At 49.9% G+C, this 51,865-nt stretch overlaps 2 protein-coding genes and 1 long non-coding RNA gene across 9 annotated transcripts; all 3 read left to right on the top strand.

The window, feature by feature from the left end:
• The first annotated feature begins 6,774 nt into the window (after nt 1-6,774).
• Nucleotides 6,775-8,818, top strand: LOC308183135. 2 transcript variants are annotated; one of them, XR_013942303.1, is made up of 3 exons: nt 6,775-6,877; nt 7,094-7,174; nt 7,655-8,818. It is a non-coding gene; the product is annotated as an uncharacterized lncRNA (long non-coding RNA). The 2 variants fall into 2 exon arrangements; XR_013942304.1 differs by having other exon boundaries at nt 6,777-6,851.
• Nucleotides 8,819-14,323: 5,505 nt separating this feature from the next.
• LOC308183134 (potassium voltage-gated channel subfamily A member 3-like) lies at nt 14,324-33,371 on the top strand. Its single transcript, XM_080568764.1, is given in 3 exon segments — nt 14,324-14,726; nt 14,728-17,933; nt 25,342-33,371. Coding segments are annotated over 2 exon segments (1,737 nt in total). The 5' UTR covers nt 14,324-14,558; the 3' UTR covers nt 16,297-17,933; nt 25,342-33,371.
• Nucleotides 33,372-40,386: 7,015 nt separating this feature from the next.
• LOC308183370 (potassium voltage-gated channel subfamily A member 2) lies at nt 40,387-51,375 on the top strand. Of its 6 annotated transcripts, none has more exons than XM_080569317.1 (3): nt 40,387-41,287; nt 41,574-42,447; nt 43,226-51,375. In XM_080569317.1, exon 3 carries the CDS (start codon nt 44,440-44,442, stop codon nt 45,937-45,939), a length of 1,500 nt encoding a protein of 499 aa, XP_080425443.1. In that variant the 5' UTR covers nt 40,387-41,287; nt 41,574-42,447; nt 43,226-44,439; the 3' UTR covers nt 45,940-51,375. The 6 variants fall into 6 exon arrangements, with proteins under 6 accessions (XP_080425443.1, XP_080425445.1, XP_080425442.1 ...); XM_080569321.1 differs by lacking the exons at nt 40,387-41,287; nt 41,574-42,447 and adding an exon at nt 42,470-43,102 and having other exon boundaries at nt 43,226-43,607; nt 44,359-51,375; XM_080569320.1 differs by lacking the exons at nt 40,387-41,287; nt 41,574-42,447 and adding an exon at nt 42,470-43,102 and having other exon boundaries at nt 43,226-43,607; nt 44,262-51,375.
• Nucleotides 51,376-51,865: the final 490 nt, after the last annotated feature.

Here is a 51,865-nt window from a genome sequence, read left to right as displayed (position 1 = left end):
ATTTGGTAAAGTTGCTGTGAATTCAGGGACAGCTCTTTGGAGATTGCAGGGTCTATCCCACCGAAACTTTATGCTCTGCACTAAAATATTTGTTGTTCTGTTCTAACTGTAACATGCAGCAGCGGCATAGCATGGCAGAGGTTTGAGAATACTGTGTAAGAAATGACCCGTATAGCTTATTGCATAGTAGAGATAATACTAAGGAGAGAATATTTTGTTGCTATATGTTGAACACCATACAAAATAACTTTGTAAATTCATCCCTACAATTCCTGGGATAAATCCTGAGCCTCTAAGGACTTTAGCATTGATTTAATATATATATATATATATTCATAGGTAAACTGAAAGCAAAAATAGCAGCTTGATTTCTTACAACATATAACTAGTTTCCATAAATATTTTTGCACAATGCTTGACTGCTTTGAGTTACCATGAACTGCTGCTCCTGCACAAATCCTTCCAGAGATGTCTTTCAACTAAAATTGTTCCCCAGCCATATAGAATGATAGAATCACAGAAAAAAAGCATTGGAGCTGCTACTGTACATATCCAATAGCTATATGGGTAGCACTGTGTCAGCTTTGCAACGGTGGGAATAACAGAGGTTATTTTTAATATTTAAAAATTTTTCACAGTGTGATTTACATTGTTATACAGGGACGAAGGATTATACCTGCCTTTTGTAAGCCTAGGAACTAACTTTCTTTTGTCATCCTCTAGCAGCATCCCTGTAAAAATGGGAATTGCTGCAATGGGGCAGCAAGGTTGGAAAATACCTTAAAGCTGATCCATGCTGTTAAGCCCGAATCTGTTATGAGAAGTTAGGCTAAACACGAGGAGCAGATTTGGGATTACCTGTGAAAACTGTCCTCATTTTTCTGCGTAGGGAGTAAGGGTTGATTGGGAGCCATTCGGAGCAAAGAGATTCTGCAGAAACATCTTCCCCATGCAAGGAGTGTTACATCCCCCAAGTGCAGCAGCCTCCCGGGCTGCCACCCAGGTGATTTTGCCAGCTGTGCACTTGCTCGGATGGGCTTTTCTGCTTTTCCCCATGTAACCCAAGTGCTTCAGCCAAATTTGAGTTTCCAGCCCTCCCAGCTCTGCCTGCAAGCTGCAGAGAACCGATGGGGCTCTGGTGTGTTTTTGGGACCTCTTCAAAGAAATCAGAGGAAACAGGTGGCCCCAGCCCAGCAAACTCCCCATGAACTCATCTTTTACCCATGGTGTTAGGGCGAAGCAGCCTGTTTGGAGTCCCAGGAGGAAGACAGGCTGAAAACTGCAAACAGCAATGTCCCAGAAATCCCTGATGACCTGTCCTGTGGATGTCATAGACTTTATCAGCAAGGGTCTGCATGCATCCTGGTAAGATCCTCTTCGGCACTTTCCCACAGTACATTGAATTAGTCATCCTGAATTATTCAGATCTAGTTGAGCAAAGCCTTGTCTCTGCCTTTACTTTTTTTTTTTTCCTTAGCCTGAAAACCTATATTTAAATATGAAGGAGTGGGAGTAATTTTTAATCGTGGCTTTATAATTCCTAAAAGGCAGGGAGGTAAAGCCCTAGCAGACGGCTGCTTCACAAGCATGCTGTTGCAGTCCTCCACCGCATTGCATGAGTAAAGCCTATGTCGAGCACTGCATGCACTGGGCTCTACCTTGCTTTGCACCTCTTGTAGTGTGCTGCATGTGCGGAGATGCTGGCGAAGGCTTTATGGGTTTATGTGCTTTGTTTCCATCTCAATACTCTTTTGGATTTCCCATCTCACCCACGTCTGATGCCTCTTACCCATCTCACCATTTTAAGCCCATAGAACTGCATAATATTTGGGAGGCAGGGCAGTACTGCTGCTCAACAGAGAGGGACGGCAGAGCTTCAACAAGCTCAGATGCCATGGTAGAAAGGGGATTTATGGGAGGAAAATTCAGGAAAAGAAACTGGGTTAGATTTGGGGCTGGTTTTGGATAGCAAGAGAGGAGATGTGCACAGCCAGGGCCACCCAATAGGTATCACAGATCAGCCTTGCCTCCCTCAGCTGTAAAAGGAGCCGGACACGAAATACTCTCTGAAACACAGATATCACCCGTGCAGTTGGGGTACAAGGGTCCAAAGCCACAGGACACTAAATGGACACCAAGTGTCTGACCCAAGGACACGCAGGAGGTGGTGGCAGAGTCTTCAAGGCTTGTGCCGAACTCTCCCCACCTTCATCACAACCTGCTTCACCATCCCATCAGCATGAGCTGGGGAGGTTTAGTCTGGCCTTGTAATCCTGATTTGGAGCTTTATTATAAATTACTTTAGTCTCATCTGCCATTTTAAATTGATTCGTTATGCTAAGTACTTGCCAAATGCATAATGAGGGGCTAAATCGGTCTGTATGTAACAAGGCAGTGATTTAATTATTCCTAGCACTCTCACTCTGACAAAAGCCTCGATTGTTGCTGTCACTTGTGTTTTGGGACCTTCATGCACACGCACACAAAATCTGTTGGAGGCACTTCACAGTTTCTAGCATCCACCCTGTTATTTATTATTATTATTATTATTATTATTATTATTATTATTATTATTATTATTGCTGTTTTCAGCTTCCTCACACATGAGTGCAGGGCTGAGAGTTTGCCCCGTGGGGATTTGCATTAATGAGAACTGGAGCAGCTTTCAGGAGGATCGCAGCTCCGGCTTTTCCCATCCATTCACAAAGTCTGTGTGGCTGCTCGCAAAGAGTGACAGCAGAAGTGAAAATGAATCAAATAAAGGGGCTGTTAGCCACAGCACATCAGAGAGGGCCTGAAAGCCTTCGGACTGACCAGCAAGAAAACTTTTATTTTTTCTAATAAATGTTGAAATCCATCCACACCCACAGTGGGATCTAAAATGCAATTAAGGTGTGCAGTGTCACGGTTTTGGCTGGGATAGAGTTAATTTTCATCACAGAGGCTCATATGATGCTGTGTGTAGGATTTTTGATGAAAATAGTGGTGATACCGCACTGACAGTTTCATTGTTGCAGAGCCGTACAAGCAAGGACTTTTCTACCTCTCATGCTGCCCTGCCAGCTGGGGGTGCACAAGGAGCTGGGGGGACACAGCCGGGACAGGTGACCCCAACTGGCCAAAGGAACACGTAGCGTTGTGCTCAGCAATAGCAGCTAGGGTAAAGGAGGAGGAAGCGGGGGACGTTCAGAGTGGTGACATTTGTCTTCCCCAGAAACTCTTACACCAGACGAGCCCTGTGTCCCGAAGTGGATGACTACCTGCCAGCCAATGGAAGTAGTGAAGTTTCTTGCTTTGCTTGCGCACACAACTTTTGTTTTACCTGGTAAACCGTCTGCATCTCAACCCATGAGCTCTTGCACTTGTACATTCCCAATACTCTCTCCCATCCCACTGAGAGTGGAGCGAGCGTGTGGCTGGGTGGTGCTGAGCTGCCTGCTAGGGTTAAACCACAACATGTGGATAACAACCACCCCCAGCCTCGCCATGTCTTCCCTAAGTTTCAGTGCACTCCACAAAGGACCATCGACAGCTGCAGCCCATTTTACATGTGGGGAGACTGCGGCACCATTTCCCCAAGTCATTACAGAGTGTCTGTGGCAACAAGGAAGTAGGGTGATGGCTGGCAGCCGGTACGGCAGTCGGGCATGAGGGACGTGGGGTTTCCTCCTTATTCCCAGAGATTTTGTGTATCACCTTTGGAAACAGTCCCAAAGCCTTAGGTCGATTGGACCAATGAATAATGAACTAAACCAGACCCAGATCTGGGCACTTGGTTGAGCCCTTCAGCCTTTCCCCGACCCTGGAAGCAGAGCACAGGCAAACATTTGTAGTTCAGGCATCTGGAAATGGCCAAGCAGCTCCTACTATCCCCGCTCTTTGAATTTCTCCCTGTCCTTGGGCCAGCTGGTGAAGGAGGTGTTTGCACATCATCTTTTGGGGCACTCCTGCACACTTCAGAGCTCAAAAGCCCTTTCATCTCTTTGCTTTGGAGATTCAGATAAGCCTCAGGTCCAAACCGAAATGCTGCTCAGTCTCTCCATCACACTGCAAAAGGCTGGGAGTTGCAGGAGCCGTAAACTTTCCTTCCCAGGTCCATCATGATGAGACACCAGCACAACGGCTGGCAGTGGGGCCAGGAGCTGCCATGAATCATCCTCATTAAAAAGCATTTACAATTCAGCGTTGCAAAGAGGCCTCGCGCTGTCTTCACTGGTATAATGGGGCTATTAAAAGCTCCCGTGTCAAGCAGGCGGCAGACAGACACGCACGAGTACAGGCTGAAACCCCGCCGCAGAGAGCGTGGGGTAGGCAACGCGTGCTCTCACCCCGTCCCCGTGCGTGGAGCAGGAGGAGGCGGCTGGATCTCCTGGCAGCATTGCTCCCTGGCGCGGATGCTAGAGGAACCTGGCCTTACAGCACGGGGGCTCCTATGGAGGTTTCCCAATATGTGATGGTTGTCACCAGCCAGTGAACAGGGGAGAAAGGAGGATTGTGTCCCATCACAGCGGTGGCTGTAAAGACGGGACAGGCTGTGGCATCACAGCTTGCTGCCACCCAGGGTGTGGGTAGAGCTCACAGGGGAGGCAGAACTGGTGTTCAGCATTCTCCCAAATCCCCAGAGCCTCCGTACCCCTACGGCCTGGGCTTTGCCACCCTCATGCATTCCCCAGCTGTGAGTCAGAGCTCACCCTCTGCTCTTCCCCCTCCCCAAAACTGTCAGGCACCACAGGAGGCTTTTGGAGGAGGATAATAATGTCTTGGGCTGGGTTTGTTCTGTTGCTCTGCACAAGGGCTAGAAACTCAGCCTCCAAGTGAATGGTGAAGTCTGCCATTGCTGCTGGTGGTATGAGTTGGGGTCAGAGTAAGAGGGGAACCAGCTCAGACACTGTGAAGTTGCCAGCAGTTTCACAGTGTGTTGGGGGCAGCTAGACATCCTCCTTGTGATGGACTGGATCCTACAAAAGCAGAAATAAATCCTGGCAATTCCAAAAGCATCTCCAAGATTCGGTATTTCCTACAAGGGGTGTCACTGAGCTTTATTCCCATGGTGGCACCCGCAGGAGTGCATCCCGGTGGGGACCTGTGGCTCCCTCCCTCTTCCCTCCCTTCCTGCCAGACTCCCATTACTCTCCATCCAAAATGACTTCACCAGGAGGAAAAGCTGTGAGAAATGATGAAGTCTCTGACTTCCTCTCTCTCGGCTGTTCTGGTTCTCATTTTGTGCTTCTGCAAGAGAGGAAGGGGAACAAAGCAGCAGAAAAAGTGCAAGATTTGCATTAAAAAGGAAAGCAAGCAGCAAAGAAATAAGGTCAAAGAAAAGGACAGAAGGGACTTTCAGTTATTTTTGAAGTTATTTAAGATGGTCTTCTCAAGTTTCCCCCCTTTTCTTGCTATATGTAGGCTGTTAATAATTCAGTGATTTAGATTTGCAGCAAAACCATCCATCTCGACAGTCATTTCTGTTTTTAATGACTTTAGTGTATTAATGGTGGGTACTGCCTTTTGAACTGAAGTGAGTTCATTTGTGAAATTGAACTTGCCTTGGTGTGCACTGATACTTTTTTCATGTGTTCATTTATAAGTGAGATTTTTTTTTCTTTTTTTTTCTTTTTTTGGGGGGGGGGAGGGGAATGGGAGGCAGCTGGGGGATACAGAGAGGGAAGGAATAGCAAGAGTCTTCTGGCAATGCCTTTTATTAAGGGTGAGCTGCGAAAGCGAGGCAGGCAGTGAGTCAGCATCCTCTCCTGCCTCTGCTGGCTGCTGAACTGTTGCTGGGGTTACTGTCACAGGTGACAGCGGATCAGCCCTGCTGGTGTCCCCAGGCTGAGCAAGGACCTGGTTTTCCTGATATATCAGAGAAAAGAAAGCAAATGGCGAAACTGTAAAAAGACCCCTCACAAAAAAACATCCCCCAGTTGGTTGCTTTGTCATTTGGGGCTTAGAGAAATGGAAAAAAGCAGTTGCTTTTACTTTTGCTTTGCAGGTTAATTAAGAAAAATCATTTGAGAGAATCTTGTGTTAATTGCTAGCAGATCCCTTTCATTTTTACTAGCCCTGCTTGTGCCTTGCCAAAAGACCACTGGCCAACAAAATGAACACAGCCACTGTGGCACCCATGGGTGATCTGGCAGGACAGTGCTACCCCGTTACACAGCTCCCAGCATCACACCCCTGGGTCCCAACAAGGGGCTTGTCTGCCTGCTTGTCTGCAACACAGTGACATGTCTGCCACCCTCCCGCTTTCAGTGTCTTCCTCATTGCAAATGACTCTTGTTGTGGAGGGAATTTCAGAGTGAGTTGCCAGTTTCTCAGAAATGGGCTCTGCAAGGAGGGGAATCCTCAGCAAGAACTGGTAGCTACGAAGCAGAAACCTGTAAAGGATTAAGTTGCAGGGCTGAGCTTCCGAGCTCAGGTCGTTGAGCTCTCCTGCACATTCGGCAAGATGCTGCACAATCTCCTCTGGTCTGAATTTCTGCTGGTTTTGTTTTCCCAGCTGGGAACGTAGGCTTTGCCCAAGGGCTGGGAAGCACTAAGCAGCTCCAGCTTTACCTGAACGCAGCGCTGGCTGGCAGCTTTGCAGATTTACCAGGATCCAGATGTTACAGCCAAATGCAAACCAACTTGCTGCCTGGTTTTGAAAACTGTTCTGTGCTTGCAAGCCCTTTGCAAATGCAGAAAATAACATTCAGCTTTGCAACACACTACAGCTGAGGAGGAGTTTTTCATAACGAGCTGATTCCCAGCACTGGTGGTCATGGGATAAATTCACCGTGAAGATGTGGGAGGTAGACAGAAGGGCTTTCAGGCAGAAGTGAATTTCCTCTGGACTACCAGCTAGAAAGTGAAAGGTGACACTATTAATGTTTAATGTAAGGTTGGTTTGCTTTTGTTTGTTTGTTTTTTGGTTTCTAAACACTGTACAAACATTAATTAGCTTAAACCAGGACTACAGTAATATATTTTGTCTGGTGATGTGTGCGAGTTTTAATTTTCTTTTTAGCTGTTTCCTTTGAGATTGAAAGCCTGAGGACCATGTTGCCAGGGGATCCAGCCACTGGAGCATCCCTGTAACACTGCTCTATGTTTGTAGGCATGCAGCAGCTGCCCCGTTTCTTTCCCTGACTTCATCAAACTCTAACGGAAGTTGGATGGCTTCAGAATAATTTCACCAGTGAGTTTGCTGCTGTGCTTGTTAGAAGGTGGAAAGGGATGTGCTATGAGATGTTTTTTCTCTCTCCTCTCAGCTTTCTCATGCCCTTCACATTCCCCATTGTAACCACCAGCAATTTTACCTCTGGTAAAATCTTCAATGTGATTTTAGTGGAAATCAGAGAACTTCCTGGATTGGCTTTTTGGGCTGCCACTGCTACGTGAGGTGGTTGGGACCTGGAGCTGGGTAGGTCTGGATCTGGACTCCCCAGTCCTGCTGGCCATAGGGGACTGGGATGCCCTGAGGGACCACCCTGGTTCTCCAAGAACCACACTTGCATGAAGTTGAGTTCCTTGTGCTGGCTCCTTCCCCATGCAAGATTTGCAAAACTATAGCTCTTCCCCAATGATATTAAAGACCTGGTTAGTGGAAATTTGTACACATTCCCCCCCCCCAACACAATGTGATGCTAGAGCATTATCCCACGTTATTTGTTCCCAGGCTGTGTTGATCACACTCCTACAAGCTCAGAGTTCATGCCTCTCCTCTCCAACACAATATTCACTGAACTAGCAAATGAAAAGTCACAACACAGTTTGGAGTACTGGGGAAAGGTGAAGAGATCCAAGAGATGCAACATGCTTGGAAAGCCCTTGCCTGCTTTCCAGGTGGCGGTGCAGACATCGCGGGAACCTGTGTGCTGGTGAGACAGCTCATGTCCTCCACCGGTCTCCTCCTTGCTCTGCTCACACTGACCTCATTGCTGGGAGTCCCTGGTGCCAGGGACAGGAGGGGTAAGGTGGGCTCCCATCCCAACCACGCAGCACACAGACTGGGGAAAATCAGGCAATGTCTGTGATGCATTTTTTTTTCCTTTCTGAATATAACTGGCTAAACAGTGGGAAAAAGGTGAAGGGCTCATGTTCCAAAAACAAACATTTGAGCCTTTACAAGGATGTTTTGTGGCACAGCGACAACTTGTAGATTCTCCACTGTTTCTTTGCAAACCAAATGGTGTTATTTAAGATCAGAACTGTTTGTGCAGCTGAACAGAGTTGGGCAGCAATTCACCCTGAATGTCTTGAATTTCAACTGAAAATTTCACTTAAAATATTGTTGCGAAGAGACCAGTCCTGTGGTTTAGGGCAGACTGCTCCAACCACATTGAGACGGATGGCTGGGCTTGGCTGTCAGAGAGGCTGATATCAGAGTTTTTGCTGCTGTCAGCTTTGCTTGGCATAAGTAGGCTGCAAACGCTGCCTTGTGCCAGCTCAGTGGACGGGATGAGTGTCACCAAACCCAAGCAGAAGTGACATTCCTGGAATAAATTATTCAGCAAAGCACAAGGAATGACTCCTCCTGCCCCAAACAGGCGCTGTCACATCTCTGCACCCAGCTTTTGCCTGACTTAGGGCTGATGCTCTCCCTGCATCATGCGAGAGCCGCCAGGCAGCTGCTTTGCATCCTGCTGACTGTGCCAAAATGCAGCCATCCAGCACCTGTGTGGATGCTTGTAAGTCCGTAATGAAAACGCAGCACCACTGCCATGCAATCTCCATGGATTTGTGGTTAAATTGCTTTGTCAATGTAATCTTATATCTTAATGACCAAATAATGGCATGCAACAGGAGCTGCATAAGAAGTCACTGGATATCATTTTGCTGTCATTGTGAAGGCCCTGGAACATGATCCTCATTACAGGGGAATTTGCATTAACATTGTTTGGCCAACATAATCCCACCCCATAATCACATTTTTAGTATATTAAAATAGGTCTGACTCTATCCTGAGTTTTAACCCCTTGGTCCCCAAAGCATTGGATGGGATTTAGCTCAGGAGCTCCGTTAAAGCCGATGGAGCCACCACATGAAATCACCAGGCAACGCAGAGTAATTTGGCTGATCTTGTTTAGCCACAAAATCTGGTTCTTTGATGGCAAAGTAATGCAATACTCCTGCTAAATCCACAGCACCATGGAAAAAGAAAAAAAAAAAAAAAGAAAGAAAAAAAAGTTCCTGTCTGTGCTTGGCTATTTTGGGATGGCAGTTTGATTTTCACTTCCCCCATTTACTAATAGTAATGATTGTTCTCTAAAGATGTGCTGCCTTTGTTAGCTGGATTGCTGCAGTAGGAGAGGACCCCATGTTTTTGGCACCCATTGTGATTGGTGCTAAATGCCCTGTTAAGGGTTTGTATGGGTCTTGCAGGAATGCTCTTCACCTGTGCTGACTTTTAAGCAAGCCGCAGTATTCAGAAAGCATTGATTTTTGCTCCCTATCCTAGGTTTCTGTATCTTTCTCATTTTTTCCAACCGTGAGCTCAGCGAAAGACTTCTGGTGCAGGATTTAAATAGACTGTAAGTGGGAGGCGAGAAGTATTCTCCTAGTGTACAGATGAGAAACTGAGGCATGGAGAGATTCAAGGATTTGCTCCATGACTGACCGACACCCAGAGTCTAAGACAGGGACAGGAGCAAGGGCCACACGCTTTATGGTTAGAACACCAGATTCATTTTGGGAAATCAAGATTCACTTCCCATGTCTCCTGCTGCCTCCTGGGTGGCATTGGCAGAGGCAAGTAGGGCAGAATTTGTCACCCCAGAGGTGTTACCCTCATTTAGTGCTTTTGTGGCTTGACAGGGAAATGATGGGATAAGATGCCTGATTTGAAGGAAGCCAGACATCTGTGAGCCCATCTCTGTGTACACTGGGATGACAGCACTTCTCTCCTGGATGGGTCATAGAATCGTAGAACGGTTTGGTTCGGAAGGGATCTTAAAGATCATCTAATTCCAACCCTCATGCCATGTGCAGGGATACCTCCCACCAGACCAGGTTGCTCAAAGCCCCTTGAACACTTCCAGGGATGGGGCATCCACAGCTTCTCTGGGCAACCTGTTCCAGTGCCTCACCAGCCTCATAGTAAAGAATTTCCTCCTTACACCCAATCTAAACGTACTCTCTTTTAGCTTTAAGCCATTAGCCCTTGTCCTATCCTTACACCCCCCTGACAAAGAGTCCCTCCCCAGCTTTCTTGCAGCCCACTGTAGGCACTGGAAGGCTGCTGTAAGGTCTCCCCAGAGCCTCCCCCTCTCCAAGCAGAACAACCCAAACTCCCTCAGCCTTTGTTGGAGAGGTGCTCCAGCACCTTCATCATCTTGGTGGCCCTCCTCTGGACTTGTTCTAATAGGTCCATGTCCTCCTTATGCTGGGGGCCCCAGAGCTGAAAGCAGGACTCCAGGTGAGGTCTCAGGAGAGCAGAGCAGAGGGGGACAATCCCCTCCATCACCCTGCTGGCCACGCTGCTTTTGGTGCAGGGTACAGTTGGTTTTCTGGGCTGCAAGTGCACATTGCTGGCTCTTGCCGAGCTTCTTGTCAACCAACACCCCCAGGTCCTTCTCCCCAGGGCTGCTCTCAATCCATTCTCCACCCAGCCTGTGTTTGTGCTTGGGATTGTCTGCACAAGAGAGAAGGTGGGGATGGCAGGACTGGTCTCTCTGGAGCCAGAGGTAGTGATGTAGGACTTACTCCCCAGCTGCAGAGCAAAAAACTGTAATTAAATCAGGGATAAGCCGGCAGGGAAGAAACAGCTGAAGGTTACAGCAAAAGCAAGCAACTAAACCTGGCTGAAGCAAACTAAGCAGAGCATGGGTATAGCCTCCATTCACCTGCTTTAGCTGCATAACCTGTGTTACTCCAAGTTAATTTTGAGAAGCTGAGTTGGTGCTGAGCTCTCTGATGCTTAAGGTCCTCTGCAGACCCATTTGCAAAAGTTTCAGCTCTGCCCAGGAGGTAATGAGTGACCCAAGTGGCAGTGTTGACCCTTCACCTGTAATGTTTGCACAGAATTAGGATTGAGTATGGGTACAAGCAGCAGAGGTAGGTCAAGGTGAAGTCATGCTTCCGAAACAACGTGAGAATTGTCACTAGTGAGTTAATCCTGTCCCAATGGAGCAGCTGGAGCTTTGTGCTTTCCCTGCTGTGGGAGGAGAGACAATACATTTATGGTGTATTAAGGTATTATTGTAGCAGTGTTAATGCTGAAAGGTTTCTGATCCTCAGAAATAAAGAATAGCAAATTTGTCCCAGATTTGTCAATGGAGGCAGGTTCCCATTCAGAACGAGGGAGGGCAGAACTCCCCAACATGCACAAGTGATGAGGCTGGAGGACACGCAGCCCTGCATGGGGCTAGCAGGGGACAAGGCAGGGGTGGGGTGGAACAAGGCCAAGCCCAAAACGCTCCTTGAGATGGAGTTTGGCAAGGTTTCAAGGCAGGGAACCCATGCCTGGGACCAGCTGGGGGTTGGGATGAAGGGTCCGGAGGCTTTCTGTGCTCAGGGAGGAGTCTGAAGGAGTGCCCCCATGGGCTGGTCTGGCAGTGGGAAAGGTGAAGCTGTGTCCTCTCTGCTTGGAAATCCACCCCCAAAAGGCCACTGAATGAAGAGTTGCTTTCTCTTCTGCTTTGTAGTAACTGCAGCTGATGTTGTAGGTCAGCCTGTAGATCATTGCACAGGGGAATTTCCTAAATGGCCTTTAGGAATAAAATTAAATTTGTTGAGAACAGATGCAACAGAAGAATTGGATGAAAAAGCAGAGAGGATCTCACAGGGGAAGGATGTGGACATCTTGCATTAAACAGAAAAGCCACAGCCCGGAGGAGTGTTTAATGCTGCACTTTGCAGGAAAGCAATGGGGAGACTGCAGAGATGTCCCTTCCCCTGGACTTTTATCAGCACTGGTTGTCCTGGACCCAAACTGACCCCACGCCTCTGCAACCATGCTCAAATCTCCTGGTTTGGGACACAACCTGGGCTGCTTGACCAACTGTGGGCTTGGTGCTGTGCCTGTGTGCAACCCCCCCCCAGGGATGCCTGCAGGGCTGGCGGTGCTGTCACTCCAGCTGTAGTGAGCTGCTGGCCTGGCAGAGCTTAATTAGATTTGACAGGATTAGGTGGAAGCAGCGAGGAAGAAAGAGGGCCAGGCGGCCACGCAGTGCCTTGGGCCATTGGGCTGGAGCCCCCCAGAAATCTTTGAGCCAGGTGATGCTGGACCAGAGCTGCCCAGAGCTGAAGGATTAATGTCTGCTGCTGCGCTGCAGCTGATGGGGGGACCGCTCCGTCCTCCGCCTGGTTCTAAGGGAAGGGCTTTTCCCAGCAGCATCCTGAAGGTACATGGCTCTCTCGATAGGGCTGGCACTGATTTCCAAAGAATTTACCCCCAGCTGAGATCCAGAGTAAACTGTTGCAATTACAGACGTTATGCCTTGTTGCCTCAAGCCTTTTGTCATCACTAAATGTTTATGGTATAAAGCAGCCTTGTTTGTTTGTCTTCGACCAGATGACAGTGATTTATTGGCAGAAATCCTAGCAGAGGAAAGAGATGAGCCAGACAACTCTGTAAGTGCTACGCATGTATGCAGGGAGCAGATGATGGCTGTTGCACGATCATGAAACCTGCAGAGAGCAGTGTCTAGGTCTTGGATACGAACGGTTGTTTCCAGGATTTTTTCCCATACTCTAAACAGTAATGGCACTTCAGGGGTTAAAGATGCCATGGAGCTCGGTTTCCTGCTTTGTCCCATGTGATGCTGTGTGGAATGGGAGGGATGCTTTGCTGGAAGCATGTTGCTGATTAGCATTGTTAATTGCCATAGGAATGATGAGGGAGCAAGGCCGGAAGCCTGTTGCCCCAGCTCCCTCGTCCTGGGTGACGCTCAGCCGTGAACAGCACAGGACTCAAAAAAGGGGCTTAAAGCCGAGGGGGTGGTGACAAGAAACGCGTGTCCAAGGCCAGGGCAGGGTGACACGGCCTGCAGATGAGTGTCCCTGCGTGTGGCTGTCTTACAACGGCCGTGCTGAGCTGCTGCCCCGCTGCTGGTGTGAAAAACGCAGCGCCAGGGCAGTGCTGCTGCTGGTGGTGGGTGGTTGGCCACGCACCACATCCAGGAGCTTCCTCTGGGCCAGACACCTCGCTGGGGCTGACAGTGGGGTACCTCCGTGACATCTTCTGCCTGGGGGCTTGTAACTCCCTCTCAGACCTGTCAGCAGAAAGGGGAAGGCAGGCTGGGCTTGCTCAGATCTGTTTCTATGTCTAGTACAGACTCGGCTCCTACAGCAATATTTATTGCTGTTTCCCCCATGGGTTTGTATATTTTGTACAGCTTGTTTCTAATTTAAAGTATAAATAAGTTTGATCTTTTCATCTGTTTCTCTCCCTACCTTCTGGAGGCTGTGCTTGTTAAAAATAACCACGGCGAGGAGCTGAAGCAGGGCTGCTGGCGGGGTTTTTGCCTCCTCCGTGGCGGGGCTCCTGTGGGAGCGGCAGCGCGGTGGCCCTCCGTGCACAGCCCCGGCCCGCGCAGTCAGAGCAATGGCCTGAACTCCTGCAGCCTCACCTGGCACGTGGCTGGGATGCAAGCACTTCTGGGGAGCCATCAAGGGGGCTTGGGAAAATGGGGAACCAGGGTGGAGGAGCAGGGTCCAAGGACTGTGGAGGGGTGTCCCTGCGTGCATGTGTCGTGGGGATGCTGCAGTTGCCAGCACGATGTATCTGCGGAGGGGGCTTTCTCCTCAAAAAAAATCCCGTTTGACCAAAGCTGAACTATTTGCAAAAGAGATCATTTGAAGCAAGAAAAAAATTGAAAGCCTTAAGCTCTCTTGCAGGAAAGTCTGAAATGCAGACTGGGTTCCAGAGTGAAACTGCCTTTGTCGAGGTGGCTCAGCTTCACTTTGCCATTGATTTTGTTGTGGGGATGCACATGTACGCATGCAAGTATGTGCATGCACAGAGGCATGCACACACAAGCTCACACATGTGCGTGTACACATACTCGTGTGCATACGTGCACACACGCATGTACAAACGTGCGAACATGCACACATGCATGCATGCACGCACCCACACTCACATACATGCACACACCCCAAACGTGCGCACACGTACTTTTGCACACCCCCCCTTGCACACGCACACAAGTCCGCACACGCACTCGCACCCCTCCTCCCCCCCCCCCTCTGCCCTGCGCGCCCCCGGCCCGCGCCAGCTCCGCGCCCGCCCCCAGCCCCGCGGCGCCCCCCGGCCACGGCGCCGACCCCCTCCGGGCCGTGCCCGAGCCGTGCCCGAGGGGCTCCCCGGGCCGGGGGGGCAGCGCGGCGGGGGGGGTCTGCGGGGCAGGGCCGGGGGTGCTCTGGCGGCTGAGCGAGGCGGTGCCGGGGCTGGGGGCGGATTTTTTGAGAGCAGCCTCGGCTGCTCAGAGCCGCGGCGGCCGCCGGAGGAGCGGGGCGGCTGCTGCTGCCTCTGCCTGGAGGAGGAGGAGGAGGAGGAGGAGGAGGAGGAGGAGGAAGAAGAGGCTCCGACCGCCGCCTCTCCCTCCCGCCCCCCCTTTCCCCTTCCGCCCCATACCTTTATGGACGAGCGCCGGAGCTTGCTGCACTCTCCGGCTGCCTCTTCCGCCGGCCGGCCGCCGAGCAGCAGCCACCACAACCTGGGCTACACCGAGCAGCCGCCGCCCGCCGCCCCCCGGCCCCACGAGGAGGAAGAGGGCGAGGAGGCGGAGGAAGGCAGCATGACCGTGGGGGGGGGGGGGCGGCGGCGGAGACCCCCTGCTGGAGGAGCCGCAGCATCCGCACCCTTTGCTGGGGGGGGACCGCTACGACCACCCTCCGCCCCCGGCCGCCGGCCCCACCGGGCACCCCGCGGGCAGCGGGGAGCACGAGTGCTGCGAGCGGGTGGTGATCAACATCTCCGGGCTGCGGTTCGAGACCCAGCTCAAGACGCTGGCGCAGTTCCCTGAGACGCTGCTGGGAGACCCCCGCAAGAGGATGCGCTACTTCGACCCCCTCCGCAACGAGTATTTTTTTGACCGCAACCGGCCCAGCTTCGACGCCATCCTCTATTACTACCAGTCAGGTGGGCGCATCCGGCGGCCCGTCAACGTCCCCATCGATATCTTCTCTGAGGAGATTCGCTTCTACCAGCTGGGGGAGGAGGCCATGGAGAAGTTCCGGGAGGATGAAGGTTTCATTCGGGAGGAGCAGCGGCCGCTCCCAGACAAGGAGTTTCAGCGCCAGGTGTGGCTGCTCTTTGAATATCCCGAGAGCTCTGGGCCAGCCCGAGGCATTGCCATCGTCTCTGTCCTGGTCATCCTTATCTCCATCGTCATCTTCTGTTTGGAGACCCTGCCTGAATTCAGGGATGACCACGACTATGAGGGAACTGGGGGCCCCTTCGGGACAGGCGGGGGCCCTCTCCCACCTGATGTCTTCACCAACTCCTCGTCCTCAGCCACTTCCATGGTGTCATCCTTCACTGACCCTTTCTTCGTGGTGGAGACTTTGTGCATCATCTGGTTCTCCTTTGAGCTGCTGGTCCGCTTCTTTGCCTGCCCCAGCAAGGCCACCTTCTCCAAGAACATCATGAACATCATTGACATTGTGGCCATTATCCCCTACTTCATCACGCTGGGCACTGAGCTGGCAGAGAGGCAAGGCAATGGCCAGCAAGCCATGTCCCTGGCCATCCTCCGAGTCATCCGTCTGGTCAGGGTCTTCCGCATCTTCAAGCTCTCCCGGCACTCCAAGGGGCTGCAGATCCTGGGGCAGACCCTCAAAGCCAGCATGAGGGAGCTGGGCTTGCTCATCTTCTTCCTCTTCATCGGCGTCATCCTCTTCTCCAGTGCTGTCTACTTCGCCGAAGCTGATGACCCCAGTTCAGGTTTCAGTAGCATCCCTGATGCCTTCTGGTGGGCGGTGGTGACCATGACCACAGTGGGCTACGGGGACATGCACCCCATCACCATTGGGGGCAAGATTGTGGGGTCTCTGTGTGCCATCGCGGGGGTGCTAACCATCGCTCTGCCCGTGCCCGTGATAGTCTCCAACTTCAACTATTTCTACCACCGGGAGACGGAAGGCGAGGAGCAAGCCCAGTACATGCATGTCGGGAGCTGCCAGCACCTCTCGTCTACCGAGGAGATGAGGAAGGCGCGCAGCAATTCCACCCTCAGCAAGTCCGAGTACATGGTGATAGAGGAGGGGGGAATCAACCACAGTGCATTCAAACAGGCTGCCTTTAAGACAGGGAACTGCACAACCACAAACAATCCCAACTGTGTGAATATCAAAAAGATCTTTACGGATGTTTAAAAACAAAACAGCAGCAAAACCTGAGGATGTGGTAAAAAATAATAAATGCAAAGTGACTGTGTACTTGGTGTTGTGTGGAACATGCACCATCGTCAGTCTGTGTATGCCCTTGTTTTTATACGTTTATTTTTTTAGATCTTTCCTTTCTAAAGATCTTAAAGGGATTTAAATTTCTCTGAAGAAAAGAGGACAGCTAACAGTTAAAGAGGTGGAAGAGGAAGACAAAACACTCTCACCGCTGAAGCAGGTGTTTGTTCTGCAACGTGTTGCAGGGCTGCTTTTGTTTTCTTGCTTTTGGGGACATCTTGCTTTGCTCCTGATTTTTCCCCCCTTCCCTACAGGCAGCGTGGAGCCGATTTCCCTTCCATCACATAAGCTCACTTGTTGGATTAGCAGCCCTGGATTGGGTGGGGAGACGAGGAAAACATGTTGCAGAGCACACTGTAAGGGGGCTGGGAGGAAACAACCATTTAATTTTGCAGAGTCTCTGTTACCACATTGTTAAATGGTGCTTAATATTGAAACATGTGGTGTGCCATTACGGGCACATCACAGATTCCCTTTTCTCCCCCACTAGATCATTTATGAAATTCTAATCTGGTCAGAGACCAAGTGCAATCAGTTCTGACTTAAATACAAAAAAACAAAACAAAACAAAACAAAAAAAATAATTTTCTATTCTTAATTCCCTTCCCCTGCAGCACAATGGCATTATTCCATCCAGCATAAAATTTGTGGCCGTGCAGTGGGTCTGTGTGCTCTGGGGGGAGGCAAAAGGCAAAATTGAATGGTTATGGTGTGCGGGGAGCGATGCCGGCGAGGACCGGGAGATGCCAGCTCTGTGATGGGCTCCTTGCTGTGGCCGTGCAGCCTCAGACCCACCAAGCTGGACAAAAAGGGATATTTCCACCTTTTTGCAATGCATTTGGGAGAGATAGAGCTGCTTATCACAAGAAGATTAGAGTGGCGAACACGCCTTCCAACGGAAGTCACTAATTTGGACTGGAGTGATGCAGTTGCCATGGCGACCCTAGTTTCCTGGGAAACCCCAAAAGGTTGTCATGGCATCCTTTCTCCCATCCCCCTTGGTCGTCGTCGTTCCTGCAAAAACCCTTCCAGATGGTTCCAGCCCTGCCATCCCGCAGGACAGAGTCTCTGCACCTCGCAGGGCACCCGTCCCTGCATCCCCATCCGGTTGCTGCACCCCCTTCTGCACCGTGTTCCCATGAACCAAACACCCACCTGTAGGCAATAAGCACACCCCAAAACTCCCCTCTTCCTCCCAGAGGAGTTCACACCTTGGCGGTGAAATCTGGGAGCCGAGCCTCGTCCTGCAGACACTAGCAGCCGCTTGGACATAGCAGCAGCGGCGCTGCACCACCAAGAAAGAACCGCGCTTGCCCCACGCCACATGAAACCCCGAGGCTCCCCCAGAGCATCCTCCAAGGGCAAGAATGGCCCCGAGCAGCCAGCGGGAAAGCTCAGCTGGGAAAGCGTGGCAGCCTTTGGAAACAAGGGGGACAAATGCAGATCTATTAAGAGCAGGATTGAAAAGTAACCCAAACCCCACCAGGGAAAGCGTGCCTCCTTCTTCATTCCGTGCACACCAGGGGCCACAGGACATCTGATGGGATCAGGTGAGCTTTGAACGGGGTAGAGGTTTTTTGCATTGTAAGGTAACATTGCTTTTGGGAACAAACCTCATGTTTTCCACTGCTTGGTTTTGTTTTCCAGCTCCCCCTGTTGCCTTCATGCATTTTTGTGCATGTCAGGTAAATGGAATACCATCCTATGGCTCCTCTGATTATATTTGCTTTCCACTTTGCTTTTTAGTGCTGCACAGTGAGTTCTAGGCAGGCAGGCGCTGAAGGAAAGCTGTGCTGCTTTTGTGAAGTGGCGTTTCTTCAATTCTGCACAAACAGGAGTTATTTGCAGAATTTTGGTGTTTCAGGCTGGTCCCTGTGGTGGAAGCAAGCTTATGGGGCTGGCAGGGCACAGGGCCAGGAGTGGCTTTGAGCACCTGGTCCCCAGCTGTGCTCTATTCCACTGGCTTTGGGGCTGAGAGCAAAGAGACTCCTTGCAGGCGGTGAAGTGCACAGGAATGCCAGCAAATTCCTCCTCCAATAAAGAACAATTTGACCCTAGCCTGTGCAAGTCATGCATTTTCCTAAGGTACGGAAAGGGGGATTTGTTCTGAGAGAGACTGGCCACATCGATATTGGAGTTTAGCTGGGACTTTAAAAACCCAGACGTTAAAAGGGTCAGGACAGTTTGTAACATATAACACTCTTCCTTAGCCCCAGTGTCCTCACCAGTTAATAAAACGTTAATAACCAAGGAAAACATCAAAGCAGCTTCTTAGCTAATGGTACGTGACAGCTTTATTGGAACTGTGGTAGTTTTCCCCAGCTGAGGATCTGCTCAAACCATCTTTATGAGGGGGATGCTCCACAGCATTGCGGGAGGTGACAGTCCTGGCATCCTTCATCCCGACAGCTTCCTAGGGAGCACTGATGAACACGAGGCTTTCTGGAATACCCCCAAGCACCTTTTCCCCAGGCTGCTGGCAGGCTGAGATGTCGTTTCTTGCTATAAGCTCTCACTTTTAGTGTTATTAAAGCCTTTCCACATGCCTGTTCCTAAAAGGAGGATTTGAATTTAAAAGCAGTGGAAGCACTCCCCCTTGGGAAAGCTCACCGAGGAGTTTTGCTTCTGCATTTTCGCTGTGGCAGCTGCACAGAAACCACGTTTGCCTGGAACTGGCAACGTACAATTTTCAGTTTCAATGCCATCTAAAATAAGCAGAAACTTTGCTGGTTGTTCGTTTGCTTTCCTGTCTAATCCCCGCCTTATTTTGTGGGGGCAGAATAGCTTAAAACAGATTTTACTGTCAGTTAGAGATGCTATATCAGGGAGATGGTAAGGAAGCCACTTCATCCGCTGTAGTTGTTAAAGCACGGAATGGCATTGCTGAAAAACATCAAAGCACTGCTGCTCCATCTTTAAGGTATGCACAGAAATTGGAGATGTAGTAGCAAGCAGAAAAACAGGGATATCCCTGCTATACTCTGCCCCATTTCTGTCTGCTCCTTCCCTCTGTGCTGTCAGTGTCTCGCTGGGTACCGTACGGTGAGAGAAACACTTCGTGCTGTTGCATGGTCTGACGCTCCTCTGAAAGCGGCTGCTGAGCGTGTCCTGGCAGGAACTGGAAGGAGTGCTGTGAGACTGCTCCCTTCACAGCCAGCTGGTTATTGGGCTTCCTGTGCTGTCTTGCCATGTGCCTCCTCTTCAGTTTTAGGACTGTTTTAACCACGACCTGGGAGCCAACAGTGAGCCCCAGTCTTCGCAGGCTGTGAAGGAACTAATTTGTCTGGACACCGAGCATGCCCAAGGCAAGACACAGGGCTTGGATGGCACAGCTCGCTGCCTTGAGTGGAGAAAAGTCATTGCCCAGGGCTCCTGGCTGACATTTAGGGTCCCTGCCTCCCCAGATGCTTTTTGGTCCTGAATGCCACCCTGGAACAGGGTCAGCATTGCCTTTGGTGCAGGGGGACACGAGGGACATGCAGCAACCCCTTGCCTGGCCCCTCTGCTTGGTACTTTGAAGTTCTTACTTTTTTCTCCTGCTTATTTACCCTTTTTTGGTGTGTTTTCAGGCCTGCATTCTTCTAAAAAGGTTCTGTTGCTCTCCAGCCCAATAGATGCTCTCCAGGTACTAGTGGAGAGAGGACAGGATCTGTCCCGCCCAGGTGTGGACACATAGGAGGTCCGGGGGATATCTCTTTGCTCCAGGAGGGCCCCGTTTCTTTCCAGACGATGGTTGCTGCTCCATTACTTGACAAAAGGGACAAAAGAAACTGTTATTTCTTTGCAATCACCAGTTTATGGGCTGTTCAGTGGAGATGAAGGGCAGACCAGCAGCTTCCCCAGCAGAAGGAAAGGAGCCATCAGGAGCTCGTCCGCTGCCAAGGGATCTCTCCTGGCAGAGCAGGGCAAGGTCTCTTGTGGCAGTTTGTGCTTGTGGATAGCATTCTGCATGAAATCTGTTTAATTGTGTAGTTTGGAGCCCTCTTTCTGCCAAGCTTTTAAAATATGCATATCTGTGTAAGAGCACATGGAGGCTCCCATCCCAGCCTGATGCAAGGCACTGCCTTCTTCCCTATTTCAGTGCTTTAACAAGTGATCTCTGGGCAGGCTGCAAACCTGAAAATGAAAACAGACATATAGGATTTAACCACGAAGCATTCTACCCTTCAATCTCGTGCACTGCGTGTACTGGGAAGGAATGTTCAGTCTGTGGTACGCACCTGCGTCCTTGTGCCAAGGCAATCAGGTGGGCGCAGGCAAAGAGGGTTTTCCTGGGCACGGATGTTCCCTGGTGCAGGGAACTGCTCCTTCATCGGGGGTGGGGGGTGGGAGGGGAGTGTTAGAATATTTTGTAGGAGTGGTGATTTAGGGCTTTCTTAGGGCACAAAGAGGACTGGTGTGGAGCTCTGATGAACAGCAGAGCCGTTGCATGGTGTGGGGCACATTTGCTCCTGGGAGAGCACTGCAGAGCAGCACCAGCAATGGCCCCACTGCGGCCAGCTCCTACGCTGTACACTCCTGATTCTGCTGTGACCAAGCCCTGGACACAATCGAGACCTTTTACTTCTGCATTTGGCTTCCTGAGCAGGAAAATGAGTAATGGCGCCTCCGTCAATGCGATATTCATCCCGCCTAACAGGACGCGTGTTTGCTGCTCTGTGCTTGGAAGGCATCAGGGCTGCTGTGCTCCTGCTGTTTGTCACTGGGAGAAAGCAAATCATATTTTTTGCTCATGAGAACCATCCGCCATATGGAAAAAGGGTGGGTGCGGGGTCCCATGCTGCTCTTTCAGATGGAGCCATGTTATCCCTGCTGCTGGCAAAACTCATCCAAAAATGCTCTGAGAAAATCCCTTGTGAACCCCCTGCTTACTTTTCCCTCCACAAACAAGGCACTGCTTTTTGCACCTCACAAGTTTCAGGAATCCATCCGTGTCTCGTTACTCACAGAGCCTGACTATTCAGTGCTGAGGATGCTCTGCGGCAGGACAGGGAAACCTTCATGCATGAATGTCCCTGCAGGGCACCATCAGTTTTCCCCTTCTTATGAAGCAGGACATGATCCAGTAAATTAAAACCTGTCTCCTATCTCGTTCAGCTTGTCACTGTGGTTGGGAGCTGCTAAAATACTTCCTGATAGCTGCTCTTCACCTGCTCATAACAGGAATAATCTTTGCCCAGACAAGCTGGCAAATGCAAAGACCCCTGGATAGGCGATGCGAACGGCAGCATGTGCTGCTGGGTTTGTTCGGTAATGATTCATTTCCTTGCGACTTGTAATTCAGATGCTTTTCTGAGTACAGCTATGCTTTGTCATGTCTGTTGCATTTGTTGCGCTTCATTTTTAGCATCTTTACACATACTGTGTGGGAAGACTTGATTCGGATGTGCGGCTCACACAACTACATCAGCCACTGGCTATCTCTGCTCTGGCTGTCAAGGAAGCAGAGTGCATTTGGCTTTATTTTGATGCTGACCAGCACCAGCTGTTCTGCTTGCTTCTTCCATAGCGGATAGATATGGAAAATCCTTTTGCGTTGTGTCATGGTTTGATCAGCTGCGGCAGCACTGAGGGCTCAGCTCCAAGGGGGAGAGCAGGGCTCCTGTAGCAGCACCTTTGTTCAGGATTTTGCTCTCATGAGCACCCAAAGGCTGTAATGGAGCACAGAAAGGATGAACGTGCACTTTGCAAAGCATTTTTGCATTTCTAAAGAGGTGTATTTGCTGTCTGGCTAGGCGGTAGAAAAAAATGAGCTTAGTACACTGCAGTGTGGCTGTTGATGCTGTGCTGTTTTGCAGCTGGTCCATGAAAAAAGGCTTCACTGTGGTGCAGACCTGGAGTATGAGCGAGGCCTGGGCTGTGTTTGCTCCTGGCCTGCTGGGTGTTTTTTTTGGGCAGGTCAAGTCCTCTGGCTTCAGTTTCCCTTACCTGTAAAATGACACTGAGTGACTTTGCTTAATGTTTGGAAATGCAGCAGTGAAATGTGACGTGGAAGGAAAAGGCAGTTTTAGAGCAAGAAGTAAGAAATCACCCAAAGACTTCATGGTTTTCAGCTTACTTGAAGGTTACAGGCTATGCAGACCCCCCAAAACTCATAAACTGAGGTGATTTCCCCCATCTGGAGCAAAGCCCAGTTTTTCACCGTGCTTCCCAGGGACACCAGCTCTGCACTATTGCTCCCCTTCCCATTTCCTTTGGTTTCTTCGCTCCACATCTTTGCACTTGCATTTCCATCCTTATGCTCCATTTCTCCCAAGATCTCTGTGCATTTGTAGTCAAAATTCTCTTCTCCCTCCTTGCTGGTCTCTGCATCCATTTCACAACTCAGTAATGATTTGGACCTTGGGCTGTCACAGCAGGACAAAAATGCGTAACCCAGGACTTTGGGTTAAACATGAACCTGTGTGCTGTAAATTCAGACTTGGTTGTTCATCGCCTGGGACTGTCTCAACGTGACCAAACCTTTCAGCAATGTCTCTCTCATTCTGGCTAAAAAATGTGCTGATCTGGGAAAGCAAAGCATACACAAGGAGAAGCGAAAAGTTATTGCAGCTTGGGTTCAGCTGCTTTGTGAAGTGTCCTGCAAATTGGCTTTATTGCTCCATTTTCTTAACCAAGATGTCATGCAGCTCCCTTACAGGAAAATATTATGATAGCACTTACCTTTATCAGCCATTCTTGGAGCTCAGTAAGAAGAGCTATCAAGTTAATGTGATTAGATCTGTTTTCCCCAAACCTGCATTAATTGTTATCAATTACATCCTGCATTTTAATTCTGTATTCAAAGCCTCAGCCATTCCAGTGTGTTATTTGGGATCAGAGAAAGACAGAAAAATCCATCCTTTTGCAGGTCACTTTGTTTATCCCTTAAAAAGTTGGCCCAACAGGAGCTATTTTCCAGTCCTGGACTTCCCCCAGGTCCAGGACTCAAGAAATACTCAATGCACGCAATCTTGCGAGCTGCTTCACCAGCTCCAACCTCTTGGAAACAAGTTATTTGGCTTCACCTTTTGAAAAACAGCTAGTTTCCGTGGCTGCTGTTTAATATCCTCTGTTTCTGTTGGAGTGGGGAGGATTTCATCACCCCTGTATGCTGGGAATACATCTGCACCCCTTCAGGAATCAGAGCACCACCATCTATTGAATGCTCCTGACTTCTCACTCCCACTACTCTTCTAGCTGAATTTGGTGAAATAACATTATTCTTAGGCTGAGGATTCGGGGTTTCTGTCTACAAGGGCAGGGATACATCCTGGAAAGACGGCGGGGTACCCAAAAGTGTTGGATTGGGCTGGGTCAAGAAAGCCGGGCTCTGCTTGCATTTGTGTCCCTTGCTCTCTGTCCCGGTTCAGCTCACTACGTGCCGAGGTGTCTGTCTCAGCACTCGGGAAGTGCCTGGTGAGACGGCTCCTGCCTCAGCAAGCTTTGCTGTGCTGTAGCCCCTGGGGCTGAGCACGTGCCTGGAGCGTGCCCTCGTGCACCGAGTACTGGGTGTGCAGAGCTCACGCTCTGCCATCCCTCTTCAGTCAGATGAAGGGCGTCTCCCAGGCTGCGGCCATTCTGGCTGAGCACTCAGAGTAAGGCTTCGTTCGGGTTGTATTTGTGTAACCCTCCAGCCATGCTGGGGGATCCCAGCGGTGTTACCACAGATCCTCAGGAAAGCAGGAGTGCCTCCCTGCTGGCAGGTGGGGGTGGGCTGTAACCCCCCCCCCGTTAAAGCCCAAACCCCAGTTCATGTTCACCACATGACTTGCCTTTCTGGCCCAGCAGGATAAGTGGGTGCTTGGGCAGCTGCCTGCCCTGAGACCCTTACAAGGAGCTCTAAGCCCTGCTGCGAGCATATTTCCCCAAATACCGTGCTGCTTTGCAAGGCATATTTGCTTCCTGTGGGAAATCCCACCTCCCTCTTTCCTCTCCCTGCTCTCATCGCCCACAGCATCCACCGAGCACGTCTGGCATGGATCCTGTCCTGCCTTGCCTATCTCCAGCCTGCCTCTCCCCTGGGGGAAAGCAGGCTCCTTTTGGGGAAGGGCTTGGTGGCTGAGCTGGGACCGCTGGGTCTGCGTTCGTTAGCACCCGGCTCTGACCCGTTAACGCAGATCCTTCCCATGGCTGTCTCATCACCAGCTGCTAACGAAGCACCCGGCTCATGTAATCTGATTTGGTGGTAGTGCTCATCTTATTAGTGCACACCACACGCTGGTTTTAATATAGTTAATGAACCTCTCTATAGGAAACTTTACTAATTCCCACTTGAAAAATCACCATGGAGGAGGTAGAATTCAGGACCCATTCGGTGTGTAATGCCTGTGAACCTGCAACACCCTCTAAAGATGGGGCTGTGTCCCATCCATGGGCGGGCAGAGCGATGCTCCCATTGCTGGGCTATGGACTGAAAGCAGAGGACAAATTTTCGGAAGATGAGAGTAATGCAAGCAGTGGAATAAAGTTTTTATGTCAGGTTGGATCTCGGAGGGCTCAGCCTGTAGTTTGGGAGCGAGATCAGCCCCTGCTCTTGCATCCCCTTTGCTGATCTCAGCAAATCTGCACCAGATTTATGAGCTCAACCAGTTGCTTAATACCATGTAAATCATATCAAGTCTTTACAAACCCAGCTTGATTAAGATAAAAAAGTGATAAGGAAAACCCACTTCAATGCTAATTATTCTGGATTGGATTTGGAACTTGTCATTAATGTGAGATAAGAGTTAATAATTGAAATATGTTTAATGAATCTTTTTCTAGCTTTAGCTCTCTTTAGACTGTGTTGCATTTAGTCCGTTAAGCAATTTTAATTAGCAAATTTTCACTTTTCATTTGTGAGGAATGAGGATATGAAGTTGTCCGAGGGGACTAATGTGCAAGATCTATTCCACTTTGCCTTGAAAAAATAACAATGTGTTGCTTGTTTTCAAAGCCAGGCTGTGCATAAAAACTGTTGTTTGATCTGCCCAACAGATAACAGAAGCTTCGAATTTAAGAGCTTCAGGACTGTGTTGAAGAACAGAACACCTCAAAGGAAATCACACACATCCCAGCCTCGACTGATGGAAGGTCCGTCCTCCTGCACCCCAACACGTTAAACATTTGCTATGTTATCTGTGTCTTCTAACCCAAGTGCATTATGTACCAGGGATCATCTTTTCAGCTGGAAGATTATTTTCAGATCATGTGCAATATGACGAAACTGAACAAAGCCAGAAAAAAGGCAGAGGGGAGGTGGAAATCATTTGGACATTATTTCATTAAAAAAAAAATAAAAAAAAATTGAAAGATTAAGTAACCAGAAAGGAAATGTTAAGCAGAGCTGCTAATAAGCAGTCCAAATATTTTGCTTGGGGTGGGAGGGAAATGGGGAAAACTCAGTTGCTCACAGTGTTCCCTTTCCAATGACACAGGCTTTTTTCAGCAGTGGGAAGTGAATAAGTTCAGTACTATTTTTCTGACTTGCCTGTATACACTCTTTATAAGTACGAATGTGCCACACCAAAGCTGTGATTTACTTTAAGTCCTCATAATGCACCAGGAAAGTCCCATCTCTACCGACATTGAGGAAAATCATGTCAGACAGTCCACGAGTTGTGCCTTGCTTTCAGAAACTCTGTGAAAAAAAGAAGGAAAGACAGTTTTCCAAGGCTGGAATAGCTGAAAAACCCAATCCTGAGTTGTCATGCCCTACTTCATTTCATGAGAGCTTGTGTACCTGTCTCTGCCCCTACACAGTACTTTGGTCCCAAGTGAATATTATAGTATTTTATTCCTAATACTATAATAAAAGGGAAATGCATCACTGCTCTGCCCACCACTGGTTTATTTTGCACACTGGTGTTTTTTCGCTCTGCTGGCTTCCCCTGTGGCTGTCCACTGTGAAGCTGTCAAAACTGGACGGTTCATAACCTCGGTGCATTTCCTAGGACAGTATGGGTAAGCATCAGCCTGGTTCAAAAGGATAAATGGTCTGCAGAGACACAATGCAAGCAGCAAAGGGGTAGATGCTCTCTCTCTTGCTTCTGGCTCTCGCTTCATCCACCTCCCCAGCTCCATCTGCACGCTGCTGCCACCCCAGCTTTGAGGCGAAAACATGCCCAGTGCATGCTCCGTTGCAGAAGCAAGGCAATACTTGCAGGATGTTGGATTTCTGTGTGAAACTAATGGTGGTGGGATTGAGCTGGGCACAAGAACCTCTGCACCTGCACTACAATACCTCTCCAGGGATGATAAAGAGATTCTTGTAGCTGCTGCAAAAGCAAGTCACTCATCAGGGCTGGCCCAGGTGAAAAGAACTGGCTCATTCTGAAGCAGAAGATACACAAGGGGAGGCAATGGGAGCCCAAATGGGAGCATGTGTGAAGTAGACTCTTGAGTCCATGCTTGCTTCGTGTTCATGCCCAGAGGCAGCTTCAAGGTTCCTGCTCCGTCATGGAGGGTGACAGCAAAACCTGGCTTTCCTGGGCTGCATCCGCCAACGTGCTGGGAGCTGAGCTGTTCACCCACATTTCAAACAAGACCCTGGGCATGGACGGGAAATATCCACGGGAGATGTGTGGGATGCTCTGAGTCACAGCCCAAGTGAGGATGCTTTTAAAAATAAACATCTACCTGGAAGAAAGGCTCTGAAGGAGGAAAGCTCAGGGGAACACCCATGGCAAAGCAACCGTCTGTCTGCACCACGTCTTCTTGCAGCAGAGCTTTGAAGACAAACGAAGCCCAAGTGGGCTTCTGAGCTGTCCTCTGGGACTGGGAAGGCTCTGGACTTGTCTGTCCTTCAGCAGCAGACGTCGTCCTCATTTCTGGCTAAGCCCTGCATGCAAACTTCAACCAAAATTAGAATTGAGAAATTCCCTCCACTGCGGGGAGTTGATGTGGTTCTCAAAGGGACGTGTTGACTTTGGTGAGGTCATGTTTATTCATTAATTTAAAAACAAAACAAAACAATAGCAACAACAAACCACAGCTCATTTTTGGGCTTTAATTCCTCCTCCTGTCATGGCCCCTGCACCCATGGTGGTGGTGGAGCCACAGAAGCAATGCTCTGGGTTCCCAAAACAAAAGTCACTGAAGCTCTGCACAGGTGCAGGACAGGGAAAATGGGCTGGGATGGTGAGCAAAGAAAAAAAGTGAAAAAACAGCAGTGTTAGTCAAAGCTACATCGGTCACCTTCCGGAACTAAGAGCCAGAGTTCATCTGGCCCTTAGTGGGACAGGGTTTCTTGGGTTTGGTTGCATTTATTTCCAGTGTGGTAGGAACCCTGTAGCTGTGGATGCATTGGGAAGCGCCGGTGTGGGTGCGGTGCTGCTGGTACCAGGCTCCACGGTGGCTTCAGCAGCAATGGGGGCAGAGGGAGGTGGGCCGAGGGCCGAGGTTGCTGCCAGAAGCCCAGGAGCAGGTCCCTGAGCCCACGAGATGAGCTGGGGGTGCCAGGGAACTGTGGCAGCGTAGCTCTCTGAGGTGCGAAATCCGTCTGGCAGAAAAGCTCAAATTAAAGCTAATTGGAGCAGTGGCTCTCATTAGCCTCACCGTTGGCCATGTCCTGCCTGAAGGCCAGCCCAAGGGGGCTGGGAGAGGCAGCCCCTCCGCCCCATACATTGCTCTGCCAGCAAATCCCTGAGGATCTGGTGATAACCACAGCATGGCTGCTCTGAGGATGGGCTCGCAGGGATTGTCACCTCATGGCTAACTGTAATTTAACTCGGCACAGATAAAAACCCAATTTCCCAGGTATCCCGGGCATCCATCCTCGTGCCCTGTAAAGGGGAACTGTGTCCTCTCCCCAGGCTGGTCTGTGCTGCAGTTCCCCTGTACCAAAATTAATGCTTGGACCACAAACATGTGTCCAGTGTCTGGGGGATGAGCCCGCTTCCTTCACTGTGAGCCCCAAACAACCTAGCAGTGCTCTCTTCCCCACTGCAGAGGACGGAGCTGCCAGCAGGCTCGGGGGAGATGGGCCTGGACTCTATGGGATGATGTCACATCCCAAACTGCTAAATAGCTGCAAAAAAAATTTGTTTGTGGTTTCCTCTGCAGCAGAAGGCTTTTGCAGCCTGCTCCTGAGGCTGCAAACGAGATTGAACAAAAACTTTGGCAAATCTGAAAATATCTTGAGGTGCAAGCACCTTTCTGCCATGCTGGTGGGTTTGGGCTGCAAATAGCCCCAAGTGCTCATGGCAGGTTAGATCCAGCATCCCTCAGCAGGTTGTCTGTGTCACCTGCGGGGCACCAGCACCAGGCGAGGTCAAACACTGGCAGGAGGAAAGTTGATTTTCTGGACTGCATCACAGCCCCGGCTCTTGGGAAGTCCTTGTCCCAAAGGTGTTAAATTTAGTTTCTTTTGGAACATGAAATAGTAGCCCTTAAAAGGGGGGATAGAATGTATCAGTACAAAAGTTATTTTTATTTTTCACTGGTGTTACAGAGAGTTTTTTTACGGCATATTTGTGTGCGTGTAATACCTTGTCCAGTTTCAATAGCCACTGTGTTAAAGCGTCTCCCTGTTACGGTTTGAAATGTGTGCTTTGAAGAACAAAGCGACGGAAGAGCAGAGCCCCTTGACGGGTCAGGTTTGAGCCAGAGCTCCTAAAGCAGAGATGCCCCACGGGTTCTGGCCACTCTGCTTCTTCCATGCAGCCCCAACCCTGCCCAACGGACATCTCAAAGTGATGGAAATTTGCCAAATTTCAGCCTGTTCTTGATATTGTACATAGTGGCTCTGGCAACGAAACCACCGTTTGGTAAACGTGTGCTCCATGCTGTTGGATTTCTTTTGCTTGGTTGCTGAACCAGCTAGTTGTTAATGTGCTTTATCAAAATAACTGGGAGTTTTATAGTCTTCAACTGTTGGTCCAGTATATTATCTGTGTTGCCACGACTCTGAATATAGTCTTGTGTGTTTTAAAGATAACCATCATGTCAGGAGAGCCATGTTGAAATGCCATTTGGGGGGAGGGGGGGCGGGAGAGAGAGGTCTGACTTTGGCAAGGGAAGACAAAAAATATATATATATCCAGTCAATTAAAAAAATATATAAAAAAGAGTGATTTAATGATGGCTGACAGCAAGAAAAAATCCAAAAAAATAGCGTGTATTTATTCCCATAATCATCCTACTGCAGGCTGCTCATCTTTATTCATAGCCCTTCAAAGCTATGTTCAGATGATGAGAACTCATGCATTGTATGTGCTCTTGAGACACTGAACACCTATACATTCCTCCTGCTGTCTGCAGCAAATGCTGCCCACCATCCCTTCTCCCTTTTGATTTTAGGCTGTTATTAAAGTGAACAAGAGCTTTGCTGTGGGGCCCAACCTGGAAGATTTGCAAGGAAGGCCACTAGGATGCTCTAAGCAGCACTGGGAGGGCACTGGAGGGCTCTACCAAACTCCCAAGGGGACAGGGTGGTACTCAAGGCTGTAGGGTTGCATAAAGCCACTAGGATGATGTTCATGCACACGAGCCAAGGGATGTTGTAAGAAACAGGCAAAATTAGAAAGCAAAAGATTTCACAAGGTGTCTCAACTGCTACAAGGGTGCTCATGAACGCTCAGGGACACAGTGCATAGAATGGGGCTCAGCAGCATGGCTGGAGAGGGCTTTCAGAAATGATGCACGCAGTGCTGTCAGGTTGCTCTGCTTGCTCCCCAAGATTTGGGGAAAAAGTCAGGATTCCTGCAGTACTTGCCTGGCCTCCAGCCTCTCTCCACAGGTGCTGGTGAGAACCCCCAAAAATCAAGCCTTTGTGTGCAGATGGCTGTAATTACACACATGGATGTTCTCTGAAACAGATGTTCAAGTGCTGCTACCACTACTGAAATCTTTTAAAATTAAGGAATTCATGGGATGGTTTTTCCCTCCCCAAAAGCTCTGGGAGACAGTGTGCTCCCCACTCTATTGCTTTTCTTTCTGTTACACAGACTCCTCTAGAAGGTTATCCCTTGAGCTGAGATTAAAGCCACATAGTGGCCCCTTTAAATTGCAAAGCGCTGTAATCCTGATGTTTTTGTCTGCCAGCCTCTGATACAGGTAAATTGCCTTTCTTTTTCACACTTTTCTGCCCTCTCCAAGATGACATCATCAGTGCATCTTCAAAAGAAACGGCCTGAGATGCTGCTGTCCCCATCAGTTGTTTTCCATACCCCTTTTCTCTGACAACTCTGAAGCCAGGCCACTGACACTGTTTCAGATGGATCCTGCAATTTCTGAGGGCGATTTTGGAGAAGAACACCGTACCCAGCATCAGGAAAGTCATTGAAATATCTGGACGTGCATATTGAATTATATTAAGAGAAGTAGCAGTGCCAGGAAATTGCGACCAGTGCTCGAAATGGGGTGGTTTTAGAGCAAAATGTTGTTTGCTGCCATGCCCCTCTTGCTGCCATTAGTGTACGGGGAGGGGGACTTGGCCATTCAAGTTATTCAGGACTTGCAGTGCCAGTAAAGCAGTGCCTAAAAACTTAATCTGTGTGCACCTAAGATGACGTGTTAGGAAGAAAGTTACCTTTATTGTTGAGGGTGGAGTATTCCCATGGCTGAATTTAGCACCTTTCAAGGAGGTCCCAAAAACATTGCAGGAGAGGGCTGCTGCAGCCTGACTCCAACACAGGAGGAGGTCCTCATTTATTAATTTCCCATCATTTACTATTCCATTTATTTTCATGGTTTCTTCCTGGGACTGAGATGGCTGGATATAATTCTGACTTTGCTTTCCCTTGTCTGTGCACGTCACTGGGCTGTGCGTGATTTGGGTGGTACTGAAAGGTCTCCGTGACTGTTTCAGCAGGAACACATGTGGATATATTTGAACAGTGAAATATTGCCTTGTGAAATTCAGTGCATCAGACTGAAAAACCAAGCAGCCTTCTCTGCAAGGAGGCTAAATCCTGAGTAATCAGGTGCCACAGAAACAATGCAATTTTTGACTGGAGACGTAAAGTGCAGTCTTGTTGCTCTGATTTCTTTTTTATTTTGGTTTGGCCAGTGAGCTGTGTTTCACTTGTTTCAACTTGTTCTGTTGACACTGGTCTGATGCTAAAACAAGCCAATGCATCCCATTGTCCTGGTGACCTCCACTGCGCCATGGGTCTTGTGTTCAGTTACCAGTAAACACGAGTGATTTTTTTTGGTTGCGTGATTTTTTTACCTGATGTTGAATTTATTTTTTTAATGTTTTTCATTAGAACTTAAAACTGTTATTTCATACACAAAGTTCAATAAAATAGCTAAAACATACCTTGGAGCATGGGGTCGGTGTTCTGCATGTGTAACAAGGGGGTTTGAAAATTAGATGGAGCAGAGGGGAGACATTCAGGTTACAAAGAGTGGGGCAAAGATGAGGTTTGAGATACATTCCCTGGACAAACTCACGACTCATTTTTCATGATGAAATAATCTGAAATTTACTGTGGTTCTCAGGAATAAAATTCACTGTGCTGGAGAAACAAAATCTTGGAGTAAAATCTGAATATTTCCAGCATCCTCACTAGCCTTCTGAAGAGTGGTGGTCTCTTTTTAGAATGAAGTCACTCCAGGCAAAGACTTGAAATTTTGATTTTAAATGTCACACAAAGAGATGTCACTGGGGATGTTTTGGCAAAGCCAATGCAAGTGGAGGCACTGAACCACTCATCCTAATCGCAGACAGGGATCTCAACAAATGAGGCTTGAAGCTCATATGAAAACATTGACCTTGGCTTTCTACCACATCTTTGGGCTGCACCCAAAAGCAAGTTTGGCCACGCAATGTAAGAGCTTTTTTAGGTTACCAGTTGTCTTAAAAATATCGAAGAGTGAGAGGGGAATGGAAAAATAAATTATGATTTTACAAGCTGCATTTAATCTGCAGCAGCTGGAAGCAGTCTCACTTCCACACTTGGGCAATCTGCAAGCAATTAGAGACTGGTGGGAAGCGGGCTTCCTGGAACAGTGAAGACCTGGAGACTTTTCGGGTTCCTTTTGCTTTTAAATCACCTGCCTCTGGTATTCACAGATTCAATTTAAAAAACAAGAGGGCACTTTCCTGCTTTGGGGTAAACAGCTGGATGCCATAAAGCAAGTAGAGCCATGGCACAGCTGAAACCCTGGCTGAGATTTAGGATGGGTGAAGTGAGCCAGGAAAGTGTGGGAAAGGCTGGGTCTGGTTCAGGACCCAAATCGCCAGAGGGGTCCCCTACATCAATTATCAGAGATGGTGCCAGCACGAGTTGAATTGCAGATGCAAACTCTGCTGTGTTGCATCCCACAACCCAAGGGCCCCTGCAAGGAGGATTTTATTTTACTTCACTGCTGAGCTGGGAATGCGAGGGCTCCTGCAGTCTCTCAGGCTTTTATCCCAAGTGCTGGGTGTTTTTGCAAATCCCATTCTTGACACTGAAACCCTGGCAGACCCTGTACAAGGCTCCAAACTGACAGTCAGGGCTGGGAGCAGAGCAGCAGGATTGGACCAGGGGAACTCAGCAATGAAGGAGAACTTTGAAGTCTTGAGTTTTACAAATCATTGCCTGACCCTGCTGGCCTCCCTGTCTGCATGGAGCGGCACAGGGCTCTCCAGTGGGGTCTGAGCTCTGCCCTCGCCTTGCCTGATAGCTTTGGCTTCTGCAGTTGTGCAGGATCCTTGAAAAGCAGTGTTCAGCTTTTTTGGTTTTGTGTGGTTTTGCCTTTCTTCGCTCTCTTGGTTTGCTGTCAGCACCAGGGCTGCTGGTGAGCTGGGTGGTGGTGGTGGTGGTGAGCCAAGCTGATGAGCAAAATCACTTTGTACCAACTTCAGGGCAACTGTTCCCAAATTGTCTCCCAGTGGCTGTTCTGTGTGGGACCAAAACCAGTTCCCAGCCAGAGCCAGCAGCAGCAGGAGATTTAAAGCCAGGAGGAAGCAGCCTCTGTTTGGGGATGCTCAGAGACAGGCCGTGGGTTTAGCAGCCCTTGGTACATCTCCTCCTGCCCTCCTCCTTGATTTGTTCCTTTCTGTGTCAGCTCCCCTGAGGGCTGTGGTGCTTCTGGCTGCCGGATTCAGTCATTGTGTGGTTAACCGGCGTGGTGCTTAAGCAAGCGTGAAAAACAGGATGTCTTAAAGTATGAGATGTGAAAGGTGGCATGAATACCATCAGCCCAAACATCCCTGGAGAAAGGACAGGACCCATGTCTGGCACGTGCCACCTGGGTTTACATGAAAAGCAGCACAAGGCACTTGCCACAGCACCTCTGATGTGCAGAGGGTGATGTGTCCATACCCAAGACATCACAGGACCCAGGGGTGAACCTTGAATTGAGGTACATGCCCAGACATCAGGGGTTATGCAGAATTTCCAGTCCACACCACTACCTGGGCTGACGGACTGCATGGAGAAGACCTTGCACCTGAGCTGCAGAGGGTCTGGAAATGGTCGGTGCTGACAGCCAGGTCATCCCCCAGGTTGGATTTTCTTTACCAGCGTGGCCTTTGCAGGAGCCAGGAGGAACACACAGGCCATGGAATGGGGCATGGTGTGACAACAGGATGGATGTCCCTGCTTCCTCTGCGGAGGTTATGAAGGGCAGAAGGTAAATGCCACTGTGGCAGTAACACCCCAAGGCAAGCTTGGTGTTCAGGCCTGGGACCTGAAGGTCTGGCAGCTGAACCCTGGCTGCCTCCAGCAGCTTTGCACACTGAAGCTGTGTAGGAAACAACTTCATATGCCGCCTTTACATTTGCTTCTCTGTGTCTTTTACTTTTTCTGTTATCATTTCTGTAATCATTCACGACGGTTCAGGATTTTAGTGACCTGTGTCATATCCCTTTCCTTCTCTCTGTTTCCCAGCTGGATCATCCAGCTCTCCCAGATGTGACTTTTCCAGGATGCTGGAGTCTTCTTCAGGACACTTCCTCTCTCGCCAAACCATACCTTCCTAAGGACACCTCAGATTTGATACATCACTTCCTATCTTTTAAACAGATGTTAATATCCAAAAAGATTTTCCTTTCTATTCCGACTGGTGAAGCATGGTTTCTTCCTGCAAGGCCTCACTGGCCATCCTTCTTCTGTCAGGTTTACCCATGGCATTGCTAGGATTATCATATCCTGCATGGAAATCTGCACTTAAGACCATCTGGACCTGGCCATTTGTTATTATTAATTTTCTTGATAGACTCTTGAACTTCTTCTACCCATGCTTCAGCTCAGGGCAGCTCCTCGGACATCACCATGCTGCTCCAGCACCAAGGCTTTAGGCAGTGTTTCTGTATTTTTAATGTGATTGAAGTGCAAAAGTAGAATTCACCTCCTGCTCACCGAGGCAGATGCAGGTGTGCGTATCTCATCAGCAAAAACGGAATCATGGACAGGATGAAGATGCCAACATATGCAATGGCACAGCTTGATTTGGGAGGAGGCAGCCCCCGGAGATTTCAGTGGTGCTGGTCTCAGATTGACCCCTTGTCCTGCATGCCTCAGGGCAGCCTGTCCAGGCAGGCTTTGAAAGGACCTGTCTGGAAGCCCCTCCTGTCTGGTGCTCACACCTTGCTCAGCTGTGGAAGCCAGTGACAGCGGATGGACGCTGCTTGTCCCAAAGGATACTGTTGATCCTCTTAAACAAGGACCTGGCAGTGGAACAGTGCAGACTGCAGATGCTCCTGGGACCTTTCTGCAGAACGCAAGCTTTTCCTTTATTTCCATACCCCAGAATAAATAAATAAATAAATAAATAAATAATCAAGGGAAATGACAGGATCTGGGCTATGGACCTGAACATAAGCAGCTCTTTCACCAGCTATGTGGCACCCATGGGTGCTTGGTGGCAGCCGGGTGGGTGCAGCTCATTCAGAAAAGTGTGTGCTGAGAGCAGAGGGTGGGGAGGGGGAGCAGGGGAAGCCGGGGCTAAAAATAGCTCTTTTCTAAAGAAGCAGCTGAAAACCTCTTTGAAGACATGAGGGGAGAGGAGGAGGGTTTCCATAGAAACGGGGAAGTCTGTCTCATCACAAAAGAGGGGGTGGGAGAGGAAGAAATAGTAAATACAGCAGCAAGGTGACAGAAGAGGATGCTGCAGGGCAGCGGTGCTCCAGGCAAGGGCAGCTGAGGGTCAGGCGCGGCTCTGCCACTGCCCCTTGGATACGGCACCTCCTCCCCGATGTCCCTGTGGCTGTCACCTCCCCGAGCCACCCGGTGCTGCTGGACCAACTGGGGATGTGCCCGCGGGGCCAGGTCAATGTCACTGCGAGGGGACATCCCCAGCGTCTCCCGGGAGCAGAGTGAAGGTGACAAAATGGTGAATTTCTACCTAAGCTCCCTGTTTCTTCTAGGACTTTTCCACCCCGTCATGGCTCTTTCCAGCAGGGACCCCACAGGGATGGAGCCACACTGGTGGCAGGGACGTGCAGGTTGGGGCTGGAAGCTGATGGCAGCTGGCTGCTTAAGATGATGTTGGGAACCAAGGCAGAGGGGGCTGGCACAGCGTGGGATTTGGCACGGCTTGTGATCTGGCACGCTCCCCAGTTTGGCACAGCTCATGACCCAGCGTGGCCCCCCAGGCTGGCACGGCCCACGCTTGGCACGGCTCACCGTTTGGCACGGCTCACGACCCGGTAGGGCCGGCAGCTTGGCACAGGCCCTGGTTTGGCAAGGCCCACGGTCTGGCACGGCCTTTAAGTTGGCCCAGCCCGCGATTTGGCCCGGCCCGGCTTTGTGCCGTGCCACGCAGTGCCCTCTCCCGGCTGAAGCCACCGTCCTGCCCACGGCCACCCTGCCCACTGCCACCCTGCCCACGGCCACCCTGCCCACGGCCACCCTGCCCACTGCCACCCTGCCCACTGCCACCCTGCCCACGGCCACCCTGCCCACGGCCCGAGGCCCTGCGGAAGGCGCTCCCCAGCCCGAGCATCCCCAGCCCACACCTCTTCCCTGCAGCATCCTCCTCCTGTGGGAGGACGAGAGGATGCAAATGATCCTCACAGAGCACTTTTCCTGCTGCCTGTTTTGCAATCCCACTGCTTCCTGGGGAGGATCGCTTGTGGCCATGCCAGTGGCACCTCTCAGCACCCACAGCGGAGCGTGGATTGACACACACACTGGGAGGCACACAGACTTTACGCAGCACTTGTATGTGGATGCAGTGCTACGGCAGCTCCTCACTGGGCAGAAAACAGAACGGGGATAGCAGAGACCGCAGTGGGACCCAGCAGGGCAGGATTTGTGCCAGTGGGGTGAGTACAGGCATGGATGGACTTTAGGGGTGACAGTAATGCATCACCCCTCTCCACAGGGCTTGGATCTGACCTTCAGCACCTCTTGGTCCCCACCAACACCAGCAGATGCTTAGAGTGAGACCCATTAAGTCTAAAAAGAACATCTTCTCCTATCTGTCCTCTGATGGGAGATTCTGTCACCCATCTGGTGACATGCACATGATGGTCTCCATCATCTGCATGGGAAACCAGTCCCAGGACTGGTGGCTAAAAGGACATGCCCCATTATTCAGTGTAAAAGAGACCCCAAGGTCACCTACCCACTTGCCCCAAGACAAAGGTAATCTGTCTGCAGGTGTTTGACATCTCCACTGGAGGTTTCTTTCATCTTCCCTTAGTCTTACTCTCTAAGCTCAGAAGTTTTCAACATTTGGCCCTATTTCTCTGCCTTTTTTTTTTTTTTTTTTTTTGTGAGAATCTCCTTTCCCAAAGCTGGAGGAGGAAAGATACACCTTTGGGCAGATGGGAATGACCTGGTTCAGGCCTAAGGAAAATTAATCATTGGAGAGAAAATGAAAAGAGTAGGAAAACTCATCACCTCTCCTCCATATTCTATGGAGTCACACAGGGAGCTCTAGTGTTTGTCAAAGCCGGCTTTCCATCAGCATCACAGGTAAAGGCACCTATGGAGACCTATAGCCCTGTAGCAGCTCTACTTCTCACTGTGTTTGGGCGGAGTCAGAGGATGCAAAGATGCAGCTGAGTCCCCTCAGTTGCCCCCAGACAGCTCAGGGGAACACAGAGGCTCAGCTGATGCCTCTAATAAAGTCCCAGCCCCAGGGAGGGATGAGGGGTTTCATACACAGGCGAGCACAGGGAGCGAGAAGCGGGCTTGCAAGCAGGAGGGATTCCTTTCCAGAGATGAAAGCACTGATGCCTGGTTCGAAGGAGGTTATTGATTTCCTTTCTGTTCACTAATTTGGCTTGCCCTGTCCTTTTTGTTTGTGCAAGTAAAATAAAGCATCTGTGAGAGCCTTTTAACTGGAGTGGCTGGAGCAGCCGCTCGCCCCATGCCAGCCCTGCCCACCAAGCCTCACTGAAAGGCCATGGGTCCATTAGCTCTCCTGCAGTGAGTGGCAGCATGGCATGAAATATTCACAACCGCAGTGAGCTCCAAAGCCCTCAAGAACTGAAGTTCTTTACTGTTTTTTGGTCAGGCAAAATGTGTTTGTTTTTTTTCAATGAACAGTGCCTGGGCATTGCAACCACTGCCGGCTCCTCTCCAGGCATAATATCCATGCTGATGGGGCATCTTTGGAGGCAAAAATGCTGCAGCTCAACAGTTTCAATCAAAAAAACATTCAGAGTAGAATCCAAAGGAGTTACTTTTTTAAAATAATCATGTATTTTATTATGGAAAACGCCTTGGAGAAATTCACAGGGAGAATGTATTTAATGTTAACTTGCAGACAGGCAATACTGGCTGTCTTCCCTTGGGCCATGGTGCACTTTGCCAAAGACCAGGAGACCTTCACAGGGTAGGGACACCTTCCCAGGGACCCAGTCTTCCCATGGACAAGGAGATCTTCCAAGGTCCTGCAGAGCCCAACCTCTCTTTTTGGTCTGTTCCTCCTTTCCTGTGTTACCTCAGGCCATTCCTGACTTCCCCCCATATCCCCAGACGAGAGGAGTTGCTCCGACCTCTCTCATAATATTTCAGGATTCACCACCAGCAGCAGCTACAGAAAAGCAAAGTGTGCTCCACCCGTCTGTGACACGTTGCTCCCTGGCTGCCTCCATTTTCTGACACCAGGCCACAGCACGGGGGCTGCTGACATCTCTCTGTGTCTCCGTTTGCCCCAACGCATTGATGCGCGGGTTCTCAATGCCGGGGGCTCTGTATGAGAGCATGCACCCTGCCCTGATGGCCTCAGCAGGCAGGAGGTGGGATGCTTTCTCTGGAGGGTGACTCAGCCCGGGCAAGCCACTTACAGTTTTCACAGCTCCTAAAATGACATGGGACACTTCCCCATGGAGGCTCAGACCTGCTCAATGCCCTGCCCAACCTGCTCTGCTCAGGACTGCAGGAGCCCAGTGATGCTCATGCACGTGGACAAGCCATGGTCCGGCTCAGCATGGCTGCTGAGGTCCCTCAAAGACCCTCTGACCTTGCGGGTGTCTGGAGGTCCCCAGGAAGGACACCACAGGGATATGCCATTGTCCAGGGACATGTGGAGGTGGTGGGACAGGGTCTGTGAGCTTCTCTCACCGCCCCCCAGGAGGGGTTGAGGGAGTAGTTTGGCTTAGGGCAGCGTGGGGAAATGCCAGTCACACAGTGTAGTGCTGGGGCTCGAATTTCACTGCCCTAGGTGAGGTCAGACCTGGCGACATCCCACCCTGTGGGTTTCACGTTCACTGACGCAGCCGTTGCCTTAAAGCCTCACCAAGCATCCCCAAACCTGCTGCATGGTGCAGTAAGGGAAAAAGGGAGAAAGGAGTTAGGAGTATAGGAGTAAATGTTTGGAAATTTTCAGGTTTTGCCTGTTTTTGGAGGGGAGCCTCGCGGGGGAGGAATTTTTTGTTGTTTATGTGGTGTGGGCTGCCTTCAAACTGCACTTTTCCATAGATATAATGTCTGAAGAGCCCTTAGCATAATGGCAGGGGCTCCCCTGGGACTCAAGGCTACAAATCAGGCAGCGTTCCTCTGCTTCTTGACGGGACCTGGGCACCGATCTCCTGGGACATCCTCACACCAGGTGACCAGCCCAAGTCACACAGGAAAGCTCCAGCTGGAACGGTGCAGACAGAAATTGTCCCCAGTACTCTGACGCCCAGCCCTCTTACACACAGCTAAAAGAAGTAAACTTTTTTTTTTTTAGAGGTAAGTTTTTGAGTTAGGAAGGGTATAAATACATTTGGATAAAAGAAATAATCCAGAAGAGACTTTTTTTTTTTGTTACAATATTAATGCAAAGGTATCAGCCATTGAAATATTGAAATGCATGTAAAACAGACAAGTGGGTGCAGTGTATCAGCTTGCTGAATTCTCTGAAATGCTGGGTTACTTCTCAAATTGACAGCGTAGTGGAGAGAGGCGGGTGCAGACATACACATTATAATAATAGCTCCACAATTAGGATAGTAAATCAGAGAGCATCACTCAATTCAGAGAAATTTCCCTGATTTGCTAGAGACAGGATTCAGTCTCTTGGTAAGGAGACAGTTCTGCTTATATGAAAAATCCCACTGGTTTTGCAAAACCTTTGCAAGGCAGAAGAAGGAATAACAAGTTATAAAATCAGCTTCACTTGAATTGTTCAGCCTCAGTTTCTGCATATTGCATAAGTATTAGCCTTGGGCAAATCATTTTCTGGATCCAGCCTACCCTGCTATGGCAGTTCTACCTTCAGAAAAGACTGAAACAATGCACACAAAATTTTAAAAACCTTCTTCCAGAGTAGTCTCATACCCAGCAGGATGCACACAAAAAAACCCTTATGTACAAGGACTGTTCATGGCAGGGAGAGAAGAATTCCCTATTTTGCCGTGGAATTAGAAATTCATTTCCAACTCTGGGATCTGGCTGGGAATAGGGAAGTATATCTTCGTTTCTGAAAGGCAAGAAGAGGTCAGGAGGGGCCTTGGGAGGAGCAGCGGATGATAGCATCCCCCTTGCACCCCAGTGATGCAGCCGGTATCTGGCCCTGTGCCACCTGCTGCTCCTGGTGCCCGGGAGAGCTAAAATCATATGGTTAGGCCCTCTAAGTCCCCACATTCCTCTGACTGGGCATCATTCTTAGCATTGATTTTCTTGGACTTTCAGGGTGATCCAAGCACACCTCGGATTGGTGTCCCGGGGTGATCACCTCCAGCACTGGCAGGCGACTGCAAATCTGACTGCTGCATATGGGAACGGAATTGTTTCCATCAACTCCTCCAGTGCTTGTGTTTGCTGGATGCCAGGCATTTTGCGGTACTTGTTGCTGCCCTAGTGCTCTCCTTGGATGGTAATGGTGGAGTGGTCCAAGCATCTCCCGTGCATCTCCCTCATGCCCTAATGCAGTGACGGAGCCGTAAGTCTTTTATGGCAAGTTCGTATGTTCTTCCCCATCTCCCTCCTTTAGGAATGGAAGATGCCTCTGTGTGCAGGGAGAAGGTCTGCAAATGTGAAGTGATATAAAATTACTGCTTTAAGGGTGATGGAGAAGAGAAGAGGGAATGAGGTTTCCGGGTGTGGGCGCACGGCTCATCCGAGGCTGTATGTGCCCCATGAGATGCTGTGCAAGCAGCTGGGCTGGAGCAGCTGGGGAGCCTTGCACCCAGGGGCAGCAATCCATCTTCATCCCCAGCCAACAGCACCATTCCCCCCTGAGTCTGATCCTGCCCCATCACCTTCCCTAAAGGTGCATGGAGCTGCTGGTTCTCCAGTCCCAGATCTCCCCAAGCAGATCCAGGCTATAACCGAGAGCACGGCATGGATTGGAGCCGCACATCAGAGCAGCAGCATCGCGCACCCAGGGATATGATTATTTCCCAGTGGTTGAAATCTAGGTCTCTTGCTTGGGAGGAGGGAGGGGGGGGAGAGATGCTCATATTAATCTTATGAATATTCATTGAGAAGCTCTGCTGCCTTTGGAGGTTTGTTCCTGGGAGCCTGGGGCAAGTTTCAGGGCCAGCGGCGCAGGTGAGGGTGCTGTCAGCGGAGCGGAGCAGAGCGCGGCTGCTTGTGCATTCGCTGCATGCCTGACTGCAGAGCCAATTGTAAGTTGCTGCCTTTTTCTCCCCCTCCCTCCCCCTCCCCTTCCTTCCCGTTGTCCCTGCTTAAATAGCAGCTTGCCACAAACTGTGAAAATGGAGGCTTCGTGTTTTCGGTCGCTAAAGGGAAAGCAAACATGACCTTGTCCTCGAGGATCTCTGACATCCAAAATCCCAACCCTCTGAAAGATAGCCATGGCTCATGTCTGCAGTGATCCTGGGTTTGTGTATGCAGTGAAAAATTGGGGTCTTTTGGCAAATCTTCCTCTTCATCTCCTTCTTGCCCCTGCAGCCCCCAGATTTGCATGAAATAAACTCAGAGATGCTTGGAGAGGTGGCAGAGGTGTTTGCCTCTGAGCAAAGGGAGTCAGGACAGCATGCGGTGGGGAGAAAGTAGCAGAAACAGCACTGGAATCCGTGATGTCAACCTAGACGATGCAGTAACCCTCTCAGATAAGCACCAACCACCACCACTTGGCTTTGGGCTCAGAGAGAGGAGCCCAGACCTCAAGCCAAATAAAAATCAACATGTTTAAAAAGGAGAAAATGTCTGTACTGCTGAAGAAACTTGGGTTGTTTTGGGCTGGGAGAAAGGGGAGGAGAGAATTTAGGGGCAGGAGAAAAACTGTATTAAAAAAATGATCAAGATTGGTTGATTTTTGGTGAGATGGGGGCTTGTGACTGCCTGATATTTTGGCAGCAGCAGACACCTGGTGTATGCAGTGTTTTGGCATGGTGCTCAGAGGAGCCAGGGAAGGTCAAACCCAGCAGAACTTCGGAGTGAGCTGGTGGGGAGAAAATGCAGGAAAAGGAGAAAAACTGGGACAAATGCAACCTCCTCTCCTCTGGGCCTGGCAGAAAAGGGTTAAGCGAAGCCATTGAATGCTGCAAGCCTTGTCAGGATTGTACTATTTTTTCTAGTGCATAAAGAGAAGGGAGAGGAGGGTTCCACAGGAAGGGGAAATTTCCAAGAAAAGAGGGATCTGCAGCAATATCTGCACCTGGGGTGATAACGAGAGAAACCAACAGGCATAAATGGCCCAGAGGAGAATGAAACCTTTGCCAAGGAGGCTCAGTTCACGGGGTTATTTTCCACCTGCCTCCCCTACCCGGTTCTGTAATCCTGGCTCAAAGTAGACAAGTCGAGTTGGAGCTGAAGAAGGGAGGTTAGAGGATTTTTTCTTTGGGAGAGGAAAAAAAAAAAAAAAAAACGGAAAATGAGAGTTTGGTTGGACCGCGAAGGCTTGAGCATCCCGTGGTGTGGGGCAGTGCAGGATGATCTGATTTAGGAGCGGGGAGGCCGATGAGCCGGCGCTGACCGGGGATCGGAGCCTCAGCATCCCCACGAGAAATTTTGCCCACCGGAGTCGAACTCCCACGGGGGGTGGGTCGGCCGGGGGCCGGCTTGCGGGAGGATGGGAAGCGGGCGGATGCAGGTCGCGCGGGTCCCGTGGCCGGAGATGCTTGGGGCTCCTCACCCGCCGCTGGGGGAACAGATGGCCGTGGGGGGGGACCAGGCAGCGAGCGGCAGAGGGTTTGGTCTCGCAGATGACACCAGAGCGCCCCGCACTACCCGGGGAGGTGGCGCGGTGGCGCAGGGACCGCCAGTTCCCGGGTGCTCGGCGAGGCGCCGCAGAGCGCCCGTCGTGGCCGGGGGCTGCGCCGCTCCCCCCCCAGCCGCCGCCTCCTCCCCTGCGCTGGCAGCGGCTCCCGCGGGCGGCCCGGCCCCGCCGCCCTGAGCCGGGGCGGAGGGGACGGGGCTCTGGGTTTTTCCACCTTGCCGCTAGCGCGCTCCCACCCTCGTCTCGCGTTGCAGTGCAGGTTGGTGAGGCGCCGGGAAAACAGCTCGCAGGGAGGAGAAAGGGCTGCCTGGAGGAGCCGGGGCTTTGCAGATGATCCTTGCAAGCCCCCGGCAGCTTTCTACCTTCTCGCTGTTTTTTCCAGGCAATGCCACACCTCCCGAGGACGCTGGGGACACCAGGTTTTGCTGAGCTTAGCATCTTCTCAACGCTGTACTGAAGGCATCAGACAGACGCTCATCTGCCCTGAAGTGCAGACCTGCAACAGCTACTGAGAAGACTCTGTCCCTCTGTCTCTCTTTCTCTCTCTCTCTCTCTCCAGTCCAAACCATTACAAGACCTGACTTCCATCTGGGAATCTCACCCCTTTTATGTCCCTTCTCCTTTTCTACGATGACTCACCATTATTTTTAACTTTGAAGAGAGAGGAAATTATGGGGATCTTGGAAGCCTCTGTTTCTCTCTAGGATTTCCCCAGGGTCAGATAATCGGTCTTACTAAGAGACACTAAGATTTGGCTTCTCCAGGTAATGTGATTTGTTTTCTGTGTGCCATGGTGCTTTGCAGAGAATGACAGGAGCCGGGATGCCAGCGGTCGAGGAGGGGGACTGCAGCGGTCCGCGGGGCAGCTTGTACCAAAATTCAGGCAGCCGCAAAGCCCAGGTCGGCGGTGAGCAGGGCGGGCAGCGTGGCATCCCGTGGCTTTATGGCGAGGGCAGGAGGATGGGGAAGGTGCTGAACTTAAATCAGAGCGGTTAGGGCTTTCCTGGAGGGTAGTGCTGGATTGTCTGCTATCGCATGGTTGAATGTTAACCCTTAGCTGCATGCCTGGAAATGAGCTGAGCCCGTGCTGCCTCTGCCGGGCGCCCTGCGGGTCCCCTTGCCAGTGTAGGGCTGGATGGGTTTTTCTTCCTTTCCTTCCCTTCCCTCTTTTTTTTTTTTAATTAAATTTTTCTTTTTAGTCAAAAATGTTCTGTTTTGCCAATGCCAGTTTTTCACACTGTTTGTGAATAGATGAAGGTTCCTCAGGTGTTTTCTCTCTTCCACCTAATTGGTTTAGATGGGAGTTCTGAACTCTGTCCCAGAGAAGGCAAATTAACCCCTCGAGGAAGGTGGTAGACATGCTAGTGCAGGGAGCTGCTCTCCTCCCCCCAACTTTATTTCATCTCTCTCTTTCTCAGCAGGGGCAATTTTCTTTCCTTTTTTATTTTCTTTTATTTTAACATCCCTTCGTTTTTCATGAGACACTTCCAAACCTACGTACCTGTCCTTCTGCAGGATAGTAGCCGTGCCCTGAGTCCGATCCCACCACCGGGCACTCGGAAGAGTTTAGCATAAGGATTTCTTTTAAACCCCAGTATGACAGTTGCTACCGGAGATCCTGCAGACGAGGCTGCAGCTCTTCCCGGTCACCCGCAGGACACATACAACCCTGAGACCGACCATGAATGCTGCGAGAGGGTGGTCATTAACATCTCAGGGCTGCGCTTTGAGACTCAGCTCAAGACACTAGCCCAGTTTCCAGAGACCTTGCTAGGGGATCCTAAAAAGAGAATGAGATATTTTGACCCTCTCAGGAATGAGTATTTCTTTGACCGGAACAGACCCAGCTTCGATGCGATTTTGTACTATTATCAGTCTGGTGGGAGGTTGCGGAGGCCAGTTAATGTGCCCTTGGACATCTTCTCGGAGGAGATTCGTTTCTATGAACTGGGGGAAGAAGCAATGGAAATGTTTCGGGAGGATGAAGGCTACATCAAAGAAGAGGAAAGACCACTGCCGGAGAATGAGTTTCAGAGACAAGTATGGTTGCTCTTCGAGTACCCCGAGAGCTCAGGCCCTGCCAGGATTATAGCTATTGTCTCCGTCATGGTGATTTTAATCTCCATTGTGAGCTTTTGCCTGGAAACATTGCCCATTTTTCGTGATGAGAATGAAGACATGCATGGCAGCGGGCTGAGCCATCCCCCTTACTCCAACAGCAGCATGGGGTACCAGCAGTCGACCTCTTTCACAGACCCCTTCTTCATCGTAGAGACACTTTGCATCATCTGGTTCTCCTTTGAGTTCTTGGTGAGGTTTTTTGCCTGCCCCAGCAAGGCTGGATTTTTTACCAACATCATGAACATTATAGACATTGTAGCCATCATTCCCTATTTCATCACCTTAGGGACGGAGCTGGCCGAGAAGCCAGAGGATGGTCAGCAAGGCCAGCAAGCCATGTCCTTGGCCATCCTCCGAGTCATCCGCTTGGTGCGGGTCTTCAGGATCTTCAAGCTGTCCCGGCACTCCAAGGGGCTGCAGATCCTGGGGCAGACTCTCAAGGCCAGCATGCGGGAGCTGGGCCTCTTGATATTTTTCCTCTTCATCGGTGTCATCCTCTTCTCCAGTGCCGTCTACTTTGCAGAGGCCGACGAGAGCGAGTCCCAGTTCCCAAGCATCCCCGACGCCTTCTGGTGGGCTGTGGTTTCCATGACGACTGTTGGCTACGGAGACATGGTCCCCACAACCATCGGGGGGAAAATCGTGGGGTCCTTGTGTGCCATCGCTGGCGTATTAACGATTGCCTTACCAGTGCCCGTCATAGTGTCTAACTTCAATTACTTCTACCACCGGGAGACGGAGGGAGAGGAGCAGGCTCAATATTTGCAAGTAACCAGCTGCCCAAAGATCCCCTCTTCCCCTGACCTAAAGAAAAGCAGAAGTGCCTCTACCATTAGTAAGTCTGATTATATGGAGATTCAGGAAGGTGTAAACAATAGCAATGAGGATTTTAGGGAGGAGAACTTGAAGACAGCCAATTGCACCCTAGCTAACACAAATTATGTGAATATCACCAAAATGCTAACTGATGTCTAGTTGCTAAAACCTAGTAATGTATTTAAAGCTAAAGTGGAACAATTGCAGATATTGAGTGCTGCTCTGCATTGTAGTTAATACAGTATTTTCTACGGTGTATATTTGGTTCTGCATGGGAAGCAATAGCTATGTAAGTGACTTTTAACCTTTGATTTCCACACCGAATAAGTGTTTGTGAAAGCAAACAAACAGAAAAAACAAACCAAACCATTTCGTTTCCCTTCTCCCATCCCAGCTTGTGGGTTTCCAAAGGTGTGGAGCGGTTAGTCGAGCCAAGCACCGCTCCTGTTTGTGCAATAGCAGAGATGCAGGGAATGCTCCCCGGCTGGCTGGGAGCACGGCTGGGCACAGCTCTGTCCCCAGTGCTGGGTCACTGCCAGCTCCAGGCACAGGCAGCAGCAGGGAAAGGTCAGGCAGGGCTGGGGAGGGCGGCATGCCGCCGGCCACCCCATTTATTTGAAGGCTTGGGTTTCTGCCTTGGGAATGCCAAGTGCGAACGCATCACCCAGGCTCGCGTTTCATAACTGAAAATGCTGCATGCTGCAATAGTTTCAGCCACTGCAGTATGCCAGTGTGAGGCCCAGGGGAGGGATAATTAGTCTGACGGCACATTATTTCTTAAGTCTTAAGTTTTCTATGCTAGGCGTCAGGAGGGATGAGTAAATAAATCGAGCGCTTGGATTTTATTGATTTATTTAGATGACACTTCCATCACCACTGTTTCCAGGATCACCAAAGACACCTCCACTGACACATTGAAAATTAGTTGGAAAAAGCATCTTTTTTTATATATCTATATATAAAACTGGAGCAACTATGCTGTGGCCTATAATATATTTATACTGCAGTGAAATTTAACCAGTAATACAGTACGGCTGCATGGGTATTTGTTGCATGAATCTGAATATTTAATACACACACAAATATATATTTTCTTAGTAGACTATACAGTATTCATGTTTATAGTGTTTATAGATACTCCGGTGGCTCAAAGGAAATTTATGGAAGCTAAAAAAATCTCTGATATGTTTCAAACTGGATGAGGAAGGCATGTGCTGACAACAGTTTGATAGATAACAAGGCAAAGACTGAGTGTCCAAGCATCCAGCCACAAGAGCCGAGTACTGCAAGCGAGGGAAGGTGAGCTGAAAGTTAAACACCTGCACTCATTATGGGGTGAGTAACTAGTCATTAATCGTGGTGTCATGAGCAGAAACCACAGCTGATCAGAGAAGGCACAGGGAGCAGGTGGAATAGCAGGTACTGGCTCTTCAGACTTGCTTGTTCAGCAATTTCAGCCCTTTCCTATACAACTATTGTGTGTGTGTGTGTATAGATATTTAGAGAGCGACTATAGGGCCAACTCCTCAGCAAACGTGAGCTCTCAGAGCATCAGGGCTTCCTGGCTCAGGGGCCACCAGACGTGACCTGTCCTGGGGCACGTTTTGGGCTGGCAAACCCTTTTACAACCATGTAGAGCCCTAGGGCTGGTGGTTTATTTTCCTGCGTGGTGGAGGCTGGGCTGGATCCAAGCTCGCACTTCCAAGACTTTGCTTTTGTTTTGCCTTCTCCCAGGGTGTTTTTTTTTTTTTTTTTTTTTTTTAGGGCTGTGTCGAGGTGCAGAGACCTCAGGGCTGCCCATGTTTCTTCTTCATCTCTGATGTTATTTGGGGATAGCTGGGAGCTGTTGGTTCAGGGGTCTTATCTGCTTTCTCCATCCCACCTGGATTTCCTTGTCTGTCCCCCCACTGCTGACAAAACCCAGAATGGGCCAGGGCAGGGGAGAGGGATGCAAACCCCTGCCAAGGTCCCTGCCAAGCAAGTCCCTGGGTGAAGGCTGGCATTTAGCAGCCTGTTGAGTCAGGGTGAATATAGCCAGAATTTGGGCACAGTCAGCATTTCACCACTGCTGCCAAGCACAAGTGCGGGGAAGGAAGCCCATTGAAGAGCATGCCAGTGAGGTCAGCTGGACCCTTCCTGACTTCCAAGAGGAAAACAATATTCATAACAATACAACAAACGGTGCTAATGTATTCTACAGCAATGGTTCAAAATGCTGCTTAGGGTCTGATCCATCTCTTGTGCTGACATGGCCCCACTCAACCAGGTGGGATCGCTCATTTTTACTTAAGTGATTGATTGATTCAGGCCTGGCTCTAATTACCACCCAGTGTTCACGGTGAGCACGCCAGAGTCCTGGATCCTGCTTGGTGCAGAGCAGCACCAATGCACTGCACTGGGCTCTGGGTGCTCAGCACTGCACAGGGTTGGGCATGCAGCCTGTACTGAATTATATTTCATTGTGTTTAGAGTCCTCCCCTCCTCTCTGCTGCCGCAACTCTGAAATGGGTGTCCCTGAAGCCCATGAACACCTGCAACACACACAAAAGAAGCAACACAACTGAAAGCAATAAATCTGTTTCTGAAGCTTGTTGTTGCATGGGATGGCATGGGTGTGATTTCCCAGCAACCAGCCAGCCTCTGTCAATCCAGCTCACTGCAGGTCTTTGGGGATGCGACCTTGCACCCAATGCACTGGGATGCTGGCTGCCCACCCGTGGGTGTCCCAGAACTGGGGCGGTCCCAACCCTGCTGTGCGGGAAAGCAGCAGTGCTAAAAACAGGCTGCTACGGGCATTTGGAGAGGACGCTGGCACTCAACAAGACTTTGCGAAGGGCCTGGTTTCTTAACTCCTGCGAGTTTCAGACCACTCACCTCCTGGCCTCTCTGGATCTGGATGGATCCTGCACCTCTTGCAGTCACCCAGGCAGATGCACATGGGGAAACCAGCCCTGGAGGGAGAGCACCTCAGCACTGGCCCTGGCGCTGTGTGTGGGAAGTAGGGGGTGTGCCTGGATGTGTGCTCAGATGGGTTTTCAGGGCAAAAAGGGTCTGTGGGGGCTGTGGTAAGAAGCCATCCATCAGGCTGCACGAAACAGAAGGGTCCAGATTTCTCCCCCGCACGGAGAAATGGTTCCCCTATAGCTTTTAATGGGATTTGTGCCTGCAGGTCGGAGCTCTAGTGCTATTTCTAGCTTTGCTTCTGACTCACTGATGTGATCTTGAACCAGTTTTCAGGAGGAGACTGGTTTTTTTTCTTTCATTTTTTCTTGAGAAATTTGGTTTGAGCAACTCTGGGCCTGCATCCGCAGAGAAAGCTGAGCATCCCAAACTTCCCTTTGCTTTGAATGGGTACAAAACTGGGATGGGAAGTGCCTCAGACTGAGGATGCCAAAACGCAGGGGCTGAGTCTCCCCTCCCTCCTCCCATGGAGGTATTGGCCACAGTTGCGATGGAAAACTGAAACCTGCTGCTCTATGGAAGTGCCCCTGCATAGGCACCCAGAGGAGGCAGTAGCCATGTCTTAAGTTTTATTCTTTGTGCTGTAGCTTTGGAGATGGAAAGTGGTGATTACAGTTGTTTTCTAAAAGCCAGCACTTGCCCAAGCCTGTGAACAACCCATCAGACCTTTAAAATCTTCTGAAATTGCTGTTAAGGGCAGTGAGGGGAAGCTCATGTACTGGCTGCACACTGCCAAGTGATTTAGGGCTGATGGAAAAAAATTATCTGTATGGGGTGATGTGTTTTATCAGGAAAAATAATCTCTGTAGCTCTGTGTTGTGTTGAAGTCTTACAAATTTGAATACAGAGCTATACCAAGAAAAGGATCTCTACATTAGTGTTATGTGAGTGTGGCATGTGGGAGTATAAATATGGGCATATTTGTGCATAAATACACAGAAGGAGAGAAAAAGACAGAGGAGGAGGAGGTATTTCAGGAAGGGCCTTGCTTTGTTATCAGATAATTCTTGGGTCAACGTTGAAATTGCTGCCAAAGTCTTGCAGCCTTTCTGGAGTTTGCAACACCCCTAGGGATGGGCCCAAGTGAAGGAGGTCTGGATTTGGCCTTGGTGGTGGGGACCAGTGGCACCCAGTTCCATGCACCCCTGCATCCCAGCAGCTTTGCAGCATTTTTGGTCTGGATCCTGAATCCCCAGCTTGGGCCCATTCTTGATATTTTTGTGATTGTGCAGGGAAAGCCAAGAAGAAGTTGAAGGGATTTGTTTGCGAGGGTGTTTTTTTTTTTTTGTTTTTTTTTTTTGTTTTTGTTAATGGAAGCACCTCTCCACTTTGGAGCTGGGGTGTGCTTACCTTGGGGTCTGTGTTCATGGGGGGGTCCCAGTGGTTTCTTCAGTTGGTGGGAGCTGGTCAGCATGCTGCTGGGGTGGAAGGGGCTGAGAGGCTGAGAGGTGAAGAGAGGAGGAGCCAGCTCCAAAGCATTTGTTCCGCCCCCCCCCCCCCCCAAATTCTGTGGCTCTCTCCCTGCACCCCTGGTAGCAGCCAGCACATCCCCCTGTGGTTCCTCCCACTGGGGACTGGCTGCTGCCCTGCTCCAGGAGCCCCGAGGAGATCAAGGGTCTTCATGCCCTTCCTCATCCCCCATTGCCTTGGTCTCCCTGTGAAATTACTGCTTTGGCTGCCCAAATGTTACCCTCCAAGCTCTTTTTTTGGGTGCCTCCCATCCTGCTGCATCCCATGGTGAGGGCAAGGGGCCAGTCTCCAGCCATGTAAATCAGCCCTGAGAGCACAGCACAGATTTACACCCAGGGATGAGCTCCCCCTGACCCAACCGTGCATGGAGAACGGGAAAGCCTTCAGCCCAGTTCCTCTTCTGGATGGGATGGGTTTGCTTCCCAGAGCTCCTGGACATTGTATGACCATGGCTCTGTTGCAAGGTCCATGTGTGTGTTTAATGCCCTGCCTGGCTGCTCAGGGCTTGGGGGGCTTGGGCTTTTTTTTCTTCTTCTTCTTTAATTTTTCTGTTGTTTACAAGACTGCAATTATCCATTTGTACTTGCTCCTTCATTGCTTGAGACTGTGCTATTGTCCTCCAATGTCATCTACTAATCATTGCTGGAAGCACAAGGGAAAAACAGGCGTTGGATCAAGCCTGTGTGTGCTGCCTAATTTGAGCGAATCGATAGGAAGAGGAAATCCAAGAAGGACTCATCCTAACGATGCTGGAGCCGAACCTTTTGTTGCCATGGTTACGGGAGAAATGGGACCGGGAATGGAGAGAGGCCTATAAACTGGTAAAGGAGGACTCGTGGGAATTTCAAGTCATTTAATCATGTGTTTGCTAGACAAAAATTTAGACACCAGCTGTATCTGAATTGCACAGTGTGTATAGACATTACCGCTCTTATTGACAGCGTGGGGGTGTCCTTGGGGTTGGGTGCGTCTGCAGTCTGAGACACCCGCATCAATAAGGCTGACCATTGTATATAGGTATACAGATCTGTGTATATACGTATTCCAAATGAGCATTTGCTGTCTGATTTATCATGAGTGTACATAATATATTCTTCACAGAGTATCACAAATTTTGTAAATATCAGCACTAATTAAGAGGAAATAAATATGTATATTATTGAGGAGTTATTTTGATATCAGTTCTGTGGAGGGTGGGGAAGAAAAAGACAAGCAAATATATTTTTGGTAGACTGAGTATTTTTTTTTTTCTGTGCATCTAAACCTTCTGTAAGAAAAGGAGGAAATTGCCTGAACCATGGAAAAATCAGCCCAGGGGAAATTCCCCTGGATGGGCTTCACTCTCGGTGATGGACAGTGGGGAGGACCTGGTGCTCTTCACCCAGACCGCTCCATGCTGTGTCTGCAGATCTCCCATGGGTGCTGTGCTGGGGGATACACCTCTGGGAAAACCTCCAGGCACTGAGCTGGTGGGTTTTAAGGCGGTGATCACTTTTGAAAGAGGGAGAAGCAAATGGGCAGGAATAGTGCTAGCAGCAAGTCCTCAGTGGTGTTTCGAACCTCTTGTCCCAAGATACGTGTCCTAGTAGGACTTCAGGCTGAGAACAGTCTCTGCCACAGGGAATGGGGACGGGTTCCCTGTGAAGGCATCAGC

This window comes from Anser brachyrhynchus (assembly GCF_964034855.1).
Source record: "Anser brachyrhynchus genome assembly, chromosome: 27".
Classification (NCBI taxonomy): domain Eukaryota; kingdom Metazoa; phylum Chordata; class Aves; order Anseriformes; family Anatidae; genus Anser; species Anser brachyrhynchus.
Note: the sequence above shows the minus strand (reverse complement) of the source record. Positions and strands in the feature narration are given on the sequence as shown.

Excerpts from the sequence above, each read along its gene's own strand:
- LOC308183370 (XM_080569319.1), top strand. The coding sequence starts at position 44,440 with ATGACAGTTGCTACCGGAGATCCTGCAGACGAGGCTGCAGCTCTTCCC.